The sequence below is a fragment of the Sapajus apella genome, unplaced genomic scaffold, assembly GCF_009761245.1.
Source record: "Sapajus apella isolate SASKATOON/1434 unplaced genomic scaffold, GSC_monkey_1.0 scaffold135, whole genome shotgun sequence".
Classification (NCBI taxonomy): domain Eukaryota; kingdom Metazoa; phylum Chordata; class Mammalia; order Primates; family Cebidae; genus Sapajus; species Sapajus apella.
This window is the reverse complement of record NW_022437075.1, coordinates 2,115,816-2,187,551: the sequence shown is the minus strand read 5'-3', so window position 1 is coordinate 2,187,551 and position 71,736 is coordinate 2,115,816. Positions and strand designations below refer to the sequence as shown.

Sequence of the window (71,736 nt, the reverse complement as noted above, 5' to 3'; positions counted from 1 at the left end):
TGGCAAAAACCACTGGAGATGGAATTGTCCCCAGAGGTGGAGGTCACTGGGTTCAGGACCAGTCTCACAGATGGTCCAGAAGGACTGATTGTTCCCTGGGCTGAAATCTTGGCTACAGTGGTTCAAACTGCCATTATAGCACATGAGCCTGAAATGATTCCAAAAATTAAAAAAAAAAAAAGTAAACCTCCTTCTAAACAATAGATCCAGACTCTCTCTCTTTTCTCCTCTCTAATCCAGACCTCCCTCTTCCCAGAGCACGACTGTAAGGGGCATCTCAGGAAAGAGTCTAACCCAAAATATATATTATATATTGCCACATGCTTTGAAGCAATCTAATCCAATATTTTTCTCAATCTTAGTTGACAAATGCTTCCAAGCCATTGTCATGATAGCTCTATTAGAAAAGCCTCCAAGTTTAAACCTAGGAAATAATTTAACAGTTTACAGCCCATGTAACGTGGCAGGATCTCTGTCCTCTAGGGGGAGCTCTTAGCTGACAGCCAGTAGAGCAAGAAGTACATAAGGCAGGATAAGTAGCAGTCACTCTACCCAGGAACACTCAATTAGCTCAGCTAACAGCTCTTACAAGAACACCTAAATTAAGAAGGGAAAGGTAGCTAATATTTATACTAAGTATGCTTTCTTAGCTTTCCATGTTCATGCTGCCATTTAAAAGAAAAGAAATTTTCTTACCACTAACGGATCTCCTATAAAATATCCCCGGAAAATTAGCAGGTTATTATCCTCAGTTGATCTTCCACAAAAAAATAGCAGGGATGCATTTTAAGGAACATCAAAAGGAAAAAAGATAGCCAAAGGAAATAAATTAACTGATCAGGCAGCTAAGTCAAAGGCATGAAAGCTTCAAGTCATTTGCGCACTTCAAGGCCCTTTTAATCTAGAAAGGCTCCGTAAGAGAAATTAAACCTCAGTATTCCCTTACAAAAATAGAATAGGCCACTTCTCGAAGGCATACTTTCCAGCCCTCAGGATGGATACAGTCAAGATGGCAAACTCTATTTGCCAGCCTCCAGCCAATGGAAAATCTGGCTTACCAATATGCTCAGAAATTGTTTTCAGGCAGGAAACCTCTAAATTGGTTAAGCATGTAACCTCTCTAGCTCACTTCCAACAGGAACCGTGTCTATTTAACCCAGAAAATTTGGTATTAGTAAAACTCACCTCTGTCTCCTTCCCTAAGCCAAGCTGGGAACGGCCCTACACTGTTGTTCTTCCAACCTCCTTGGCAGGAAAGTTACAGGAATCAACTTCGGAATACTCACAATCAAGTCAAAGCCCCAAGCTGAGGAAGCAGCTCCTGACAGTCGAGAGGAATGTCCTCAGTACCGATGTAAAGAACAAGAAGATCTTCAGCTGAAAATCATAACAGATAAGCAACTGAGTGAGGGCTACTCATCTCAGTCCCACTCCTACCTCATCAAATATTTTTTATTATTTCTAAACTTTCCTCTCAAAGTTCACCTCCAAACAGTGGAACTTCTTTTTAGTGCATATTTGCAGAGAGATTTAATTATTCACAGAATTGCATTTGTAACCGTAAATTCCCAAAGAGAAATGTTAAATCTTGGCAAGCAAAGTTTTAAATGAAAATTATTTACTATGCCACTCTTGTGAAAACTGTTATAGTCACGCTACTATTTGCAATAGAACTATACACTGTGGCACCCACAATGTGGAATTCTGGTTGTAAAATTCTAATTGCCGTAATATTTTGCCTGATTATCAAACTTGTAACAAGATTAATAACTGCAGGAAAAATTTAGTCAAGGTTGTTTTTGCTTATAGCAGGATTAACAGTTATAGATATGAAATAAGCACGAAAGTGATACTATTATTAAGTTAGATAACACTTTTTACATGATGCACCTCAAGCTAAGAAAAGAATGTTGTAAAGAAAGGTACTTCATAAAAGAAAAGATTTTGTACGCTAAATTTCTTGCCCTAAAAAAAAAACCAAAACTGGTAGTTTAAAGAATGTATAAGACAAGTCAAAAAGTTTAAATATGTTGTAAGAAAGTGTATAAAAGTCAGCAGGGCGCGGTGGCTCTCACCTGTAATTTCAGCACTTTGGGAGGCCGAGGCGGGTGGATCATGAGGTCAAGAGATCGAGACCATCCTGGTCAACATGGTGAAACCCCATCTCTACTAAAAATACAAAAAATTAGCTGGGATTAGCTGGGCATGGTGGCGCGTGCCTGTAATCCCAGCTACTCAGGAGGCTGAAACAGGAGAATTGCCTGAACCCAGGAGGTGGAGGTTGTGGTAAGCCCAGATTGCACCACTGCACTCCAGCCTGGGTAACAAGAGCAAAACTCCGTCTCAAAAAAAAAAAAAAAAAGAAAGTGTATAAAAGTCATAAAAGAATTTAATAATTAAAGGAATTGTCAAAATTAATGCTAGAGTTATTTTAGCCACCCAGTGACGTATTTCTCCCAATCATATTGCAAGTTGTAAAAATGGCCTAAGCTTAAAGTTATTCTCTAATGGCAAGTTAAGGGGGCAATGTATGCTTTTCTCTAGGAAAAAGTTATTTTTATATTAACATTTATGGTAATATAAACCAACATCTAGGGGAGGCAAACCAGCCTTGCAGTCCATTGGTGTAACCAACAGGTGTCGAACTCTACTGTCAGTGATGGTCTATAGGGCCCCCACTAATGGTGGTAATCTTGGTTAACTCGTATCCTAACCCTATATTTTAAACTTTCCTGTAAAATTTATCTCTTTTCACCTAAAAGCAAGTAAACTTTCATGGTGTTGTGAGCAGAGCCACATAGACATGCCATTCTTCTGAGACCGTTAGATCAACCTCAGGAGAAGGCCCAACTGCTGTTACCCCACACACGCATCGTCCAGCACCCCTAATGGCAGTTAACTTTACTTCTCTTTGAGCGGGGGATATTACAGGAGTTATTAAAAAATCATTTTAGCCATACAGTAAGGGTAAAGGTTCTTGGAGGAAATTTTCCTGTAATAAGAAATAGCCCCCAATCTCTTTTCTTTTTTTTTTTTTTTTGAGTCGGAGTTTTGCTCTTGTTACCCAGGCTGGAGTGCAATGGCGCAATCTCGGCTCACTGCAACCTCCGCCTCCTGGGTTCAGGCAATTCTCCTGCCTCAGCCTCCTGAGTAGCTGGGATTACAGGCACGCGCCACCATGCCCAGCTAATTTTTTGTATTTTTAGTAGAGACGGGGTTTCACCATTTTGACCAGGATGGTCTCGATCTCTTGACCTCGTGATCCACCCGCCTCGGCCTCCCAAAGTGCTGGGATTATAGGCGTGAGCCACCTCGCCCGGCCTCCCAATCTCTTTTCTAACAGAAAAGGTGGCTTCAAGGGCTGGGCTGACAAGCTTTGATATGCAAATGCTGGCCACGAGAAACTGGGTCCACTTAAGATGGTGATTCTCACTGCCTTCTCCTTGTCACCACCTGTGCAAAGTGTGCTGGCCACCTCCAAATAACACAATGTGTTCAAAACATCATGATGATCCACGTTTGCATATTAAAGGCCTAAGGTGGGAGGGCCTTGTTTTTCCCAGGCTACATGAATTACACACCTAGTCAAACCAATCCTTTGGGCCCTATGCAAACCAGACACCGCCTCCTTCAGTCTCCCAGTAAAAGGGACTGCCTTTCTGTGCACGTAGGGTCTACATTACTGGGGAGCTGCTCTCTTCTTCCTTTTTGCCTATTAAACTTTTCACTCCTTAAAACCACTCCACCTGTGTCCGTGCCACTAACCCTATCAACAGCAGACCAAGAAGCCTGGTGTTCCTCTAGTAATCACAGCAGTAGGACTGCTCTGGTCCAATCTCTCTATCCTTTGCATCTTAACCTGTCACAGTACAGGAAAAGCTGTGCCTCTAAGATTGCACAGGTACAACAAATACCAAGCTGGGAAGACTGCTGTGTTTTTTTAGATGGCTGTTGACTATATCTGGATTGAAGGGATTCCTTTTCTCAACATTATTATTAGAGACCTGAGACATTTGCAAGTAGACTTTGTGTTGAGGGATGAAAATGTCATTACACTTTCTCACCCTAAGTCAGGTAAGGAAGTGAGACTTGAAACTGAGGAAGGGCCGGGCGCGGTGGCTCAAGCCTGTAATCCCAGCACTTTGGGAGGCCGAGGCGGGTAGATCACGAGGTCAAGAGATCGAGACCATCCTGGTCAACACGATGAAACCCCGTCTCTATTAAAACTACAAAAAATTAGCTGGGCATGGTGGCGCGTGCCTGTAATCCCAGCTACTCAGGAGGCTGAGGCAGGAGAATTGCCTGAACCCACGAGGCGGAGGTTGCGGTGAGCCGAGATCACGCCATTGCACTCCAGCCTGGGTAACATAAGTGAAACTCCACCTCAAAAAAAAAAAAAAAAAGAAACTGAGGAAGGGATGGAATGAAGATACCAACTGAGTGCCTTCTTTATGCCGTGTGCTTGGCTGTGCTTTGGTAGATATTGTGGTCGTTTTTTTGTTTTGTTTTGTTTTGTTTTTAAGACGGGTTTCACCACGTTGGTCAGGCTAGTCTCGAACTCCTGACTTCGGGTGACTGCTCTCCTTGGCTCTGATTCCAGCTCAGTCCACTGTGTTAGAGGAATTATTCCCAGGCAGGGAATAGGGAGACCATGGGGCTCTACTTGCTGCATGCCCTACTTATGTGAGTATCAGTCTTGCATGACCCTTTCTTACTGGCTGAAAATGTTGCCTGATACAATTCATGTGAGTTTATTGATTTTTATATCAGGAAGCTTAGTCTAACACCAGCCTCTCTGTCAACAAGAAGTAGACAGGCTATTTTCTTACTATTGCTTGAGGGGTTAAGTAGGAAGAAATAATTAGATTAGTGAGGGCAGAATACTGAATGTTATTTCTTTTTTTTTCTTTCAGGATTTCAAGGGCATCAGTTTTATGAAAAGAAATATTTTCAGAGATTTAGAGACAAAAAAAACCCAAAAATTTTAAAACCCACTGAACCTCTGAGTGTCTCTAATTTCTTTAATAAATATTACACCCATGTGAACTTTTAAGGCTCACAGATGTACCATGGTTACGTATGAAAGTAACATTAGGCCGAGTACAGTGGCTTGTGCCTGTAATCCCAGCACTTTGGGAGGCTGAGGCAGGCAGATTACCTGAGGTCAGGAGTTTGAGACCAGTCTGGCCAACATGGGGAGACCCCATCTCTATAAAAGTACAAAAAATTGGTTGGGCATGGTAACATGTGCTGGTAATGCCAGCTTGAGGGGCTGAGGCAGGAGAGGCACTTGAACCCAAAAGGCAGAGGTTGCAGTGAGCTGAGATTGCACCACAAAATGACAGCGTGAGGTTCCATCTCAAAAGAATAAAATAAAATTAAAAAGGTATCATTAGCCAACACTGAAGAACATGTATATGGGAACTGCCTGTACCATTTTTACAACTTTTTAGTAATCCAAATGTATTTTAAAATACAACTACTCAAGAAAAAAAGAAAAAATTTACTACTTCATAAAAGCATTTTCTAAAATGATTTATGTCTGAAAGTTATATATTCCTGAAACTCTCAGTACCTCTGTATTTTTTTTTTTTTTGAGATGGAGTCTCGCACTGTCACCCAGGCTATGGTGTAGTGGCGCGATCTCAGCTCACTGCAATCTCTGCCTCCTGGGTTCAAACAATTCTCCTGCCTCAGCCTCCTGAATAGCTAGGATTACAGGTGTGCGTCACCACACCCAGCTATTTTTTTTGTATTTTTAGCAGAGACGGGTTTCACCATGTTGGCCAGGATGGTCTTGATCTCCTGACCTTGTGATTTGCCCACCTCAGCCTCTCAAAGTGCTGGGATTACAGGCATGAGCCACCGCGCCCGCCTGTACCTCTGTATTTTTAATGTGCCTTGCTGTTTATATATTTCAGTGATTACCCGCCCATATTTGTCTAGTTTTCAGATGAAGAATGTGACAAGAACACACAGATCTAATGGATTTTAAACAGTGTATTTGTTTCTAAAGAGCATTCTCTTAGAAATACTCTCCTCTATCACTTAGATTACAAATTTGCCAGATAAGCAAAATGAACTCATTCTCTTCCTATTTCTCATTTTTCTCTTCTCCTGATCTTCATTCTCTGCTGCCTCTGTCTGTTTTCTTCTTTTCCTTAAGTGTATTTATCCTCATGTACTCACTCTTGTAGTTCTCATTCTAGGACATAAGGGCCAGTGTAGAGAGGATCAGCCAATTCTTGGGGAAGAAGCTAAGCCCAGAAGAAGTGAAGTTAGTCATCAAGCACATATCTTTCCAGACCGTGAAAGATAAAATCAGAAACTATTCCCTAGCACTTGATAGGGTAATAGATCACAGTAAAGGATGCTTCTTGAGAAAAGGTAAGAGTTCTAATATTAGGATATAAAAGAAATTAAGAATGAATTCCCCATCTTATATAATACACTAAGGGGACAAAAAAAATATTTGATGGTATAAAATCATGCAAGTGGTGCCTGACTTTGAAAGATTAAGAAATGATTTCCTGTGTTTTTAGGTTACAAAGAAGAATTCTGAAAATGCAGTATTATTAATGAACAGTGTATCTCCTGGGGAACTATCTGGCCACTCCCATTTTCCAGATATTGTTCATCATGTAGAGCACTCTCAGCCTTTCTTCCTAGAGAGCTTCTTCTGCTCACAGTGCTGGTCTAGGCCCTAGCCCTGTAGAGTGAGTCTTTCTTCATAAATACTGACAATAGGGAATGTCAATTCCACCGGAAGAGGAGGGTGAAGAAAACCCACGTGGAGGAAAACAATAAGAATAAAGACATGTGACTCACTCTAGGTCAGACCTTCACCTGAGACCCTATAATAAAAATGGGACATGGTCACCAGACAGTGGGCACTGGAAAGAATAAGGTTGGGTTGTTGACTTTATAGGGTAGGATAATCTTATTTTCAACTTGTACTACAACTTGTACTACAACTTGTCTACAATAAAGTGGTTGAGAAGACCTCAAAAAGAAGATGACATTTGCGCAAACAGCATTCCAAGTAGAGAGAACAGAAACTTACAAAACCCTGATGTGGAGGAACGCCAGCCATGATTGAGGAAGAACACTGGAAAAACACTAAGGTGGTTTCCGAGAGATCACAGTGTGGGGTTTCATTAGGGTTGTCTAGTCCATTATGAGGATTTGAATTCTACTCTGTGTGAAGTGGAAACTGACTTATGTTATAATGAAATTAATCTACCTGTTGTGTTGAGAATACATTGTAAGCATGACTATACAAAAGCATCAGAATGAGTTAGCGGAGTCTTACAAAAATCCATGTGGAAAATATTGGCGTCCTAAAGGTCAAATATAAAAGAGGTTCAAAGATGAGAAGCTCATCAATTGTGTCACATCTTGCTAAAGATTAAAGTGGATAAAGAACTAACTGACCAGGCCGGGCGCGGTGGCTCAAGCCTGTAATCCCAGCACTTTGGGAGGCCGAGGCGGGTGGATCACGAGGTCAAGAGATCGAGACCATCCTGGTCAACATGGTGAAACCCCGTCTCCACCAAAAATACAAAAAATTAGCTGGGCATGGTGGTGCGTGCCTGTAATCCCAGCTACTCAGGAGGCTGAGGCAGGAGAATCGCCTGAACCCAGGAGGCGGAGGTTGTGGTGAGCCGAGATCGCGCCATTGCACTCCAGCCTGGGTAACAAAAGCGAAACTCCGTCTCAAAAAAAAAAAAAAAAAAAAAAGAACTAACTGACCATTTAATTTAGTATCATGGAGAAGAGAAAAGAGAAAGGGAAGGAGAAAGAAAAAGAGAAAGAAAGAGAAAGAGAAGAGAAGGGAAGAGAGGGAGGAAGGGAGGGAGGGAGGCAGGAACAAAGGAAAGAAAGAAAGACTAGAACAATGGAGAAACTACTTAAAGAGTAACAGAGTTAAAATTTGAGAAAATTCAAGAATATTTTTACCACACTAAAATGGTGTAATAGAGTGGAAAATTACATGGAGTAGAAAATGCTTTAATAGAGTAGAAAATTACATAAACAATGTCCATAATTGTTGAAGCAACATCATGAGTCAGTGAGCAAATCACTGAGAAAAGTAAGCAAGGCTCAGATGAGTCATTGGCTTTCAGGAGGCACATAAACAGCTCATCCACAGTAATAAGTAGGGGCATATCTAGATGTGTGTGGGTGGTTTTTTCTTTAGAAAATTAAGGAACTTCTTTCGGATTCTGGTTTACCAATTAAATGTCTATTGAGGTCCACAAATCAAGATTATTGGGAAAAAGTATGAAAGGAAAAGCAATAAAAGAAAGTATGATTTTTCCTACACCAACGGGTCTTGTTGTAAGTGGATATAAAGTTAAAAAAAGATTAAGGTGAAATTTTTTCTGGTTTCATCTCGTATAATATTCAAAGTTGACTTTACCTCAACTTAGTGTTGATCAAATAAATTTTCTCTAGCTAAAACTGCAAAGAAGTCACCGTAATAATCAACTTTGTCATCTACATGTGGACTAAAAGTTTATTTGTTGATCAGAGGGGATGGATGGTGAGATGGTAGGATGCAAAAACTGTAATTCTCAACTGAGTTTAAGTACTGGAAAACTAGAGGTGTTCCAGCTCAGAGGTTAATGGAGGAGAAGACACGGTCACTGGAAAAAGTCAAGGAACAGAGAGGTGGAGCCAAGTGGCAGAATAGAAAACTACAGTAACTACCCCATAATGGCAACATGAATTTGAACAACTGTCTATGCAAGAAAATACTTTCCCAAGAGCTAAGGAAACCAGATGAGAGATCACAGTGCCTAGTTTTAGCATAAGAACCAGGAAAATGCACTGGAGTAGGTAAGAAGAACAATCTCCCATTACCCTTACCACTCATCTTGCAACTGGAGGCCATACAGCAGAAAGACCTGGGGGACAGAGAAAAAAGTTGCATAAGATTTTGGCTTGGACACCAGTAGTGGCCAAACCACAGTAAAACACAGCAGTTGGCAGAACCCCGGCCATTGATTATTGGCTTGTGGCAATGGAAAGAGATTCTTGACCTGCCCTGTGCCAGAAGGGAATCTGCCATCCCCTTAGGAAGGATGGAAGTCTCAGGCCACTTCACACCGGCCTGACTAAATTGACCTTGGCTCCCAAAAAATTCAATGGCAGGCAGGCTATAGTTTCGGGCCCTGGAGGTGTGAAGAGACAACCTACAGAATGTGACAAAGTATTTGGAAACTATGCATCTCACAAGGGCTTAACTTTCAGAATATATAAGGAACTCAATAGCAAAAAAGTAATCCATTAAAAATGGGTAAGAGCCCTGACAGACATTTCTCAAATGAATACATACAAATGGCCAACAACTATAATGGAAACAAAATGTTCAACATCATTAATCATCAGGGAAGTGCATATCAAAGCCACAGTGAGATATTACCTTATCCCAGTTAGAAGGGCTATTATAAAAAAAAAAATACCAAATGTTGGCAAGGATGTGGAGAAAGGGGAACTCCTATATTGGTGGAAATGTAAATTAGTTTGGCCATTATGGAAAATAGTATGGACATTCCTCAAAAATAGTACAAATAAGTTGACCATATGATCTAGCAATCTCATTACTGGACATATATCCAAATGAAATGAATCAGTATGTCAAAGAACTATCTTCACTCCCATATCTATCATACTACTATTCCAACAGCCAAGATGCTGGCTCAGCCTAAGTTCCCAACTATGAATAAATGGATAAAGAAAATGTGGAATATATATATATGTATACACACACATGCGCGCACGAACACTATTCAGCCATAAAGCAGAATGAAATCCTTTCATTTGCAGCAGCATGGATGAGCCCAGAGGACGTTATGTTAAGCGAAACAAGCCAGGAACAAAAAGATAACTACCACATGTCACTCACATGTAGAATGTAAAAAGCTGATCTCGTAGAAGTAGAGAGAAGAATGGTAATTATCAGAGACTAGAAATGGTAAAGGGATGAGACGAGAAGAGGTTGTTTAACACACACAAATGTAAAGTTAGATAGAATAAATTCCAGTGGTCTGTTATACAGTAGGGCGACAATATCTAATAATAATGTCTTACATATGTCAAGGTAACCAGGAAAGTTGACTTTAAGTTTTCTCAGAAAAAGATGGTTAATGCTTAACGTGATGGATATGCTAATTACAGTGATTTGGTCATTGTAAAATCTATACATGCAATGAAACATTACATTGTACTCCATAAATATATACATTCATTATATGTCAATTATAAATAAACCAAGTGCTTAAAAAAGGGTAAGAACCAAGCCAGCAGAGTAATATTAGAAAGATTATCATATGATTATAAGATTATATTAACTTTGATAATTGCATCTGAGAGACAGCTCCAGTGACACATGAACTATAAGCATCATGGATTGGGGATGTAACCTGAGGGTCAGTAGAAAGTGACAGTAAGAAGACATACAAGATAGTTTAGTTGTATCATATAAGGGTCTGTTACCAGTTAGGTCCAGGTCCATTCAGTTCACCTGCAGTAACTCAATAACTGTGACATGGGTTTTGCAGAAGGGAAAATATTTGCAAGAGCACCAAGGGAAGAGGTGAAAGATCAGCTCTCAAATCTATCTCCCTGAAGATTAGACTTAGAGATATTTATGGCTTGGATAACTGGGATGGTCTAAAGCACAAGAAAAGGGAATAGGCAGTGGTCCAAAATGAAGTAACTGGTTCATACTGCGCATAGTTGGGGTTCATGGCGTTTTACAGGACATATGTATGCAAAATGGCATTGCTACCATTACCTGAATGGGGGTTTTTGGCCCTCTGACATCAAAAAACCATCTCTCAGGTGTTTTGCAGAGGCCCAGTTGAACGGTGGTGGTCTGAATAGGATGCGAGCTGGCTCAAGTTCTTCAAAGACAACAGAAGCACCATTACCATGGTGACTGATAAATGTTACCTATACAGTAGCCAGTGAAGCTTAAGTTTCAGGGTTTAGTTGTGAACCTTCAACTACCATGGTCTTCAGCTTTTTGGGGAAAAAAAGCAAGCAAACTAAAACACTCAGGTGTGTGCAGTCATGACCATGGTTTTAGGTCAAAGGATGAGAGTTAAATAATGGCAAAAAGCATGCATGAAAAGCAAAATTAATAGGAAAAAAATCTCACTTTCACCTAAATAACCTGGGAAGAATTTGGGAGAACTTCCTTTCCTCAAGAGATGTGAATATTAAAAGAAGTATAATATCCTAATACAATGACTAGCATATAAGAAAAAGTGTGTGTTGGCCGGGCGCGGTGGCTCAAGCCTGTAATCCCAGCACTTTGGGAGGCCGAGGCGAGTGGATCACGAGGTCAAGAGATCGAGACCATCCTGGTCAACATGGTGAAACCCCGTCTCTACTAAAAAAATACAAAAAATTAGCTGGGCATGGTGGCACGTGCCTGTAATCCCAGCTACTCAGGAGGCTGAGGCAGGAGAATTGCCTGAACCCAGGAGGCGGAGGTTGTGGTGAGCCGAGATCGCGCCATTGCACTCCAGCCTGGGTAACAAAAGCGAAACTCTGTCTCAAAAAAAAAAAAAAAAAAAAAAAAAAAGAGAAAAAGTGTGTGATAGGTATCATTATTGTTGTTTTCTAGTCATCACAATATCATTAAGAGGCACATACTACAGATAGTCCTATTTAAGAGATGGCAAACTTGAGACTAAAATATTATAGTGGTCTGGGATAAAAACTAAAAGCAACTGACTCCAGACAGGAAACATTTAACCACTCACAATGCTGCCTGCAATTTTCAGTTCAGTGTTCATGACAGATCAGCAAAGGGACACACACGAAGAAAGTACAAATGAAATCCTGAGGCTCTACTTATAAACTTGAATTATATTTTTATATTTGACAGGAATCACTGGGGATTGGAAAAATCACTTCACAGTGGCTCAGAGTGAAATATTTAATAATATCTATCAAGAGAAGATGGCTGGACTTCCTGAACAGCTTTTCCCATGGGAATAGTGGCCTCGAAATCTTAAAATATGACACAAATGCTGATTCTCCCATTGTTCTTGCATAAAAGCATGCTCACATGAAGCATACTTTAATCTTACCATTCAGTTACACACTTAATGCTTGAATATAGTTTCTCATGAACCAAGTTTCTCATGAACCTTACACCATAGCAGCTTCAAAGAGATATTGAATATTTCACAGATACAAAACAGTAAATAAAACAATACTTTTTGTCCAACTGAAACTTTGTACTGTTTGATCAACTTTGTGATCTATTGTGCACAATGTTGACTATAATGAATAAAAATGCATTACATACTTCAAAATTGTGAAAAAAAAACTAGATTTTAAGTGTTTTATGCCCAAAAAAATGATCCGTATGTGAGGCAATGGATTTTTTAATTAGCCTAATTTAGTCATTTCACATTGTAAATATTTATCAAACATGACATTCTACTGCTTAAATGTATGTAATTATTACTTGTCAATTAAAAATAAAATTATAAACAAGAAAACAGTATTTTAACATTTATATTGGCTGGGTATGGTGGCTCACACTTGTAATCCCAGCAGTATGGGAGGCCAGGGCAGAGTGATCGCTTGAACACAGTAGTTCAAGACAAGTCTGGGAAACACAGAAAGATGTCATCTTTAGTAAACAAAACAAAACTCATGTGAATTTTAACCAGGTATAAAATAAAAACACTCTGCCATATTTGTGACTTATATATTTATGTATGAGCGGAAACATTACATACACATATATCACTGTCTCTGAAACATCTCCAATCACATTTCTGTGTTTTTAGCATCCCATAATTAATACCTATTCAAAAGTCAGTGTGTATATTTCTATAGCGGATGCTCTTGATTTCTTGTCAAGACCACCACACATGTGCACCTATGTTCCAATGACTGTGAGTGAGGCTGCTAATTGCTCAGGTGTTTCCTCTTGTCTACAAAATTGCTGTGAACCAATCAGGACACATCCTTCCTGGAAGACTATGTCTACCTCAAGACATCCCAGCAGCCAATGAATGACTTTATAAAAGTACTAAAGATTAACACTTCAATCCATGAACGGGGCAGATTTGTGGTGTCATTTATTTTCCAAACCCTCACTGAGATCAAGATGAAACTGTCTTCAGCCCAAGTCATATCCATATGTAATTTCTTTCACTCTGCCCTATCTTGCTGTCCTTACTTCCTTCCTCCAAAACACACTCATTCTCTAAGTCACTTATACAAAAATACCCATTTCAAATTTTTTCTAAGAAACCCAACTCAAGATAATGGATGGCAGAAGCCATCCTAGGAATTAATCAAACTCTAAGGATAGGATTCTGGAATGGGGCCACTTTCCAGCCAGATAGCAATGAGGACGCCAATGCTGTTGGAGTACAGACAGCCCCTGGCAAGCTCTCAAATAAACAGAGAGACCAAGAAGTTGAGCTCCAGACCTCAACTTGAGCCCTTGGTTATTGGTGCTCACATGGGGGTGACTTTGCTAGACAGGGGACAATCAAGTGTCTGGAGACATGTATGGTTGTCACAACTGGAGGAGTACTATCGGTATCTAGTGGAATAAGGTCACTAATGCCACTCAACATCCTACACTGCCCAGGACAGCTCACCATGACAAAAATTAATCCAGGTCAAAATGTCAGGAGTCCGAGGCTGAGACTCCTGTGCAACTTAGGGGATTGTGCTGCTTGCTGGGATGAGGAGAAATGGCTGGAATATGAGTCAAAGTCTAGAACCATAGGATGTTACAACAACAGGGAAGAAATAGAGAGGGAGGGGAGGGAAGAAGGGAGAAAGGAATTGGGAAAAATGAAGAGAAGGGATTCACTTGCCTCACCTCTACTGTTTCTTTCTTAGTTCAAGGGTTCATGTTTTCATTAAGCTCCAAAGCAATTATACCACATCTGTAACCCAGAAGTGGGTATCAGGTATACTTCAGCAGGGAAAAGAGGTTTGGTAGACTTCTGTGGTGACGCACAGGATGTTTATATCAATTACTTGGTGTTTGAAGTAAAAAATCAGGTGAGTTTAGAAGCTGCAATCACAGAACTGCAGAATTACATGAAAAGTCCCCAGTTCCTCACCTTTAATTGCAAGCCACTGTCTGATGTGGCCATAGGTACACACTGCACATGATGGAGACATGCAGAGAAGAAGGAAATTATTTACGAATTTGCTCAACAGATTTTATTTTGGGTTTTTAGAAACTGTGGCAAAATACACACAAACTAAAATTTACCACTAGTGACATTCACCGTACTTACCATGCAATTGGAACCATCATGAGGAGAAAGAAATAGATGATTGCACATGATACTTAGAGATACAGAGAAAAACACAGGATGTTCTGAGAAACAAAACTGAAAAATTCTACTCTGGATTCTTGGGCAATGAAAAAAGACTTTTTGGGAAACTGACATTAAATCAAAGTCCTGTAGAATGAGAGGTAGTCAGCCAGACAGAAAACAAATGAAGAGACTCCAGGTCAAAGAACTAGTTTGTACAAAGGCCTTGTGGTGGATGGAAGTCTAGACATGCTTGCAGTCAGAAAGAAGGATGGAGGCTGGTGAAGAGGGAGGGAGTGGGAGAGCACTGTGGGAGGAGTGTGACTGCATGCACAAGCAGACCCGCCCTAACCTGGAAAACCACAGAGGGCATTTTAGATCCCAACCTAAGAGCCACGGGAAGTCACAGAAAGGCTGTCAGTAGAAGAGGGACATGTCCCAGTGATCTAGACTAAAGTGCAGAGGCCAATTAAGAAGCTACTCAGTTTCCATGAGGTGACTGTAGCCTGGACAAGGCTATGGTCTGGGAGATGAAGAGGAAGTACTAAAGACAGATGTGAGATTTCTCTTCCCTTAATGGCTACAAAGAGCCTTCTCTGTAGCCTCTCATAGGATTCCTGCCTTCCACCCTATTCCCAACAACTCCAGTACTCTTCGTAAAAAATGCACAGTCATGTGCCCCATGCCCTACTCTAGCTTAAAACCCAGCAGTGAAACCTCAATAACTATTACAGTGGTTTTCAAACTTTAAAAGAAAATAAAACCACAACAGTTATCATGAAATTTTACATGGAATCTTGTCTTACATTGGCTTTTTTTACCCCATTTCTTTCCATAGTTCCTTTTGATTATGTAATATGCTAAAAAATTTTAACCCACAGAGATTCATCATAATTATAACAGTTATCTAACAGCTTGCCTGTGATCTCCACCAATTGTAGAGTTAGTAGAGATTCTTCCAAGTTCAGCATGAGAACCAAGCAAAAGGATGGTACGTGCACTCAACGAATACAAAAATTGTAGTGTATACACTCTATTTAATCACAGCTTTTAAAAATAGGTTCCTTTTTGAAATGAACATCAAAGCCAACTGTTGTTGAATCCCTAAAAGATCCCAGGGTTTCAGAAAACATGGTATGAATTATTTGCACCATGTGATCGAGTTGAGCTCCTTGGCATGGAACCTGAGGGTTCTCAAGCTCCATTATTTTCCTGCTTTCCTATCCTTTTCATCACATCTCCTTACCCATACACCTTCACTCTCGTCTCATTTCCTGTCCATACTAAAGCATTTATGATTCCCCTAAGAACTCCACATTTTTCCACTCCATTAGGCTATTCCATATATTCGTTCTTCTGAAAAGAACAGGCTTCATCATCCTCTGCCTAGAAAACTCCTCCATGATCAAAATGTTTCAACAGAGCATAGTTTTGGCTTGGAATCCAGTAACAGTTTTTTAGATTCCACTGGGGAGGACTACTGGATGAAATAAATATTTTTTAATGGTTTTTCAGGCTCTTCCCAACAATACTTCAAAGCACATTTATACCCTATTTTTATTTTGGGGATATGATGTCTGTCTGACCCTTTAGGCAAGTAGTGAAAACTTTCTGTATGAAAGATTAAAAAATGAATTTCACATGGATACAAAAGTGAACATACTACTGAGATTTCCAGTTTCTGATCCAGCAAGGAGCTAGAAGTCCTCACTCCATCTTAACAGCAAATAAAATGCTGAACAAACTGAAAAATCGGCAATTCTTCTTAGATCTGTCAAATAGGTGAGGTCAAAAGACAAGCTACTGCCTCCAAAGTTGGAGACAGTCAGGCAGACACAGAGAATCACAACTTACCAGAGCAGAAACTCAAAAGCAGAAATCTTTGTGCCTCTCAGGAACCAGAACAAGGTTAGGAAAACCTGAACTATAATTGATGAATTGGGAGGCTGAATGTGGTTAAGCCTGAGAGTTAAAAACCAAAAACAAAAACAGAAAAAACTCCAAGGAGACCCTGCCATAGAGGTTTCTTTATATTTTCATGAGTTTCATCTCCAAGGACTCTAGCAGGTTCCCACAGTAAAGATCTGAGAAAAGTCACCAGCTGGTTCTGGCAGAGGAAGAGGAAGAGTAGCCATTGTGAAATATACAGAGCATTCTGTTCAATGCTCTGGAGAGAAACCGTTTTACCAGAGCCTAACCTCTTGGGATTTTATCAGAGTCCAAATGACCTGGACAAAAGAAAATAAACAAGTCTGGTCCCATCTTGCCCTCCTATCCTACTTAAGAGGAGGGAGGGGTTTACTGAGAAGCACTTGTGAAATTCATAGTCCCTGGGCACAGGCTAAGAGACTGAAACCTTACCATAAGACTTGTTGAAACAATTGATTGGGAAGCCATTAGGCTGAGGTGGCTCCAGTACCCTGGATTCTCAACCTAAGCAAACCCAAGCCCAACTCAGTGTGACTGGTCTTTACCAATCAACCTCTAACTATTGACTTTCCACTGGAATGATCCAAATAAGGCTCTACTCTAACAAATCAAGTATTTTATTTGCCTTGTTTCTGAGTTCAACTCGTAAAAGCCTTTCCCTCATGCCTCTTCAGAGAGGGCCTAAGCTGCATGTGGTCTGGCAATGCCCTTTTCATGAACTGCTGTCTGCTTAAACTCTAAAATTTTAATGTGCCTAAGTTTATACATTATTTTGCAGACTATAGAACACTTCCCCTCTCGCAACCATATCTTACACCATGTTACTAAAGACTTGTCATGCAGCTCATTTTAGTAAGTACAACACATTCAGCTATCAGAAAAAATTGCAAGGCACTCTAATGGGCAAAAAACACAGCTTGAAGGGTTTACTTAACTCATTAATGTGAAAAAGTGGTGACGTGTTAAAACTAGCTCATAAAAGAACCCTCCCCAACCCTAAAAAAGTCACATTTATAGATCAAGAATATTAAAGTGGCTGGCTACAGTGGCTCATGCCTGTAATCCCAGCACTCTGGGAAGTTAATGTGGATCACTTGAGGCCAGGAGTTTGAAACCAGCATGGGCAACATACTGAGATCTCATCTATACTTTAAAAGTCGGCCAGACATGGTGGTAGTTACCTGTAGGCCCAGCTACTCAGGAGGCTGAAGCAGGAAGACAGCTTCAACCCAGGATGTCAAGAGGTAGAAGCTGCAGTGAGCTCTGATGGTGCCACTGCACTGCAGTGTCAGCAATAGAGTGAGATCCTGTTTCTTTTCCTTTTTTTTTGAGATGAAGTCTGGCTCTGTTCCCTGGAGTGTAATGGCACCATCTTGGGTCACTGCAATCTCTGCCTCCCAGGTTCAATCAATTCTCCTGCCTCAGCCTCCTGAGTAGCTGGGACTACAGGTGCATACCACCACACCCAGCTCATTTTTATATTTTTAGTAGAGACAGGGTTTTACCATGTTGGCCAGGATGGTCTCGATCTCTTGACCTTGTGATCTGCCCATCTCGGCCTCCCAAAGTGCTGGGATTACAGACGTGAGCCACCATGCCTGGATGCCCTGTTTCTTAAAGAAAAAAAAAATTAAAATTAAAATAATGTGCAGCAGCAAATAGAGGCAAAAACTGGCCTACTCCAAAATGGAGCTGGAGGAGGGAAGTAAACCGAGCCTCCTCCCAACAATTTACTTTTGTGTAGACAAGAACTAATTTACACTTCCATCAGAGATCCACAATGTGAGTTGGTAAATAACTCAAAACAATGACTAAGTAGAATCAAATAACCTGTACGCCATTATCTGTGCCAGGCACAATTATGACCACTTCATCTTCGCAACACTATTAGCTAAGAAACATTGTTCCATTGCACACATGAGCAAACTGAAGCTCAACAAGATTAAACAATTAATAAAAAACCACACAGCAGGCCAGGGGCGGAGGCTCACGCCTGCAATCCCAGCACTTTGGGAGGCCGAGGCAGACGGGCGGATCACCTGAGGTCGGGAGTTCGAGACCAGCCAGCCAACCAACATGGAGAAAACTTGTCTCTACTAAAAATAAAACATTAGCCGGGCGTGGTGGCGGGCACCTGTAATCCTAGCTACTCAGGAGGCTGAGGCAGGAGAATCGCCTGAACCTGGGAGGCGGAGGTTGTGGTGAGGCGAGATCGCCCCATTGCATTTCGGCCTAGGCAACAAGAGCGAAACTCCGTCTCAAAAAAAGAAAAATAAAAAGTCACACAGCAGACACACTCTACAGCTTAGGAGTCAACAAAACACCCACAGAAATGCATACAGGGTCGCACATCAAATCACACAACCTCACGGAGAATGGGCCTAACCTCACAGAGAATGAGCCATCAGATACGCCAAAGCAGACGCCGGGTGGTCCCACCCACCTCATAGCAAACACTTTCCCAAACTTAAGAACGTTTCCACGCCAATGTATTACCATTAGGCCCTTTCCCCACCTCCTCTTACAGCCTCCAACTAAGTCTGATCCTCGTACTGAAAAACACGGAACCCCTCAGAGGGCAACCGCTTGGTTCTCTGTGCGCAGGCGCAGCATTCGCCCAACACCTCCTAAGGGCACAAAGTCACGCCCCCAAGGCCGAGCTCACGCATGCGTACTCGATCATCAGCGGAACCGCCTCCACCCCGCTCTTCTTGTACTTTATGCCCCAGGTACCTTGTTTCTTAGCGGAGGTCGCCTCTGGATTCCGGTCTCTGGGAGCGGGGGCGTGGGGCTGCACATGCGCACTACGAGTCCTCGCCTACTCCCAGAAACCACCGGGGCCCCCAGGCGTTGCGGCCAGGGCTTCAGGTCGGTGCGCTCCAGAGAGACCTGAGTGGGCAGCGTCGCCGTTTCTCCTTTCTTGGACAGTATTTTCCCAGCGCCACGTCATAATGGGACATTATGAGGCTTGTGTTGCTTGGGGCCGCGCGGCCCGTCTCAGAGGCGCTCCGGGCAGGAGTGGCCAGCTGGATGGCTGGAGGCCCAGGGATCAGTGCAGGTCAGATCCGGCGTCCGGGCCTGAGTTTGGAGGTGGCGGGTGCGGCTAAGCCTGACAACAGTGCGCGCGTAATCAGTGTGGTGGCGTCTGTGCACACAGAAGACATAATTAAAATTGCTATTTGTGTGCATGGTTCTATCCCAGAATAGGCAACTGAGGCATTGGGAAAGGCCGTTACAGTTTTAGGAACCAGAGCTGCACGCTAAACAGTGTTTTCTTTGGACAGTGAAATCTGTCGTTCTTGGAGTTTGTTCAGGAACATGGTTGAAAATGGGTGGCAGTGGGTTCGAGAATCTGGTCTCTGAAGTTTCCCTCCTTCTCCTTAGCTCTGCATTTCCAGGACCCTGTCGCTGATCAGAACGCTGTTCCAGCACAGTGCGCATTAGCTATGTCTCAGGTAAGTTTTTGTTTTATCTTTGTTTCCTGCAACATCATAGGTTTTAAGTCCTGGGCATATCTAGTTTTGCTTACTTGGGTGGTAAAGACTGACACAGGGACAAGGCCCAGGTCTTTTCATTCAGCAACACATGGGACTGTAGGGACCTCTCTTCTCAGAGTCCATGTCCTGTACTTTCGTGTTCATTTATTCACCGAATGAATTATTCTGAATCTCCACTGTCACCAGTCGTCTTTTAAGCACTATTTGGGGGGTCAAAGATACATTCCCTAGAGAAGACGAGAGCCGTTATCTGGAGACTGTCATCTTCTTGAGTAAACGTGAATACTCAGTCATCTTTGACATTCTGTACAGCCCCAGACTGAGAGGACACAGCATAGAAAATGCTAATGAGTGGTTCAGACTCAGTAATGGTAATCTGCCTTTGGAAATTTGGGGGAATGGGAATGTGATTGACGTCTTGAGCATGAAAGTCCAGGTTAACGAGGTCAGGCCATTTACTAGGAACATTAGTGAAAGATAATGTTTGGGATCACAGGTTCCAGTTTGAAGTTGGGCAGTTAAAGGTATTTCCAAGAATTTCACAGATGAAGTCACAGGTTCTGTTCAGGGTATTTGCATGGTCTCTGAAATTTTGTGCAAAAACGACCAGATTTGATTCTTAGCCTGGTAAGTGTAGTCACCAAGACATTTTGTTTGAAAAATAGATTTTCTTTTCGAGGGGACACTTTTATTTTCTTTCTTTTAGGAAAAGAGGCAATATTTTCCCTATACATTCTATTTGTTATGACTGAAGCTACTCGTGAAATTGTTAAATTATGTTTATGTATTTTAAAAGAAAAATAAAAACTTTATTTAAAAAATTTTTTTAACTAATTTTAATTTTTAACATTTTTTTTCTTTTAAAATACATAAATATAATTTATGTATAACCATCATATAACAACTATGCAGAAAAAAACATTTTTATCACTTTAGTTTCTGTATTTTGATGTGAAGTATTTGAGCTTACAGCTTTTTTTAACCACCAGTTTTTATCCCGTTTTCTCCATGTTTCCAGTGCATTCTTAACTCCGTTGATAATTTCACCATCAAGATAGATTTCCATCACTCTTGCAAGTATTTTTTCATCTATTTTTCCCTTTCCTGACCCTCAAAGTAAAAGGATTTCTTGTTTTGATGAAGGATTTCTTGTTTCTTGGAAAAGGAAAACGATTTCTTGTTTTGATGACAGTGGATTTGTTTTGCTTGGCTTCACATAAATGGAGTCAAGTAGTTTGCATGTGTGTGTCTGGCTTCATTAGCTCAACATAATGTTTCTTGATATTCATTGATGTCCATTATTTGTTGTTGTTCTGCTGAGTATTCCATTGTGTTAATATATTAGTCTACTTACTCATTTTCCTGTTGATAGACATTTGGGGTGTTTCTAGGTTTTTGGCTGTTAATAAAACTGCTATGAATATTATTGTATAGGCTGAGTATCCTTTATCCAAAATGCCTGGGACCAGAAGTATTTCAGATTTTGGTTTTGTTTGTTTGTTTTTTAACATTTGCATTATACCTACTGGTTGAGCATCCTAAATCTAAAATTCAAAGTGTTCCAATGAGCATTTTTTTTAAATATTATGTCAACACTCAAAAAGTTTCAGATTTTGAAGCATTTTAGATTAGGGATATTCAACCTGTATATGTCTTTTTCTGATCTTTTAGAAGATGTAGTCATAGAAAAAATACTGGCATCTGGACACAGTGGCACACACCTGTTGTCCCAGCAACCTGGGAAGCTGAGGATCACTTCAGCCCAGCATTTCATCGCAATAGTGCTTCATGATCACACATGTGAATAGCCACTGCATTCCAGCCTGGACAACATAGAAAGACCCCTGTCTCTTAAAAGAGAAAGAAAATACTGGCATCTGAAGAATATCAAGAAAAAATTAAAAATTATTCATTAAATATATTGTAGTCTGTCTCATTTATGGTGACAGAATTCAGGAAAGCAAGAGGTGTGTCTTGAAGCAATCTTGGGAAATCTTGGAGCTGCTGGTAAATATTCAGTTTCTTGATCAGGGATCTGCTGATGAGTGGATTGCTTTGTGAAAATTTGACATATTATACACGAGTTCATCATACTGATCATGGCTCACTGCAGCCTTGACCTCCTAGGCTCAAGCAATTCTCCAGCCTCAGCCTCCTGAGTAGCTGGGACTACAGGCGTGTGCCACCATGCCTGGCTAATTTTTTTATTTTTTGTAGATGAAGTATTGCTGTGTTACCTAGGCTTGTCTTGAACTCCTGGGCTCAAGTAGTCCTCCTCTCTCGGCCTCCCAAAGTGCTGGTGTGGCAGGCCAGATCTCACCAAACTCAGGCCTCCATAAAAACTTTCAGTACTGACTGAGTGGTTAAGTTAAATGTTAAAAGCCAGTGCCCTTATACAAAGGCTGAAATGTAACAAAAGCCCACCAAGAGTTTTGCCTAGGCCTTTCCTGGGCCTGAAAACATGATAAAATAATGAAGGAATTCTTAATTGGACCCATTTAGGATGAAACAGGTTTTACTGGGGGTCTGAAGAAACTCCCTATGCCTCCACAAACAAGTTTATTGGAGGTCTGAAGGAACTCCCCAAACCCCTGTGGTTTAGCAGGAGACAAGATAAGGGTAATCACCCCAGAACCTGAACCCATTTAGATCAAGTTAATTTACTGAGGGTCCAGAGAAAGGTCTTCAAGACTGAGACCTTAGTCATAGATTAAAAGAAGTTAATCACTTAATGTCTTTAGATGAATGCACACTTACACATAGACATATAGCTTAGAAGGTATATAAGCTCTGGAAAACTTTGTAATTTAGAGTTGGTCTGGTGATAATTTCCAGGCCTCTCCTTGTAACTGGCTACAGAAATAGAAACTCTCTTCCTCCCCAATTTGTCTGCATCTTGTTATTTGGCCTCAATAAACAGCAGCCCGACCCTCAGCTTGATCCAGGAACATAAAGGTTGAAGTATATTTCCCCCCATATTATTGACTCATAGTAACACCAGTTTTGGGAGATGGCTTTCATTTTCTCCCTTACATTGTTATTGGCACCTTTTGCAAAATTCAGTTAACTATCATGGGTACACTTCTGAAATAATCTGTTTCATATAGCTTTAGAGGAAGTCCTGAAATTTGGTCATGTAAGTCTTCTAGTTTTATTGTATTTTAACAAATTTCTCTAGGCTGGGTATGGTGGCTCATGCCTATAATCCCAGCACTTTGGGAGGCCCAGGTGGGAGGAGCACTTAAGCCCAGAAGATCAAGACCAGCCTGGGCAACATAGCAAGACCTTGTCTCTACAAAAAATTTTAGAAATTAGCAGCACATGACTTGTAGGAAAACAGCCTTTTGCATAGCAAGAGTAACACGAAGTGAAACTGCGATAATGATCATTTGACTCCTGCACAAGACAGTCCTTCAGCAAGATCAAGAAACAATGACTTTAGCATAGATAATGCCTCATAAAGATATTTATCTAACTTTCCCACTGGGTCATGAGTTTCAAAAGGGGTCTGAAAAGCAATGAGGTGCCATGCATATGTTCTACCAAAAAAGCCTGTGATATCGTGGGTACAGGAATCCACCATATCACAGCTACTGGAGAAACTACTTCTGTTCTGACATCCCTATTAAATGTTTCTTTCTGAGAATTTGGATTTGCCAGCCTTTCTCAGCTTTTCCGTTCCCTGAACCTTTGCAGGTAGGTTTGCATATACTACTTACTGTGGAACATGAATATGTATTTTTATATAAGGTGACAGATGTTGAAAACCAACAGGCAAAAACATACCAGATAAAGAGAAGTCATTATTATTCATTGCCAGTACACAGTGTGGGAATAAAATACCAAAACAATTACTCTGGGTCAGGGGTTAGCAAACTTCTTTTTCTGAGACAAGGTCTTGTTCTGTTGCCCAGGCTGGAGTGCATAGTGTGATCACAGCTCACTGCAACCTTGAACTCCTGGGCTCAAATGATCCTCTCACCTCAGCCTCGCAAGTAGTTGGACTATTGGCGCATACCACCATAGCTGGCCAATTTTGCTGTTTCTTTGTAGAGATGGGGATCTCCCTTTGTTGCCTAGGCTGGTCTAGAACTCATGGTATCAAGTGATCCTCCTGCCTCGGCCTCCCAGTGTTGGAATTACAGACGCGAGTCAGAGTGTCTGACCCAAACTTAATCTAAAAAACCAGACAAGGCTAGGTGCAGTGGCTCACACCTGTAATCTCAGCACTTTGTGAGGCCAACATGGGAGAATTGCTTGAGCCCAGGAGTTTGAGACCATCCAGGGCAACACAGGAAAACCCTGCCTACAAAATACCTATTTTTAAAAATGAGCATGGCATGGTGGCACATGCCTCTGGTCCAAGCTGCTCAGGAAGCTGAGGTAGGACTGTATGAATGTGAGGTTGAGGCTGCAGTGAACCATGACTGTGCCACTGCACTCCAGTTTGAGATGCCATCTCAAAAAAAAAAAGAACCAGACAGTAAATACAGGTGTTGTGGCCATATAATCTCTGTTGCAACTACTCAGCTTTGCCGTAGTGAAGCAAACGCAGCTTTAGATCATAAATGCAGTGTGTCACAATGAGACTTTATAAACCAGGCAGAAGGCTGGATTTGGGTTTTAGACGCTACAGTAGGCAAAATGGGATATTATGTAAAGATAAAGGTATGATTCATAAATAGAGGGTTAGTAGTATGTCCCTGTAGGTCAAACAAGATAAACAACAAAAACGTCTGGAAATTCAAGATATTTGCAAAAATTTTTTAGGAAATTCTGATCCAGCATACCAAATTATATAAAAACAGGGAGATTTTTACCATTGTAATCTAGTGGCTTAACAGACTTATTTAGAAACTTGTATCCAAAAATGTAGAATATGTATTTTTTCAATGTTCACGGACCATATATAGAAATAAGTCTTGTACTTAACTACACACACACACACAAATGTCAAATTGGCAGGGCGTCGTGGCGCACACCTGTAATCCCAACACCTTGGGAGACCAAGGTGGGTGGATCAGAAGGTCAAGTGCTTGAGACCATTCTGGCCAACATGGTGAAACCCTGTCTCTACTAAAAATACAAAAATTAGCTGGGTGTGGTGGTTTGTGCCTGTAGTCTCAGCTACTCAGGAGGCTGAGGCAGAATTGCTTGAACCTGGGAGTGTGGAGTTTGCAGCGAGCTGAGATTGCATCACTGCACTCCAGCCTGGTGGCAGTGCAAGACTGTCTCAAAAAAAAAAAAAAAGTCACATTCAAAAAAGGAGGTATTTTCAGGCCACATTTACTAATCATAATAAAATTAAATTTGAAATTATATCATTTAGGATGCTTTTGGCTGTGAATTTACAAAATATCCAACTAAAAGTAACTCAGCAATCAAGGTTTATTTTTCTTACATAACAAAGCTTCAAAGAGGCAGTTCCAGAATTGGCCTAGTAGCTGAGTCTTTTCAGGCTCAGAGTCAGCTTCTCTGAGGTCTACTTTGTTGTTTTCTTGGTTCCAAGATAGCTGCAGCAGCTCCAGGCATCATGTTCTCATAGAAAAATGTTTAAAAGCAGGAAGAGAGGGAGGAGGAAGTCTTCACGATAAACCTGTCTCTTCCAAATGAGGAAAATCTTTCCCAGAAGCCCCAGCAGATCCCACTTAGCAAGACTGATACTGGCCAGGCCATGCTGTGCTGCACATGAGGCTGGAAAATTAGCATCTGATATCCTCAGTCTAAGGAAAGACACAGATGCTGCCAATAACAAGGGGAACTGGGTATGGCTGCTGGTATGGCAACCAATGGTTCTCTGCACCAGTCACATAAAACAATGTAACAATGTGGAAATTAAGAAATATTCTCCTAAATTTAGATTATTTCTGGATCAGGAAGAAATAAAAACTGAGATTAATGTTAAGATGGTCACTTGATTTAATAATTTTCTCTTATATCCTTCTTTCACTGCCTGGGTGTCTGGTAGTCTTGAATAGTATGTTTGGTGCATGAGTTTAGCTTTCAGATTTTCATGTATATACATGCATTCAAAGGCTGTAAAAATTACTACAGTGTAGCTTTGACTTTCCTCATTACCCTCACAGCTCTTTAGCCACATTTCACATCTCTTGGCATGGTAAATTCTCAATTCATCCTTTTCATTACCATTTATGATAATTGCATGATTTATTTCCTTGTTAAGCAAATAATAATTTGGCTGTTAAAAAATTTTTAACTTGTAAGAAAACTAAAACTTTTCATTCTTGATAAAATTACTACACTGTGGTTAGAAAATGTGATTCTGGAATGTGTTCTGAAATAAAATTTCTGCCAACCTTTCCCTGCTTCTTTGACAATCATGGTCTGAACAATTTACATCCATAAAATTTTCTTTGATATGAATTGTCAGACTTAGGATAAAGGATAACCTCTGAATGAAGGCATTGTCACTGGCATTACATTCTTTAAGTCTTTCTCCAAGAGGGAGGAGTAAGTTGTGATTAGCCTAAGCTAATGGGCTTTCCTCATTACTTCCATTCATATGGTTGCTTGCCAACATAAATTCTCTGATGATTAGTAAGGGGTAAGTGCTGATGGAAGGCTTCTCTACATTTATTAGATTCACATGTGCTTCTCTATTTTGCATTCTCTGAGGTTGAACAGTAGCTGAATCATGACTCAAGGTCCTCCCACATTCCTTATATTCATAGGGCTTTGTCTCAGTATGAATAACCTGATGATGCATCAGTTGTGAGCAATGACTAAAAGCCTTCCCACATTCCTTACATTCGTATGGCTTTTCACCTGTATGAATTCTATAATGTACGGTAAGATGTGAGACCCGTTTGAAGGCCCTACCACATACCTTACATTGGTAGGGTTTCTCTCCAGTGTGAATTCTCTGATGTTGCTTGAGTTGTGAGCTTACTCTAAAGGCCTTTCCACATACTTTACATTCATAGGGCTTCTCACCGGTATGAATTCTCTGATGTCGTATAAGAGTTGAGCCTTGATTAAAAGCCTTCCCACATTCCTTACATTCATAGAGTTTCTTGCCAGTATGAATAGTCTGATGTTGAATCAACTGAGACCGATGACTAAAGGTTTTCCCACATTCCTTGCATGCATAGGGTTTTTCACCAGTATGAATTCTATAATGTACTTTAAGATGTGAGATCCGATTGAAGGCCTTGCCACATTCCTTACACTGATAGGGTTTCTCACCTGTGTGAGTTCGCTGATGTTCAATCAACTGAGAGCTTCGACTAAAGGCCTTCTCACAGTCTTTACATTCATAAGGTTTCTCACCAGTATGAACTCTCTGATGTTGTATAAAATTTGAACCAGAATTGAAGGCCTTTCCACATTCCTTACACTCATAGGGTTTCTTACCAGAATGAATATTCTCATGTTGAATTAGTCGTGAGCCATATTTAAAGGCCTTCCCACATTCCTTACATTTATAGGGTTTTTCATTAGTATGAATTGCTTGATGATTAATAAGGAGTTCTTTTTGCCAGAAGTCTTTTCTACATTTATTATACCCAAAAGGTTTTTCTCTAGTATGAATTTTCTGATAAAAAGTAAGGGATGTATGCTGGTCAAAAGTGGGCATTTCTTCACGCCTGATGATCATTTGATGGAAATGTCTATCTGGATTTCCCTGTTGTCTGTCAAACTGGCTTCTGCATTCACAATCATCTTGGAAACTTGAACACTCAAGACCATAACTTGTAATGCTTTCCATTAGCTCCCACTGGGGTGATTCGACTTCATAAACATGCGGCTTTGGAGATAATTCCTTGGTATCATATCTGGACTCCAACACTGAAAAAGAATGAAAAAAGCAAATATGTTTGGTTTTTATTTTCCCAGATAAAGGAACTACAGTAAGAATTGGGAGGGTTTAGACTCAACGCCTATTAACTCTTGAATATAGCTAAGCCATTAGAAAATGGACAAATAGAACAGTGAAAGGACAATACCATAAATCAGATGATGAAGGTAATCAGGGAGGTGATAAAAGTGATTCTGAGGTAATCAGAGAGGTGATAAAAGTGATTCTGAAATGTTAGTGTCAGGCTGGGCATGGTGGGTCATGCCTGAAATCCCAGTGCTTTGGGAAGCCAAGAAGGGAGAATCACTTGAGGACAGGAGTTTAGACCAGCTTGGGCAACACAGCAAGACCCCATGTCTACAAAACAATTTTTAAAAATTGGCTGGTTGTAGTGACACATGCCTGTAGTCCCAGCTGAGAAAAGAGGACTGGTTAAGCCCAGGAGTTCAAGGTTGCAGTGAGGTATGATCATGCCAATGCACTCCAGCCAGGGGACAGAGGGAGATCCTTTTTCTTTTCTTTTTGAGACAGTCTTGCTCCGTCACTCAGGCTGGAGTGCAGTGGCACAATCTTGGCTCATTGCAACTGCCAACTCCCTGGTTCAAGCAATTCTTCTGCCTCAGCCTCTTGAGTAGTTGGGATTACAGGTGCGTACCACCAGGCCCGGCTAATTATTTTATTTTTTGTAGAGATGGGGTTTCACCATGTTGGTCAGGCTGATCTCGAACTCCTGACCTCGTGATCAGCCCACCTCGGCCTCCCAAAGTGCTGGGATTACAGGCGTGAGCCACCACGTCCAGTCGGACCATGTCTTTAAAAAAAACAAAAAAAAACAGAGTTGGTGTGAGTCAGAATCACTGCTGAAACATATTTTTTAAGACAATATTTCTGTGAGACTCTAGAAAAGACAAATATAGAGTGACAGAAAGCAAAGCAAATCATTGGTTTGAGGGTCTGTGCAGGAAAGAGCACAAGGGAACTTGTCAGGTTGAGGGAAATGTTCACTATCTTGATTGAAGTGATGGTTATGTGGGTGTATAAATTTGTCAACACTCAAAACTAATTTAAAAAATGCATTTTATTGACTGTATATTATGCCCCAAATAGAGTGAATTTAAAAAAAACGATGGGGATTTCAAGATGAAAAGAGTTCAGGAGATGGACGGTGATGATGGTTGTACAACAGGGTCAATGTACTTAATGCTACTGAACTGTACACTTAAAAATGGTTAACATGATAAATCTTCTATTTCATCACTGTTTAAAAAAATAAAAATAAAAGCGATGGAGGAAGTGTGTGCTTGGATCTGCAACCTGCCTCAGCGCCTGGAGGACATGTGAGAGAATGAACCAGAGGAGCATGCTGGGACAGTGGCAGCTATTCTCATATGTCTGCTGGAAGTTGGAATCACATGGCTGCTATCTTCCTCTGAGAAGCTTTTTATATCTGAAGTTTAGCTGAACACCATGGCTGAAGCCCACTGTCAACTAAATGACATTTCTTAAATGTCATTCATTTACCTGAACCTTACCATTTCTTAAAGGTGACCTTGGAAAAAGAAGGGCTTTGTTCCCTGTTTAGAGGATTAGGCCCAAGTGATTGGGGGTGGGTCCTTCTAGAGCAACATACTTTGCTGCTTATTCAAACTGCATGAAAAAGCTGAATGGTGTAATGGACTCTGATTCTACCCAGTACATGATTTCAGCTACAGTGGCAGGTTTTACTGTAATTACAGCAATCAACCCCAGTTGACTTAAAGAGACTTAGGTATAGCTTGATGCAAGGAACCATGGGAGAAAGAGAATGGGAGAAAGTGAATGGGAGAAAGCTTTTGAATGTCTTCATGATGTCTATTGAACAGATGGCCTTGAGGACTTTACAGGCACATGCCTGTTTCATATGGTGGCATATCAGATACTATCATTCCCTTTGTTATTTGTGAAAACGTTAAGCTAAAATTACTGGAAGGTAAGATTGCTTCTACAATGGAAGATGATAAAGACTGTGAAAGAAACATAGGATTTTGCGGAAATAATGCTGGCTGCTGTTACCTCAAAGACTTGTGCCACAACTATAGTGTATCCACATGACACGGTAAGAACAAGATTATGTAAACAGGACAAAAAAAAAATGTAAGATTTTTTTTCAGATGTTGTGTTTGGCTGTTCAAGAGGAAGGTTATGGGTCTCTACTGTGGTCTAACAACTAGTGGGACAGTTTCCAAATACAGCCACCTATCTACCTATGAGGGCACAGATCTACTCAATGATTAGGACGTGTGGCAGCCATCTTACAAGAACAAAAAGGAAAACCAAGAAACTGCCATGGACCATGGAATATTAAAGCCAGCCTGGTATACAAAACAAAACACATTTGGGACAAGCTAACTGCCTAACTGGACTTTTGGTTGTAGAAATCAAAGTGATCATATATTACTTGGTCTTTCTAGCAATGTGAAAAAAACCTTGGCTGCTTCCAAGGAAATGTCTTTTTAAAGCACTCCTTTCTCCAAAATGCCGTTTTTTCTACCATATTCAACTTGCACAGTTGAGCTCTGTTGAGTATAGTGTTATTTATTCCATGAACACTTTTCTACTACTGTAAATAAAGCCATCCCTGATTAAATACTATTGTATAACTATCCAAAGATATTACCAACAGTCATAAATTTCTAACTTCTTGCTTCTATTTAACTTCTTGTAAAGTTGCAAAATAGCAACAATAATGAGGTCTTCAGTGTTTTCATGTTTCTTTACAAAATCTGGCACAGTATTTTAGAGTTATTTGGGCAGAAGTCAGTGTTTTGTGCAACCAATGAAACATCATCTGAAAAATCTTATGTATAGTCTTAGCATTAAAATATTTTATTTTCCACTTCTAACAGGTGCTTGACATTTAGCATAATTTGGACATTTCAATAAATACAAAAAACTCAAATGGTAATAGTTAAGAGACAAACTATTAACAGTTTGGGACAGCAGTAAAATGTTGATTTTTGGTCACTCCAGTGATATGAGCACATCCTCATATGTTCCCTAACTCTGTGGTACATGAAGACAGCTAGAATTCAACTGTCTTTTCAGAGATTTATTATGAACCTGCCTGTTTATCATACCTTGATTTCATTTGCTTAAAGCGGGAAACATTTACCACTTCTGAATTTTTCTCTGCTTGTTTTCACAGTAAGCATTTGAACCACAACATTATATTAACATCAAGGACAGTATACAATTATAGAAAAGGCGCCCTCTGCTGTCTAATTCCACAGGTAATTTTTTACAGTTTTGTAAATGAACAAGGTTTTTTTTTTTTGACAGATTCTCACTTTGTCACCCATGCTGGAGTGCAGTGGCATGATCCTGGCTTACTGCAGCCTCGACCTCCTAAGCTCAAGCAATCCTCCTGCCTCAGACTCCTCACAAGTGGGCACCAACATGCTTGTAGAGATGGGTTTTTGTTTTTTTTTTTGTAGAGATGGGGTTTCACCATATTGCCCAAGCTGGTCTGAAACTACTTGGCTCAAGCAATCTACCTGGCTTGGCCTCCCAAAGTGCTGGGATTACAGGCATGAGCCACCATGCCCAGCCTAAAAATACTTTTTGATGAGAATTTTATTCTAGTTAATGTGCTAAAAGGATACTACTTTTAAATGTTGCCATTAAGTTCAAATGCACCTTTTCATACTTTTAATAGATATATGTATATAACCTTAAACATGTTCATGATAATTCTGTTGAGACTTCTGGCTAAGGATGTTGCTATACTGGCATATAAACGTGTACAATTAAACTCCAGTGTGATACTACTCATTTCAGTACCTACGAGTGGTACATTTTGTGCAGCAGCTTTATTTAACATGGCTCTTTGTGAATATAGCATTTATTGAGGGTGAAAGAGCAGGAGAGAATTCTGTGTTAAGTATTTGTATAAAAACATTGGTCATTTACTAAACAGAACCAGTATTCATAACATTTGTCTGGGTTTCAGATATGTTGTTTTGCAGCTCTACTCACTATAGTGACCCCAACATTAAAGAAAATTAACAAGCTTTTTCTGCTCTCAGCAGTGAAAAACAATACCCTCTTAAATTCTGTCAGCATGTCACATTTATTGTAATCAACAGTAACTGGATGTTTCTGAGGTGTTTTGATTGGACTCAAAAGTATTACAATCAATTTGGAGACAAAAGCAAAATCTGCATTTTGGTTTAAGTATGACACTTATGACTTAAAAAAAAAACCTATATATAAAAGTTCTATAGAAAGTTTGCCTCCACAATAGTTTTCTTTTTTTGAAAGATGGGGTCTCATTCTGTTGCCCAAGCTGGAGTGCAGAGGCACAATCATGGTATACTACAGCCTCAACCTCTTTGGCTCAGGTGAGCTCAGGTGATGCTTCTCGCTCAGCCTTCTGAGTAGCTGGCATTACAGGCATGAGTTACTACACGTGGCTGCAGAAAGATTTTAATATGTAAAACTATTAACACGATGTACTAACTTTGTGCCCACTCAAATCTCTTTTCTATCATGTCCTTATGTTCTTCCTACTTTTATATACATTGACTTCTATGCTTCTCCTTTTAGAAACATAAAATTCTTGTTTTGTTCTTAGTTAGTTTTTGTTTTAAAAAACATTTGAATGTGTACCCTTGCTTATGTGAAGAATTATGACCTACCAGTCATCGCTAAATAGTCAATATTGTAAGAGTTGCTACTTTTTGTTTAATGTGAGGTTTGGCATTCTTGCATTTATGTACATGGATGTCAACTGTGTGGACTTGTTCTGTATTTACGTTAACTAGCTAACTTTTACTGAATTGTTGAAACTAAAAAACTTAAAAAAATGTGCTTATAAAAAAAGGGGAGGGATTACCTCCAAAGAACCCAGGAGCCACTTTGAAAGGGTGTCACCAGCCAAATTTGGAAAAATATGAACGTTGTGATAAATAATGATAATGGATAAAAATCTGTTACAGACTAAAAGAAGCTTTATAAGATGAGTAAAAGTATGCCACCTACTTTTAATCCATATGATATAAATGAAGAAACAAATGGTAAAAGGGAGAAAGCTCTTCTTTACAGGGGTATGTGAACTAATAAATAAGGAATAATAAAGTTTTTTTAAAAATCACTATTTTGTAATTTTTTTTTTTTTTTTTTTTTTGAGATGGAGTTTCGCTCTTGTTACCCAGGCTGGAGTGCAATGGCGCGATCTCGGCTCACCGCAACCTCCGCCTCCTGGGTTCAGGCAATTCTCCTGCCTCAGCCTCCTGAGTAGCTGGGATTACAGGCACGCACCACCATGCCCAGCTAATGCTTTGTATTTTTAGTAGAGATGGGGTTTCACCATGTTGACCAGGATGGTCTCGATCTCTTGACCTTGTGATCCACCCGCCTCGGCCTCCCAAAGTGCTGGGATTACAGGCTTGAGCCACCGCACCCGGCTATTTTGTAATTATTAATCATATCTGATCCAAGAGAAAACTATCAATGAATTCTGAAACTAGCAGGTTTGTGAGGAGCACAATATTTATATCCTCTCAAGGTAGATTATAAAATCATGGCTTAGCAAACTAATATAGGAACAGAAAACCAAACACTGCATGTTCTCACTTATAAGTGGGAGCTAACACATGGACACATAGAGTGGAACAACACATGCTGGGGCCTTTTGGAGAATGGAGAGTAGGAAGAGGGAGAGAATCAGGAAAAATAACTAATGGGTACTAGGCTTAATATCTTGGTGATGAAATAATTTGTACAATAAACTCCCATGATACAAGTTTACCTATTTAACAAACCTGCACTTCTACTCCTGAACTTAAAAGTTAAAAAATTTTTTAATTAAAATTAAAAAATAAAGAAAAATGGTCAAAAGATACATCTTTCCAAAGAGAAAATACTTTCCTTAGGAACCACCATATTTGTACTCAGTCTAGCCCTATATTACAGGTTGAAATTTTACATGTTTCATGAGGAAAGAGCAGCCACCTTGTCGAATGCTACTGACAAGCTGAGGAAGACAACACTTAAGACATAAGCTTTGAATGCAGCAACCTGCAGGGAGGATTTTCTAAGACAAAGGGCCACTTCCAGCTGACCTGATACCTGAATTGGCTGCTCCCTTCTCACTGACACCTCACTCACCTGGGCACAGGCCTCCAGCCACCACCCTTTCCACCATCCAGGGCTCTCTGCCTTGCTCTAGGAAGGATATCACATCAGGTTTGGAAATGGCCAGACCTGGAGATAAGAAGAAACATGCCACCTAGTTATGGTATAGGGGGCCCCAGAATTCATATCCAGGACCTGGTCATCAAGCAGGAGACGCAGTTGCAGAAGTGCCAGAAGAAGATGGGACAGTTGCCTGAGATTAGGGGAAGATGTAGCTTCAGCCAATAGTGCTGCCCTTTAACCCCTCAAAAATGACCAACCAGTCACGAAACTGAAAAGCCCCAAAAACTGATCAGGAAGGAATAAAGATGCCCAACGATAACCTCCAAACTAACAGACTAGATCACCTTACCCAGTGAGACTAGGTTGCTGTAGGTCTCCAACATCACGTCTCTGTACAAATCCCTCTGAGCAGGTGCCAGCCACTGCCATTCTTCTTGGGAGAAGACTATGGCCACATCCTTGAACAATTCTGACCCCTGGAATGACAGGCATGTATGATATATACATATTTCAATGGATCACAGTGGGATGAAAGGAGGCAGGGCAGGTCTTTGCAGGGACGGAGGTTGTTTGGTTGAACAAGAAGGGTAGGACTGAATGTGAAAGGTTACATTAGAAATGGGTATGAGTAAAACAGAATGTTCAAATGTTCTCAAACACTCCTTGTAACTGCAAATCAAAGCTCTGTGCACAGGTCTGGGATGAAAATGGAGTTAAATGGAGTTTTTCTTACAGTAAGAAACAGTGTAATAACGCACACAGCCCACTCTGTACTTAGCATACAATAAATTCTCAAGGTGAGACCTATCATTTCTATCTTTTGGAATAACATTAACAAAATATTATTTCTCATGGACTTTCCCCAAATATTTTATTTTTTAAAATTATAGAAACATTCTCTATCTTAGATACAGGATTTTCATATAAGTCAAGAATTTCTTGGAGATGAAAGTTAATCATTATGTCAGAACATAACGATTTTTCTTCATGGGAAAAACCATGGAGATCACTTTTATTGAGTACAATTTTCTATGAAGTGAAACTAATGATTCAAGCATCCTCTAATTTTGGGTCCAGAGGTTGGATCAGATCTCTAAGGCTTTTCCAAGCCCTCACCACTCACCCTTCTAGCTGATCATCTCACTTGCTGTATCACCCACCATTCTCAGCTCTGTACTTTTCTTGCTCTTAAGCTAAAGAAACTAATGGAGACTGTCCCAGCTTCATATGCTCTGTTCAAGATCAAACTAGACTTTAACTCTGGCATAGAATCTCTGATGGATTCCCAGTCAAACATCAATTACATATCCAATCATTAATCATTCCCAAAGCACTTAAAGCACTGGCCCACGTACTTAAATTGAAACCAACCAACACCACCTCCCCTGCTTTTCTATATGTGATTGCTCATAAGTGTTCACTTCCATCTCTTCAGTTCTTACAAAAGATGCTCTCATTTCATACAGGGAAATGGGTTTCTCCTCCTAGCAGAAGAAAACCATCAGGAGATACAGAATGCTACAGAGAATAAATCTGTAGGCATTTACGAGAGGAAAGGACAAAGGGAGAGGGGACTCGCTGTCTGGTCCTTTTATTCCCTAAAATGGGAAAGTCTGAGAACCAGATTCCTGGATGGAACCCAGGTGGGAAGTTTCAAGATAAGAAAAGCAAATATTCATGGGATTTTAAAACTCACAAGGGACATGACTTTTAGAATTTCAAGGGCTGATAGGTCCTCCTCCTGGTTCCTCTCTTGGGGAAAGGCAGAGTCCTGCGACGGCAGAGCTGGGGGAGGAAAGAGCAAACATGAGAGGCTAGGCCTGTCTCACAGCTACTAGAATGCCAAAGTTACAAGTTCCCACTTGCTTGCCCTCTGCCCACCAAGAAAATGAGAGAGAGGTGAGACAAAGGGATCCTCACCCAACCCCAGGTAACCTGCTTTAGCTGCTGCAAGAAGGGGAACCAGTGGTCCTTTCCTTCCCATTTCCCCTAAACATAGTGATTCTGTTTTGTTGCAGATTCAAGTCTGAGACAGGGATGCTGAAGGCCGTTCTAGTGACTGAGATCCACATGTTACCTCAAGGACAATGAAGGCTTTCCTCAAGCCAGGTAGCATAGAAGGCCTGCATAATTTGCACAGCCCCAGCCTAAAATAAAGCCTTTCCAGGGCTAGGCCATTTAACTCTCTCCTGCAGCAAATATAACACATTCCGAAGTCTACCTGGTTCTTTTCCCAAAGGCCAAATTTACAAAAAGCTCCACAGCCCAAACTGGGGCTTTGCAGACGCCACTTCATGGAGCAAGCCTTGCACCAACAAATGCGACAGAGTTACAAGAAACAATAAGAGACAAAATTTACAGGGGGCAGGCCCAGCGCTCCACTACCAGCACATAAATGTGCCCTTCCATAGAGACACAGCAGTGCACAAAGCTGAATGCCCAATAATAATTGCCAAATAATAGAACTGAAAATTAGTACATAAAATTAGTAGTCAAGTCCACAAGTAGGCAAGTAGTTGAACCATTTTTGGCATAACCATATAATGGAATGCCAAGTGGCTAACAAAAATGAAGTTGGGCAACATTAACTGACAAGCAAAGATGCTAACTAATGGATCCTCTGAGAACACTGAGCAAAAAGAAGTCAAACTCACTCACTGACACACAGGCTAAAACAAAACAAAACAAAAAAATTGGAAGAAAACACATCTAAGTGTTTGCAGTGTTGTCATTTAACCAGTTCTTGAGCTCACTGTTAAGAAGTATTTTATAAAGGAGTATGTAAAGTGCCTACTGCATTACAAACATTTAGTTCTAAGTAATGTGTAAGTGAAATAATTATGAATGTTGATTAATACGATGTAAGAGGCAACCTTTCCTTATTATGACCACTTTCATAAGCTTTATTTGTGTTAACTGCACGATATCCTATTTACACAGGATAGTCTGTGTTTCACTCAAGTGTTTCCCCATTGCTGGACACAGAATTTGAACAAGGTCATATAAAATGTTCCCAAATGTAAATTCTTCTAAACTAGCTGTTCTAAATCCTCTGGGGTCTTGTGACTCTCTGAAAATGTCACGAAACAAGATTTCCTTTCAGATTAAAAAAACAAAAACACGCATAACAGTGAATGCAAAACATCCGCAATTTCAGGGGGTCGGGGACCCCTGTGCACCCACCTAAGTGGTCCATGCACCTGGGCTATGAGGCTGGACGCAGAAAGGAGGCGCCAGCAGCCGCGTGCCGCGAGGGCCGGCGGGAAATGTAGTCTCACGCCGGTAAAGCCACAGAGCGACGATGGGGCGAGACGGCTCGGGTCTTCTCAGGCCTGAGACCCAGCCGGCCGCGGCACCCGTTCCTACTTGGACCCCGGAGCGCCTGGAAAGCTCCGGAGCCCCTCACCTGCCGCCTTCTCGGGTCCAAGTGTCACCGCGGCCGCGCCCCCGGCAACCCAGGGCGCGCTTCCACCTCGGTACCGGCGGACTCGCAGCGCGCATCCGGAAGATGGCGCAGACGCACAAAGCACACCGATGCTGCGCCATGATAGGGCCAGTACCGCAGTATCTTCTGGGAAACGTAGTCTCTAGACTTATCGTTTCTCGCGATGTTTAGGGGTGAGGCGGTCGCCTTGCTTGCGTAGTGCGCAGAGGAGCGATGTACGAGTGTTCGAGTCCCTGGGTCTTTCACGAGGGACTGTGTGCTATCTGCGTGTGATTCTCTAGAGAGATTGTGGATGAGTGACCGAGTTGGCAAGGGACCGTCACTGTGTGTGCCTGATTGTCATGACGGTGTGTGGTGGTGGTTCTGACTCCACGTGGGTCGTTGAGTGTGTGACTGGGACGGGTTAGCGGTGGATACACAACTGTATGCAGCTGTGGAAGACTCCCTCATCCATTAAGTTCCCATTTCCGTGGAGCAGCAGTTTTACCAGAAGGTTTGGAAGGAACCTTTAAGTTTGGAAATGTAAAAGTTTGTCTGGTAACTAATTTTAAACATTACATCTATGGTGAATTAAATGTGGGTTATGAAGGAGAATGCAAAATAAACGTTATAAAGATGTAAAGAAGTTTTCCTGTTATGGGGCGGCATCTCTTGGCTAAATACCAGACCACAACATATAGTTGTTAATTCTCTCTTGTTTATAGGCGGCTTCTATAGTCATCAAGTGTGAGAAGCCCTAGACTTTACACATCCCGAGTTAGCGCGGTCCAGTATGATCGGGAGTCCGAAGTGCCAGATGCTGGTCACGACCTATTATGCTGCGTCTCAGAATGGGGAAACCCTCCTTGTCCGAGGTGGTACAGTTTGTCCTTGAGTCAGGCCCCAAGTTCAGAATGTCTGAACTCCAGTCTTAGAGATGTGCCTCAGTTTCCACATTTGAAAGTGAGGATGATTATAGCCTCAAATTCACTGAGTTGTTGGGGAGGAGTAACTGAGCTTATATATGTAAAATAATGCTACGCTGCTGGATAAAGATGATAATGTGACTGAAGCTAACGCTTTCCTTCTGCAAAGATGCTTTTTCCAAAATACAGTATATTGTCTCTTTACGCATTCTTCAGGAGAGGGTAGAGGCTGCATTTTCCTTGCAGGCACAGTGATGTAGTGTAAGAGTTAAACAGATGTGGATTCAAATACCAGCTCAGCCATTTATTCGTTTCTTAATTTTCTTTGTCCATAAAAGGAAGAATGTAATGCTGGGCTTGCAGCTTTGTCTTGAGGGTTAAATGATATAATAATAAAAGCAAAGCTCAGAGGTTGGTTATTGGCCATTACTAGTATTAAGAGACAACTTCAGCAAGGATGGTTGAATTTCACAATTGTGAATGGACAGTTCAAGGAGACAGTTGTAAATTTATTCTACTTGATCTTATTTGTGATTCAGGACAGTATTGTGAGTTCAAGAGCAGAAGGTAGATGCAAAAATCATCATCATCTTTCTTATGTTCTCTGATCTTGGGAAGGGGTGAGTGGCTCTAGTTTCCCTTTAATATCCGACTGTGTGAGTGTGTCTATATGTACATGTGCAAGTATTTGTTTATGGAGGAAAAGAAGGCAAAGGACCAAACAGATACAAAGCCAGCCATCTCTCAGGCTAACTTTGTTCCCTACCAGTTCTACTTTCTCAGATTCATTAATCTGCCAAAGAGAAATTTAGAAGATCCACTGTATTGTATATGCTGAAGAGTGAAAAAAATAAATAATAAAAAGAAAAAAGAGAAATTTAGAAGATGATGAAATGGCCACTTCTGTTTTCAATGCAAAAATGTACATTTTGAATGTAAAAGAAAATTCTCTTCCTTGGGAAACCTGAAGAAAAGTTTTCATTTAACAAATGATTTTTTAAAAACATATTTTCTAAAGAAATATACGGTGAGTGTAAGAAAATTAAAAAGTGATCCTAACAAAACAAGGATAAATAACACTATAATCCCACAATCTGGAGATAATTACAGTTGAAATTTGAGGGCATAATTTTCTAAACTAATTCCATCCATTTATCTCTATCCTTCTGTTTATCTTTCTAACTATACTTATACTTTTCAAGAGGAGTATTTGCTACAGACAGGTAAACTGCTTTTTCTACCTGAAATTAATCATGAACATACTTGTAATTACATTTTTAACCATGTAGTAGTTCATTGTATTGCTGTTCCATAATTTAACCAATCTAGTGTTGTTTAACTCAACACCCTGAACCCAGGACAAAAGCATGAACATATACATTATCTCCCTTGTCTTAACAAACTCCACAAATCCTCCGAGAGCATGTGGATAACTGTGCTTTTATTTCTTGGCCTGCTGACATTCAAGAATGTGGCCTTTATTTCTCTAAGAAGGAGTAGGGTTGGTTGAAGCCAGCATGAAAGGATATGATTCAGGATGTGGTATTAGAAAACTATAGGGATTTGGCTGGTGGGATTAAGATATCTTTTCATAGTGATTGCAAATATAACTCCTGTCCAGAAATAACTTTGTTTCTTAGTGGTGAAATTCCAAGCAGCTCCTGAGGTGTTATGACTCCTGTTCACAGAGAAGTATTTGAGATTTGAGGCCTGGTAATAGGCAGCTCTGTTGACCCCTACCTGAAACTTTATCTTTCCCTTTCTCCAAAAGACTATCTCACTTACATTTCTGGCTACACAGTGGTTTCTCTCTCCTAACGACTAAGTGGCAGAGTCTGAACCCTTAAATCAAGTCTCTTATTTTCTCTTGCAGGGGTTTACATTTCTAAGTCATTTATAAGTTAATATATTGGAATAAGAGAAGCTGCCCTGGATGATAGAAAGTGAAGTGACAGTTTGACTGGTGCTGTGGTAAAAGGAGCAAGTTAGGAGGAAGCCTTTGCTTGGGAAATCCTGCATTCCCTAAGGAATTACTCCCTTGCTCTCATGAAGAACAGGGTAATTAATGATGTCACAAGGTCCAGAGTTAGAGGGGAATGACAACCTAGAAAAGACCTTTAGAGGTAGAAATAGGAATCTTAAATTTCGGTAGAATGAGATGAACAGAAATCAGTTGATGGAGACTTTAGCTGGAATGCTTTCTTTCTCTGAAATACGAGAAAAGAAAATTCCATTAATAAAATATATATTACAAAAGCAGCATAATCTAATCACAAATATATGTTATTTGGCAAGAAGAAAATAAGTTACTCGGCTGGGCACAGTGGCTCACACCTGTAATCCTAGCATTTTATATATATATATAAATATATATATATATATTATATATAGACAGACACACACACTCTCACTCTATATATAGTAATATATAAATTACTATATATTCTATATATATATTACTATATATTCTATATATATATATATATATATATATGTAGAGAGAGAGAGAGAGAGAGAGAGACAGACAGACACACATTTGCTATGCTGCCCAGAATGGTCTTGAACTGGCCTCAAGTGATCCTCCTGCCTCAGCCTCCCAAAGTGCTAAGACTACAGGCACACACACACCCCACTGTGCCTGGTCACTCTATCTTAACAAATAAAAAACTAGATAATATGTAGGAAAGAGGTCTAGGTCTTTGCAGACACTGGGCAACAATTTTGATCTCTAATAGAATGGAAATAAATGAGATCCTATGACTACATTGGCTTTCTCCCTGAAGGAATATTTCCAATGACAGTGCAGGGAGGAAGAACCCAACCAGAGCACAGCAGTTTGCTGAGTTGAGACAAACAACAGAGTTTTGAGGAGAAAGAAGTGACTGGAATTTGTAGAACAGAGTGTGGAAGAGGGGGTTTCTTAGAGAAAAAGCTCCAGAAATATGCATAGGGCTCTCCTTGAGTTTTTGGCTGAAAGCTGAGCTACACATGTATAAGCTCTACAAGGCCAGGGAAAGAAAAACTGCATTGGATGTCAACCAGCCAAAGTGGAGGGACTTTAACAGTACAGACTCCAGAAAGGTTACATCATAATGGTAGACCTAAACAGGTCCTGGAATAAAGGCTACTGTTCTAACAAAGTTTAAACAAGTCTCAAAACTATTACAAATTCTTCAAATTTTTGGGCTGGATGATTAAAAAATATATTACGGATTCAGAGATAATTGCCTGAGAAAATAAAATTCAGACATTCAGTGTAGCAATGGAACAATATCCAGTATTCAGTAAAAAAATTGCCAGGTATGCAAAAAAGCAGGAAAATGTGACCAAAGCCAGGAGGGAAAAAAAAATCAGTTAATAGAAACACAGAAATGACAAATAGTAAGATTAACAAAGACTAAAACAAATACCTGTCAGTGACTTAACCAAAACATTAACATAATGAAAAGAAATATATGAAAAAGAAGGTAATGGAATTTCTAGAGTTGAAAAATTCACTTGACAGGCTTAGTAGCAGGACTGAGGGACACACCAAAGGGAATTTATTGTATGAATCCATTTTAGGTGAAATTCTGGAACAGGCAAACTACTCACTAATCTTTTATTATGCAGATGGCATCGCTACCTGGCTGGCGCCATGTTGTCTGTTCCCTACTGTACACATGGTTGACAAAGAAAAGGGAAGATGGAGCTGCCATGCTGGACATGCCACATGGGAAATGGAGTTCATACTCAAATCATCTCATCCAAGCTCTTAGATTAGAGGTTTTTCAAAGTCAGTTTGGGGAAAGGGGTGGGAGCCGCCGGAAAACAGGTGCTTGCTGCTGATTTGTTGGGTGGAGATGAAATCATAGGGGGTCAAAGCTGCCCTCATGCAGGCTGAATTGCTTCTGGGTGGTGCCACAGGAGCTGGGTTGGTTAGTCCAGGTGGAACCATCAGGTCCAGGTGGAGCCATGGGTGTCAGACACGAAAAAACCTGAAAAGATATCTCAAAAGGCCAGTCTGAGGTTCTACAGTAGTGATGTTATTTGCAGTTGTAATTGGGGAAGTTGCATATCTTATAAACTTTGGAAGGATGCAGCCTCCTCTCCTCCTCCCAGCCTGATGGCCTCCCATTAGCTTTACAAAAGCAACTGAGTTTTGGCCAAGGCCTGTTATTTAAACTATAGCCTAAAAGTCTTCCAAAGTTAGTTCAGCCCTATATAGCCTAGGAATAATTAAGGGAAAGGCAAGATAGATGGGGTCAGCTCAGTTTACTGTCAGTTTTTCTCACTGATATAGTTTATGCAAATGTGGTTTCACAAAGATGCCTACCCTCTTCATTCACACATTTGTGAAATGTCGAAAAGACTGCAGAAACCTGGAAGTTTACTGATGCCTTACCTTAAACAAGGCTTGTCTGTCTGGTTTGAGAGTGAGGGGAAGATACCATAATTTCAACATTCAAACACTACCCAACTACAATTTTTGTAGATTGTGCTCCTTTTACTTTTTATTCATAGGAACAGTTTTCCAATGTTGCACTCATAATGCAATTTTAACAGCTTTGTTCCTCCTTTAAGAAACCTTAAGAAGTATTTTCACATGTTGCTTCATTGCCATGAGATTATTCTTTTTAAAAGTTGTATAGTTTTCAATCACACAGATGTGAAAGGAAAATAAATCTCACGACCCCAAAATCACTAAGCCAAGGGAAAAGTCAGGCTGGGAACTATGTCAGGCAAAGCTGCCTCCCATTTGATTCCTAAATAAGATAACTATAAAGATAAAAAGTTACATACTTCCCTCACAATTTGCTCACAAGGAAATTCCTTTTGGACAAAGGACAGAAAGAACTCAAAGTCATCCGTCTGAGGCTCGTGTGACAAATGCATATGCATATCTGATTGCTTCCTCAGACCTATTGTTTATGTAAAAATGCAGATTCACTGAGCCAGACTAAATTGTATATTCAGTGGAAAGCTAATCAAGTCAAAAGAATGCAACCTTTTGTCCCATATCTACTTTTGACCTGGAAGCCCCCACCTCAGATTTTTCCACCTTACCTGACTGAACCAATGTACATCTTACACATATTGATTGATTTCTCATGTCTCCCTAAAATGTATAAAAGCAAGCTGTACTCCAACCACCTTGGACACATGTCATCAGAACTTCCTGAGGCTCTGTCATTAGTGCTTCCTTAACCACGGCAAAATAAACTTTCTGAATTGATCGACACCTGTCTCTGGTAACTTCTGGTTTAGAACTTACTGCTATTTATTTGACCATTCTTGTAGATGTGGAGTCCTGATAAGTAAACAACCATGAGGAAGGGGCCACAGGTGGGGAAGAACAATGAACAATTGTTCTGAGAGATGGCTAATCAAACAACCTGAGGTCACAATGACCTCATTCTTCATAGTTTCCTCCAGCATGACCCTATAAAGCTTCCTTCCAGCTCCTGCCTCTTTGCAGACAGCTGCTTCTCTGCTGTGCCGCCAGTTGCAACCTTGCAACGTATTTTCATACTTTCTCTAATAAATCTGCCTTTCTTTACCTATGATTGTCTTGGTAAATATGAGACTGTCTTCTTTACTGCCTTTGATAACAGGCCCTAGCTACTTGCTACCTGCAACCATAGCCATATTGTTTATGTTCAACATTTTATTATAAACAATTATTTGTTGCTAATATCATAGTTGCATTTTTTTTATTTCCTAAAGATAAAATTCCCAGCTTGGATGATGCTCTTTGTCACGGCAACTTTGGTCAGACAATTAAATGAAGGAATTGAAGGGTATAACAGGATTTTAGGAGGAGTGGTACAGAATTGGGCAATAGAGCTAAACATAGGAGTTTATAAAATATTTCCAAAGACAGGTCGAAGAGAAGGAATGAGTATGATATTGTTAAATATATATATCTAATCTTCATCCTATTTCCTAGCATAGAACTCCTAAAAATCCTTAGAAACTGCAAAATAAGAGTTAAAAACTCTGTGTGCTAACGAGTTGACTGATAGTTGGTAACTCCTATGCAGTTTCAGCACGGGGACTGGTTATGGAAAATATCAATGCTTGACTAGAAGGTTGGGACTTTGAACCCACCCCCAACCTCCAGGGAGGGGAGGGGATTGAGGGTTACTGTTTTAATCAACCATGCATATGCAATGAAGCTGCTGTGAAACTCCCAAAAGACAGGGTTTGGAGAGCTTCCACACCACAGAACATGTGGAGATTCCTGGAAGGCGCAACACCCTTTCTTCCGTCGTTGCCCTATGCATGTCTTCATCTATATCCTTTGTAATATCCTTTATAATAAAGCAGTAAACGTAAGTATTTCCCTGAGCTCTGTGAGCCAGTCTAGCAAAATATTGAACCGTAAGAGGGGGTGGTGAAAATCCCAACTTGAAGCTGGTGGGGTCAGAAGTTCCAGAGGCTGGCCTTGTGACTAGCGGGAAGCGGGAGGCAGGCCTGGGGACTGACGCCTCAGCGAATGGTGTCCGACCCATCTCCAAGTAGACTGCGTCGGAACTGAACTGGAGGGCACCCAGCTGAGGTCCGCTGCAGAACCCACTGCTCGCTTTGTATGTGTGGGAAACTCCCCCATGTTTAGTCACAGAAGTCTTCTGTTATGATTAGTTGTCGTTGAAAGAATAAAAAAAAATGCACTTTGTGTTTTTTCCACTGATTCAGAGGGCATAACTCAAAGAATGAACTGAAAGAATAATCTTAATACTCTGCTTCGCTTTTCTTGATAATATGCATTACTTCCCAACATGCATCAGTCCCCTTTATTATTAATTTTTTTCTATTGAATTATTCCCGCATTAGAATGCTGCTCCATGAGGTGGAGATTTTGTCTGCTTGTTTACTGCTGTGTGCCCAGGGCCTAGGAGAGTGCTCGGCAGGGTAGGTGCTCAATAAATGGCAAATGAAACACAGGGCAAGGCGGAGAGAGAAGAAACAGAAAGGGAAAGGAAAAAGAAAGGCCGGGCCGCGGGAGCGCTTAATCACACGTACCACGTACCGGTACCCTCTCCAGCTTGCTCAGGCCCCACACTGGTCCTCAGCTCCGTTTTCTCAGGGATGGGCTCACAGACTTACCCCGAGCGCTCGTGCGCGGGCTCCGTCGCTGCGCGTGCGCGTCACGGTGCAAGCACCCCGGCCTCGCAGCCTTTGGGGACCCGAGCAGACTGCGCCTGCGCAGTCAGAGCGGGCCCGCCCAGGCCTCGGGCGGAACTGGTGGATGAGCCAACGGCCTGAGAAGGCTTAGCTGGTCCGGGTGGGGTTCTGAAGGCCAGCGGGGGTGGAATTACTAGGGGAGAGGGCGCAGCAGAAACTACCCTGACTGAGCGGCCGGGCCTGCGGCCGCCCGGGACCCCCAACCACCATCCCAGCATCCTCTGCGCCGCGCCGGCCCCGGACTGCATTTCCCAGCGGCCACTGCGGCCTGCCGGAGCGCTCAGGCGCCTTTGTGAGCGCGGCCGGCAGCCAGGGTCGAGTCCTGGCCCGGGCCTTGGCCCAGCCCCGGCCCCCAAGGACTGCGCCGAAGGAGGTACGCACTGGAGGGAGGAGGCGGTGAGGAGCGCAGGATGGAGCGGACGCCGGCAGCAGCCATGCCACCATGTGTGGGACCATGTGTGACTGTGTGAGATGGTGTGAGAATGTGTGACAGTACCCTGTGTGACAATGTGAGACCGTGTGTGACAGTGTGAGAATGTGTATGAGGCCGTGTGTAAATATGTGTCAGTGTGACACCATATGGAACAAATGTGGTACTGTGTGTGACAATGTGATACTGGGTGTGAGAATGTGACAGTGTGTGACCGTTGCCTGTCTATGCAGGAGCCTTTAACAGTGTGTGGGACTCTGTGACACTGTGTGTGTTTAAGACCACATTACCACGTGTGAGACTGAGAATGTGTGACAGTGTTAGACTGTCACTATGTGTAGACCATGTGTGAACAGTGTGTAAGACCATGTTACTGTGTGTTTGACCTGTGTGTGGGATCATGTAAGACTGTGTGACGGTGTGTGTGACTTTGTGAACAGATTTTGGCCATGTGTGTAGGATCATGTGAGACTGTGACAGTATGTGAGACCATGTCACCGTGTGTGTGGTACAGTGTGTGATTGTGTACAGTGTGTGGCCATTGGTGTGGGACTATGTGAAACTGCAACAGTGTTTGATAATTTGTGTGACAGTGTGTGAGACTGTCACTGTATGTGAAACTTTATGTGAACAGAGTTTGTTGTTGGACTAAGATTGTCTGTGACAGTGTTTGGATTGTGCATGACAGTGTGTGATTATGTGAGATGGAAGGAGATTGTGTGACTTAGCGCTGTGTGTCATCCAGACAATGAGTGTGACAGTGTGACTCAGAGTGGCCTTTATGACCCATTGTGAGAACAGGGAAGGCTACAATGTGGGGCCATGTCCATAGTTTGCCAGGAGAGGTGCCAGAATGAGAGACTGTGTGGTTTATTGCCTGTGATTTGTGTGGACAGGAAGCTGTGTGGGTGCTTGGAGATGCTGGTGTGCTTTGGGATTTGGGAGACTGCTGTTGTGGTGGGGAGACAGAGAGATTGAGATGAAGGGAAAAGATGGAGAAAGGGAGAGGGGAAGAGAGCTGGAAAGGGAGAGACAGACAGGAACCTCAGCCTTAGGCCTGTAAAGCTGACCATGCTGGCTGCTGCTCCTCTGGCACGGTAGTCGTTCCATCCTTCTCGGTCTCTGGGAGCATGTGAGGAATTTAAGAGGAAAAATGAATGGGAGACCTACCTTGTGCTATTTATAAAAATAAATGACAAAAAGATGAAAATTTATTTAACAAAGATGTGCCAAGCACTGTGCTAAATGCTTTATGTAAATCATTTCAGAATCCTCCCAACAATTGATAGGGAGTAGTTACCATTTCACTGATAAGGAATCAGGTTTGGAATGGTTACCAACCTTGCCAAAGGTAGTATGTAGTGGTTTGGCTGTTTGAGACCAGGTGTTCTGATCCTTAAGTCTGGTGGTTCTTACCACTAAGTTATGCTGCTTCTTAGGTAATGGCTTTATTCTTCAAGGCAGTGAGGTGTGGTGGACAAGAATTCCTGATAGGGGATTTGGATGGCTGTTCATGCATAGCTTGCCCCTCCTTCTCTTTCCCCTTATTTCTCTCTGAGGAAGTTGCTCAGAAAACTCAAGAGACTGGTTTTCAGGTGCGGATTGTCATAAGCTAGGACCTGAAGTAGGGTGTCCTGACTCTTTGATGGAGTGTCCACCACACCGTACAGCCCCTCTGGTACTCTGTGTATAGAGATGCTTTCTCTGAGACATTTCACTTTGTAGCTTTGTCTTTCATCCTTACAGAAAGGGTGGGCACATATTTCCTTTCAACATCATGATCAGGTGGAAAGAATTAAGTTAGACCTGGTTTCCGGTTTGGCTTAATTACGTATTACCATGATGCCTTGGATAATTACTCCGATGAAGAGCCTTCATGTGTAAAAAAGGGGGAAATCCTTGCTTGGTAATGCCATTCTGTAATTGCGGTTTTTGTTTTAAATTATAAATGAGGAGGTAACTTATGCACAGAACATGTATGTTGTATTCTTAAGATCCCAAGCATGTGGGTAAAAGAATTGTAAATTTAGATATAAATGACTTACTTGGTGATACCTCTAATTATCTGAGGTTGGGGAAAGGAGAATGAGAAGGAAAGGTTTCTAGGTTATTGATACTGGGAGCTGCAGGGCAGGCCTGGCATTTTATGGTTCCTTTTCCTTCTCTAGCTCTACATTCTCAGGTTACTGTCCTTCTCCCAGAGAGGAGCCTAAAGGAGTAGGACAGAAGAACTGTCAAATTCTTGAATCCTTAAAGCCATGTCCAAGGTAAGAAAGCATTTCTTCTCTCTTCCCTAAAATGTCATCTTATTTTTTAGGTTATAAGAACATTTTGTTTTTCTTCCAAAATTCTCCAGCCTAACAAGGTTCCATTCATCCAGTTGCCTGAGCAACATAGTGAGACATAGTGAGACATCATGTGTATCAAAAATAAAAAAAATTACCTGGGCATGGTGGTGAGTACCTGTGGTGCCAGCTACCTGAGAGGCCAAGGTTGGGAGGCTCATTCAAGCCTGGGAAGTTGAGACTGCAGTCAGCCATGATTGTAACACTGCACTCCAGCCTGGATGACAGCAAGATCCTGTCTCCCCTAAAATTAAAAAAAAAAAAAGTAGGGGGAAATGAAAAAAAAAAGAAGGAAGAAATGCTGGATATTATATTTTAAGTTTCTTTAATGATGGCAATTTTTTAAATTAAAATAAATATAAAAAACATTTGCGAGGTATTCATGGTCTCATTGGCTGAGAGGAAAATGTCAGGTAAAACACAGAATCCATTAGTTCATGTGTGCAGCTAAAAAATGTCTTTTAGGGACTTTGTGTAGCAAAAGCTACTTCACTAATGTCTATAGAATAAATGATGTGTGTGGAACACTTCCCTGCATAAAATTTTAAAGAGTTTGCATTGAATTGTTCGAGTTTCAGTAGAATTGATGATTAGTAGTGCCCAGTTCTATCCTGCACAGGTTTTAATTTTTAGACCTGATTCACAATCCTTTCCTTCTTTGAAGCCAAAAGTCACTTCCTTAGATTTCCTTATATTAAGAAGTGTGTCAGAGATGGAAGCTTTTTAAACAGCCGATGCATGTAACTGATGTTTCCTGGAGCCATACTTTTGCTTTTTTTATATCATATTTGACAACCAACAAGGCAAAGGCATACAGCAGAACTTATCCTAGCTGGGATCCTAGAGTTTGCTGCCATGCTGGGCATTTAAACTTAAGTTGCTGAATTCCTTGTGGGGAAATCTGGTGTGGTCACTAGCAGCACTCAGTCCAGTAGCTGTTTACCAATGAATGTGGCAATATTTCAGTATTTAAGAAATCAGTACAGCTGTTCAGGTGTGTACCATTGAATGCCATCTGTATGTCAACCCAACTTAAGAGCAGGCTTTGCTCTGTAACATGTCAAAACTAAGACATATATGCCTAACCATATAGCAAGCCCTGATAAGTCTTGAGCTGATTTATCCTGTTAGGAAGAAGACCCATTTTTAATTTTTAGGGAGCAAACTAGGTCTTGTTCCATGTTACCTTAAAGATCCTTAATTCAACATGCAGTAGTATTATTTGAGAGCTGTATTGTAACATTTTAAAAACTCTCTTGCTCATCAGACACAGTTGTGTATGTTTCTCTAGTGAGGGCTGTAGGTATTTTTTGATGCATTTTATTATCAGACTTGGAGATGTTCACTATTTAAGAAAATTAATAGACGTTAAATTACTATTATTTTATCTCTTACCTAGCTTGATTATAAGTTACCAGCTATCTTTACAGCTGAGTGGGTTATTAAGAGCTGTTAGGCAATCATTTGTTGCCCCTTACACACAGTCTCAGGAAAAATTTTATTTCCAGTGGAAATTTGTTCCAAGTTGAAAGAACTTTTATTATACTTCTTTGATTCCTTCTTATAGAGTACTGATTATACAGATTCAAACATTTATTATAATGTTACTCTTCTTCTGAAGACATTAGAAGTCACAGTCTTTGAGATCAACTTCATTTTATCTGTGACTTTTTTCTTGTTTTGATTCAGATACCTTTTTGTTTGTTTATTTTTAGAAATAGGTTCTTTTTTTTTTTTTTTTTTTTTTTTGAGACGGAGTTTCACTCATGTTACCCAGGCTGGAGTGCAATGGCGCGATCTCGGCTCACCGCAACCTCCGCCTCCTGGGTTCAGGCGATTCTCCTGCCTCAGCCTCCTGAGTAGCTGGGATTACAGGCACGTGCCACCATGCCCAGCTAATGCTTTGTATTTTTAGTAGAGACGGGGTTTCACCATGTTGACCAGGATGGTCTCGATCTCTTGACCTCGTGATCCACCCGCCTCGGCCTCCCAAAGTGCTGGGATTACAGGCTTGAGCCACCGCGCCCGGCCCCTAGAAATAGGTTCTTTACTATATTGCCCAGGCCGGACTCAAGCATCCAAGGCAGTCCTCCTGCCTAAGCCTCTTGAATACCTGGGACTATAGGCATGCACCACCACACCTGGCCTGATTCAGATACCTTTTGTGACATCAAGCTGCTAGTCATCTAAACCATATGCCTTCCATTCATTTAAACCATCCACAGGGGAGGAGTTTGTGTAAAATAAATATTTAAAATACAACACACACACGACCTAGGTTGTCATTGTGAAATGTGTAATATGAAATGTAAAAAATACATGAGATACCCGATGTCATCAGTGAGATGAGATGCATCACTTTGACAGCTGGTTGGCAAATGTTGTCTTTGCCACCAAGCACAGATTCAGTGGCATATTTTCTCACATCAGGTGATCTGTCACTCAGCTTCTTGATTGCTCTCTGTTATGATATACATTTAAGCCATATTTTTGCAAGTCAGTATAAAAGTTTGTTTACTTTTTCTATTACACATTTATTTAATTTTAGAAAGTCAATGTTATAAGCATCAAACATAATTATATATATTTTTATACAGCCCTATTGATTCTCTGAACACTGACCATTACATTGTACAAAGTTTGGAAAAATGCCGGGTTCAACCATGTACACCTTATAAAGCTTAACTCTGCCTGTTTCCTTCTTGAAGTTCCTTACTGCTCCAGTGCATCTGGTTTTCCAATATTGATAAGTACTCTGGCATTTAGTATAACATATTTTATACTTGATTTACAGTGTTCTATTATTGTCCAGTTTTGTGTGTGTTATAAATCCTTTCTCCACCAGTAAGATTATTTCTCAAATTGGATACTTTTCATGATAGAATATCAAAACCACAAAGAAGTCATTGAGCAATTACATGACATGTGTTGCCCAAAAGCTAAGATACTGTCAGAAAGTTTTGCTATGTGCAATATTTCTCTCTAAAAGTATAGACAGTTTAACCCTTTTTTTTTTTTTTTTAAGACAGAGTCTCATTCTGTTACCCAGGCTGGAGTGCAGTGGCACGATCTCTGCTTACTTCCAAGTAGCTGTGACTACAGGCCTGTGCCACCACACCCAGCTAAGTTTTTGTATTTTTAGTACAGGGTTTCACCATGTTAGCCAAGATGGTACTGAGCTCCTGACCTTGTGATCTGCTTGCCTTGTCCTCCCAAAGTGCTGGGATTACAGGTCTGAGCCATACACCCGGGCGACAATGTAACTCTTTAACCTAGGCTCATGTGAGGATATGAACACTAGTTGAATAAGAATGTGTTTATGTCATTTCAGGATTTGGTGACATTTGGGGATGTGGCTGTAAATTTCTCTCAAGAGGAATGGGAATGGCTGAACCCTGCTCAGAGGAATTTGTATAGGAAAGTGATGTTGGAGAACTACAGGACCTTGGTATCATTGGGTAAGAAAGTTTCCCCATAATTCACAATCTGTACATGGGACTGAGCTCCAGTGTAATGTTTGAGAAACCTCCGATGTGCTTCACTAAATTTCCCTTTCGTGTGCTTCCCAAAATAGGTTGAATTTGTAGAATTGGCAGCTTTATCTTCCCCATTCTTATTCCTCAACTCCCTTCCATTATGCTCCCACCTTCTTGATGATGCAGAAACTTGATCTTACTCATAGATGTGCCTAATTTCCATTTTATTTCTTGTAAGCAGGAGTTTCTGTTTCTAAGCCAGATGTGATCTCATTATTGGAGCAAGGAAAAGAGCCCTGGATGGTGAAGAAGGAGGGAACGAGAGGTGCATGCCCTGGTGAGTGAGAGAGAAATAGGGAGATAGAAGCCATTGCCAGGAAAAGCTTAGCAATTCGGCAAGGTTTTAGATCATAATTGACATTTCCTGGGTAGCTTTTCTTAAAGACTCAAGACCTAGGAAGAAATATTAAGGCATCTTTAGCATGACCTCCTCAATTTGTTCCCTCTATCTATATTCTCTCACAAGTTTCTGTCTTCTCTGATAACCCATTTTCCTATTTTTGGATCCAAATGTCACAGCCTCTCCTTGTCCTTGCCTTTTAGTTTTACACAAGTTGCTTCATTTCATTTTTCAAAAATCCAGGTGCCTATAATCCCAGCTCTTTGGGAAGCCAAGGTGGGTGGATCACTTGAGCTCAAGAGTTCAAGACCAGCCTGGGCAACATGGCAAAACTAAAAATAAAAAAAAAAAATTATCCAGGCCTGCTGGCATGCACCTGTAATCTCATCTATGTGAGACGCTGAGTGGGGAGGATCACCTGAGCCCAGGAGGTTGAGGTTGCAGTGATCTGAGATTGTGCCACTGCACTCCAGCCTGGGCAACAGAGCAAGACCCTGTCTCAGGAAAAAAAAAAAAAAAAGCCATGGTTTTGGTTTTTTTTTTTTTTTTTTTTTCCTTTCTCAGTTACTTATTCCTTTTAGATTGAAGGATTGACGCATTTATTTATTTATTCTTTTGCCAAGACTCATTGACTTTATGTTTTGAGAAGAGCATTGTGCTAAATTCTTGGAATTATTCAGAGGCTTATACACCAGCAAAGGAAAAAGAAAGCCAATTTTATTTTCAAGTCTGGATAGCTAGAAGATAATAACACTTAATAGAAACAATCAGAAGAATAGGTTGAAAGGAGGAAAGATGATGAATTTGACTGTGGACATAAGAGAGTTATATTTATGCGATGAGGAGAGTTCCAAGCGAAGAAACGCAACACGCAACTGGTTTAGAAGATGGGGGCTCAGAAAAATAGTCTGATTTAGAGATGTCAGTGTGAATGAACGAGTTTGCTGGTCTTAAGAGTTTGAGAGATGAAGCCTGATGCTGAGGCCTTTGTGGGAAAGTGAATCTTTGGCAACTTTCCCATTATCCTCCATGGTAAATGGCATCTCTATAGTTTGTCTTTGGTTATAAATATATATAAATATAAATAAATATATATATATATTTAAGATGGCATCTTGCCCTGTTTCCCAGACTGAGTGCAGTGGTGCACTGCAACATCCACCTCCCAGGTTCAAGCAATTCTCCTGCCTCAGTCTCCGAAGTAGCTGGGATTACAGATATGCACCACCATGCCCAGCTAATTTTTCTGTAATTTAAGTAGAGATGGGGTTTCACCATGTTGGCCAGGATGGTCTTGAACTTGTGATCTCAAATGATCTGCCCGCCTGGGCCTCCCAAAGTGCTGGCATTACAGGCATGAACCACCGCACCCAGCCTGTCTTTGGTTAAATTTTATGCATTTTAATTTTTCTAGATAATTGCCTTTTTCATTTATCAGATTTCATGAATTTGAGCAAAGTAATCTATAATTATTTTTCTTGCTTTTTTATCTACAGTGGTTTCCAATTTTAATTTCTTTGTATAGCTATTCTTTTTTAAAAAGAATATATTTAATTTCTTATTTTGTATAACTATTCTTTTTTTTAAAACAATATGTTTATTAGGTTGCTCTACCCATAAATCAGTTTATTTTTAAAGACATAGCTTATGGATTTATGTATTAGTATTATCATTCTTTTCCAATTTTCTGTTTTTTCCTTACTTATTCATAAAACTTTTTCTTCTAATTCTTTCCTTTTAATTTTCTTATTTTAATCTCCATAGTCCTGAAATGAGAGCTTAATCTATTAATTTCATTCTTTTATTTAGTAATGAGATTACTAAGGATCATAAATTTTCCTCTAAGTTTATCTTTGTCTATCTCCTGTAGATTCTGATACGTAGTGTTTTTGTTACTGCTGTTCATACTGGATAATTACCTTAAAAATATTTTTCTGTCACTCAGAGTTGTTTAAAAGAGAGTTTTCTGGTTTTATTGTATTTGATCAGACAGTATTATTATTAAGGAATTATTTACATATACTAAACTGGATACATATAAATTGTACAGTTTGATGACACTTGCATATACCCATGAAACTGTCGCCACAATCCAGACACATTTAGTATTTCTATCACCCTAGAAGATTGCTTCTGTCTCTTTCCATCTATCTTACTCTCCACTCCCCGTTCCAAACAAACATGAATCTAATCTTTGTCATTTTAGATTAATTTGCATCTAAAGTAAATGGAATCATGCAGTATGTATTTTGTTATGTCTGGTTTATTTCACTCAGCATAATGATCTTGAAATTTATCCATATTGTTGCATGTATGAATGCAACATTTCATTTGTCCATTTACCTGTTGATGGACATTTGGGTTGTTTCCAGTTTTGGGCTAGTATAAATAAAGTTGCTGTGCCGCTGTCATGTACAGGACTTTGTGTGAACATATATATGTTTCTGGGTCAGAGGGTAAATACCTAAGATGGAAGAACTGAGTCATATGATAGGTATATGTTTAACTCTGTTAGAAACTGTCATATACTGCTATTCCTTCTAGCAGTATATGAGACTTCCAATTAATGCACATTCTCACCAGATCTTGGTATTGTCTAGTCGTGTTTTTAATTTTAGTCATTCTAATGGTTGTATTATGGTTTTAATATCCATTTCTGGGATGACTAATAATCTTGAGCATCCTTTCATATGCTTCCTGGCCATGCATATAACTTTTATGAAGTCTGTTCAAATATTTTGCACGTTTTATTGGATTGTTTCTGAGTTCTAAGAGTTCTGTATATAGTCTTAAGTTGTCATTTACATGTATTGGCATATATGTATGCCAATTATGGCTTGCTTTTTTGGTTTTCTACTGCCAACTCAGAGGCAAGGTTTGCAATTTTTGTAAAATCCAATTTATTAATTTGTCTTGATGCTTTTTATGCTATATCTAAGAAATTCTTACTACTGCCAGGTCACAAAGATATTTTTCTAGGAGTTTTAAAGTTTTAGCTTTTACATTTAGCACTGTGAATGATTTTGAGCTACTTTATGTATCTTGTGTGAGGTAAAGGTTGAGGTTCATTTGTTTTTTCCATATGGATATACAGTTGCCCCAAGACTCTTTTTCAGGAAAGACATCTAATTGTATCACCTTGCTAGTTTTCCTGATCATCACTTGACCACATATGTGTGCATCTAGGTCTGGAATCTCTTTTGTTTAATTGACCTATATGTCTGTTCTCTCACCAGTTCCATACTGCCTTATTATAGCTTTCTAGTAAGTTTTGATATCAGATAATGCAATTTGTAAAATTGCCTTGACTATTTTAGATCATTTGCATTTCATATAAATTTTAGAATGAAGTTGAGAATTTCTGCTCAAAAAACTTAAATTTTTGTTGGAATTATATTGATTCTACACATCAGTTAAAACAGAGCTGATCTCTTAACATTGCGTCTTCTAATATAAATATGGTTTATTAAGCCATTTCTTAGTCTTTAAAAATGTCTCGAGGTTGACTGTGATGGTGTGCACCTGTAATGTCAGCTACTTGGGTGGCTGAGTTGGAAAGATTGCTTGAACCCAGGACTTTGAGACTAGCCTGAAAAACACAGCAAGACTCTGTCTGAAAAAGAAAAAGGAAAAATAATACAATTTATCGGTTTTTTTTTTTTTTTTTTTTTGAGACAGAGTTTCACTCTGTCACCTGGGCTGAAGTGCAGTGGTGCAATCTCAACTCACTGCAACCTTCGCCTCCCAGGTTCAAGTGATTCTTATGGCTCAGCCTCTCGAGTAGCTGGGATTACAGGCATCTGTCACTATGCCCAACTGATTTTTTGTATTTTTAGTAGAGACAAGGTTTCACTATGTTGGCCAGACTGGTCTCGAACTCCTGACCTTGTAAGTCTCCCGCCTCGGCTTCCCAAAGTGCTGGGATTACTGGTGTGAGCCACTGTGCCTGGCCAATAAAATTTACCTTAAGGATATTTTGCAGTATCCAGTGTAGTGGTACTCTGTCTTTTAAATTTTTTTCCCTAAGTCTTTAATAGTTCTTTGAGTACTTAATAAATAGCACTTTTAAAAATTCAGTTTTCTAATAGTTTGCCACTAGAATGCAAAAATGTAAATGGATTTTTATATTAACTTTACATCTTATGACCTTGCTAGATTCATTTAATAGTTGCCCTCACAGTTATTTTGTAGGTCCATGAGGATTTTCTGGGTGGACAACCATGCCATCTACAAATACAGCTGGTTTTTTTTCCTTCTGATCTTTATACCTTATTTTTCTTGATACATTGCAATGACCGGGACCTCCTGTATAATGTGTAATTGAAGTGGTAATAGGAGATGTACTAGTGCTGTTCCAATCTTATGGGGGAATATATTGTATCTTTTACTGTTAAGTCAATGTAAGCTGTAAGTTTTTCTTAGGTGTCCTTGATCAGTTTGAAAATATTCCTTTCTATTCCTGGTTTGCTGAGAATTTTTATAATAAAAGGGTCAGATACTATTTCTATATCTGTTGAAATGATCATGTGATTTTTTTTCTTTAATCTTTTAATGTAGTGAATCACACTGATTTTTTTTTTTAACACAATGTAAACAAATACATTGATTTTCAAATGTGAAACCAATCTTGCATTTTGGGGATAAACTCTACTTGGTCATGATGATGCTATTCGTATTTTCCTGGATTTTATTTGCACTGTTTTATTAAAGATTTTGCCTTTTGTACATGTGCTACATTGGTCTGCAGGTTTACTTTCTTATAATTTCTTTATCTGGTTTTAGTATCAAGATAATGCTGGCCTTGTGAAAAATAAGTTGGAAAGTGTTTTATCTTTTTCTATTTTCTGACACCATTTGGATAAAATGGTATTACTTATTCCTTAAATATTTGATAGAATTCACCAATGAAGACACAGGATCCTGAAGTATTTTTTACATAACAGCTTTAATGGATATAAAGTTATTCAGGTTATCTGATTTTTGTTGAATCAGCTTTGGTAGGTGTATCTTTCAAGAGATTTCTGTGTTTCATATGAGTTGTCCAATTTATTAACATTTTTAATAAATGGCTGTAGGATGTGTAATGATAATTCCTCTGGTGTTGCTGATTTCTGTTCTTTTTTCCTTGATAACTGATGTTTTAAAAGAACCTACTTTTGGTTTTATTTTCTCTGTTGTTTCTTTTCTATTTTGTTAATTTTCTTTAACTTTTTGCTTTTGTCTACTTTCCTTAAGTTTACTTTGGTCTTTTCCTAACTTCTTAAGGTGACATATTAGATGATTGACTTTTAGACTTTTAGTTGTTTTCTAACAAAAGCATTTGAAAACTGTAGATTTTCCTTTAAGTGCCATTTTAGCTGTTGATTTCTTCTGTGACACTCTTTGACCCATGATTTATATAGAAATGTGTTGTTTAGTTCTCATATGTTTGGAGTTCACTAGATATTATTGATTTAAAAATCAATAACCTCTAACCTCTGTTGAGGTTAGACAGCATACTCTCTTCAGTTTCAGTACTTTTGAATTTATAGAGACTTGGTTTATGCCCCAGAATATGGTCTATCTTATTTACTGAATACACCATGTGCACTCAAACACATGTTGTACAGATGTTGGGTGTAGCATTGTATAAATATAAATTAGATGAAAGCAGTTAACCCTGTTGAGATCTCCTTGTTACAATTTTTTCCTAGTTTTGTCAGTTTCTGAGTAAAGCATGTGTTAGTCACCTATTATGACTATAGGATTACATATTTCTTACATGTTCAATTTATGTTGTATGTATTTTGAGGCTTTATAGTGGGTGCACATACATTAAGGATTATTTCTTTCTGATGAATTGGTCCTATTATTACCATATGTCTCTTTATCTTTGGTAATACTCACTTTTTAAAGTCTATTTTATCCGATATGAATATAGTCAGTCTACCCTTATGCTTACTGTTTGCATGTTACATCTTTATCTATTTACTATTTATTTGTAATGTATTCTTGTATGTTATGTGAGGATTTTTTTTTTTTTTTGGACGGAGTCTTGCTTTGTCACCCAGGCTGGAGTTCAGTGGTGCCAATCTTGGCTCACTGCAACCTCCACCCCCTGGTTCAAGCAATTCCCCTGCCTCAGCCTTCCGAGTAGCTGTGATTACAGGCACACGCCACCACACCTGGCTAATTTTTTTTGTATTTTTAGTAGAGACAGGGTTTCACCATATTGGCCAGATTTGTCTCAAACTCCTGACCTCAGGCAATCCACCCGCCTTGGCCTCTCAAAGTGCTAGCATTAAACAGCATATAATTGTGTCTTTCATTTTGTCAATTCCTGTAAACTGCCTGACTTGTACCTTTTAATATTATGCTTCTAGTGGGTGCTATAGGGCTATGGTGCTCAAAATGTGGTCTCGAGACAGCAGTGTCACCTGGGAACTTGTTAGAAATGAAGATTCTCAGCCCTCAACCTCCACTAACTCAATCAAAAACTCTGTGCATGGGGTATAGCAAGTTGTATTATAGCAAGTTCTGTAATTCTGATACACTCTAAAATGTAAGAATGACACCAGTAATGATTATAATATCTGTCCTTCACTTTTCAGTCTAATGGGAATTAGTATTTATCAATGACTATAAGTGTGTTTTTACTTCATTATTATAGTTTATCAACTTAATTCTGGGTTTAATTAGATCAGTGCTCCTTGGCAGTCATTTCATATTTCTTTTTTACACATAAGTCTTCAGAATTTAATCTTCATCTTGACTTTCTATAGGGCATTCATGAGTGTGATTTGCAACTGTTGAGAGAGGAAAGTGGAATTTAGAAGGGCATTGAGGCAGCACAACAGAGTTAGCAGCCTCAATTTAAGTATGTTGCCTTTAGATTCTTTTCCTTCCAAATCTCATTATCCACTATAATAGTTTAGTGGTAATATTCCATTTGATTTCAGACATTTACTCCATTCATGCAAGCATGTCATTCTAATAAGAGGATGAATTAGTGTGGTGTTTTATGGATAATTGATTCAGTATTTACTGTAAAGATACTAAGCACCTTCTATCTGTCCAGGCTGTTTTAGGCAATGGGTATTCAAGGGTGAGAAAAAAAGTTCCTGCACGTGAAAGCTTACATTGTAGTGATAATAGAGTAAGTTAACGTATAATATGATATTAAATAAGGTAAGTGCTATGAAGTGCAAAGCAGGAGGAAAGAGAAACGTAAGAGTGTGTAATACTTTATATTGGTTGTTCAGGAGAGGCCATACTAAGGAGGTAATATGTGAACAGAACCTCAAATGAAGAAGGGCATTGAGAGAAGGGATCAAGCAGATATCTGTGGAAAGTGCTTTTCAGGCAGAGAAACAGCAAGTCTGGTGTTCTTAAAGTGAAAATAAAGTGAATTCCCATATGACTAAAGTGGAGTAAGCAAGCGAGAGAGTAATAGAAGATAAGTTCAGGGAACACCACATCATAAACCATGGTAGGAATTTTGTTTTTATTATAAATGTAAGACACTAGAGGAAAATCTTAAGCAGAAAAATGAAGTGATCTGATTTGGAGTTGGACAGGGGAAGGCAGATTAAGTTCTGTGCTGGGTTAGTAAGACCAAGAAGTTTGATACAAAACTAAAAGGCATCTTAGCTTCAGGAATCAATTGAAAATTTACGTAAGGTTAGAATGAATTTATTACATAGAAAATGATTTTCAAGACGACTTTTTTCTAACTGTGGATGTTTACCCATAGAGCTTTATGAACAATATGAAGAAACATAAAGTTTTATGTGTATCCTAATAAGAATATTAATACTACCTAGTGTTGTATTTAGGCCTGGGATTTCAATGGAGGTTTTTAGTCATATTAACAACATAAAACTGGCTTACTAAAGATAACGTAGCTTGAAAGCAAGACAACCTATGAGAAGAGAGGAAAGGCATTTGAAATCTGTTATTAACTTAGATATAAAAAGATGATTGTGATTTTAGATGACCAACTTGTTTTGTTCTTATATTTACCTTACTGGTTGTTAATGATTATTTCCTTAATTAACTCTCTTAAGTTCTTATTATTTATAATGTCATTATTTTAGAATGCATTATAGGCTTTTAAATCCTTGAACTTATGTATTTTATTCACGTTTTTGTTTTAGAAATTTCTTCTAGTGAATAAATACAAAAGACATTTCTTTCTTGATATCTTTTAGATTGGGAGTATGTATTTAAAAACAGTGAATTTTCATCAAAGCAAGAGACATATGAAGAGTCATCCAAAGTTGTGACAGTGGAAACAAGACATCTTAGTTATGCCTTTGACTACCCTAGTTTGAGAGAAGACTGTCAAAGTGAGGACTGGTATAAGAACCAGTTGAGAAGTCAAGAGGTACATCTTAGTAAATTAATCATCACTCATAAAGAAATCCTTCCAGAAGTTCAAAGTAAATATGACAAATCTTGGCAAACCTTGCATCAGGATACAGTCTTTGATATACAACAGAGTTTTCCCACCAAAGAAAAAGAACATAAGCATGAAGCACAAAAGAAAGGTTACCGAAAAAAATCTGTTGAAATGAAACAAAGGAAAGTCTATATGGAAAAGAAACTTTTGAAATGTAATGACTGTGAGAAAGTCTTCAACCAGAGCTCATCCCTTACTCTTCATCAGAGAATTCATACTGGAGAGAAACCCTATGCATGTGTTGAATGTGGGAAAACGTTCAGCCAGAGTGCAAACTTGGCTCAACATAAGAGAATACATACTGGGGAGAAACCCTATGAATGTAAAGAATGTAGGAAAGCCTTCAGCCAGAATGCACACCTTGCCCAACATCAGAGAGTTCATACTGGAGAGAAACCTTATCAGTGTAAAGAATGTAAAAAAGCCTTCAGCCAGATTGCACACCTGACTCAACATCAGAGAGTTCATACTGGAGAGAGACCTTTCGAATGTATTGAATGTGGAAAGGCCTTTAGTAATGGTTCATTTCTTGCTCAGCATCAGAGAATTCATACAGGAGAGAAACCTTATGTGTGTAATGTGTGTGGGAAAGCCTTTAGCCATCGTGGATACCTAATTGTACATCAGAGAATTCATACTGGAGAGAGACCCTATGAATGTAAGGAATGTAGGAAAGCCTTCAGCCAGTATGCACACCTTGCTCAACATCAGAGAGTTCATACTGGAGAAAAACCTTATGAATGTAAAGTATGTAGGAAAGCCTTCAGCCAAATTGCATACCTTGATCAACATCAGAGAGTTCATACTGGAGAGAAACCCTATGAATGTATTGAATGTGGGAAGGCCTTTAGCAATAGTTCATCACTTGCACAACATCAGAGAAGTCATACTGGAGAAAAACCCTATATGTGTAAGGAATGTAGGAAAACATTTAGCCAGAATGCAGGCCTTGCTCAACATCAGAGGATTCATACTGGAGAGAAACCTTATGAATGTAATGTTTGTGGGAAAGCCTTTAGCTACAGTGGATCTCTTACTCTACATCAGAGAATTCATACTGGAGAGAGACCCTATGAATGTAAAGATTGCAGGAAATCTTTCAGGCAGCGTGCACATCTTGCTCATCATGAGAGAATTCATACTATGGAGTCATTCTTGACTCTTTCCTCCCCCTCCTCCTCCACATCTAATCAGTTGCCAAGACCTGTAGGTTTCATCTCCTGAATTTGTCTGGAATCTAACCTCTTTAATCCATTTCCATTTCATCATCCTTGTCCAATGCACATTAATATATTTGACATGGGATACTCAAGTAGCTTTTTAGTTGGTCTCCTTGTATTCACCATTGTCTCTGTCAGCTGTCCACATTGCAGCCAATTTTGTATTTAAAAAAATATGTTTAATCTCATTTCTCCCTCATTAAAATTCATCAGTGACATTTCATAGATTTTAAGTTAAAGCACACGTTCCTCAAAATAGCCTAAAAACCTAGCCTCTAATACCCTTTCCAGGCTACCTTCCAAAGTCCTATCTTGTGTCATTATCCATCTCATTCTCTGAATACTTATCCAGGATTAAGACACATAATCTAGGATCAAAAAGATCTGGGCGTCAATCTTTGCACTTCCATTTTCTAGCCCTCTAATTTGGAGGCAACATTTTGTGCTTTGTAAGCTTCAGTCTTATTTATATTGTGGGAATAATAATGTTTCTACCTCAAAAGTTAATAGAAGAATGAAATAACGCATGTAAATTGCTCAGCAGCGTGCCTAGCATAATTACTGAAATATTACTGTAAAGTAGAAAGATAACCATGCTATACATAGAAGACCCAATCATCTCAGCCGTGATTATCTCAGAAATAAAAAGAAATGCAGCAGCTCAGGACTGAGAGATTGTGAAGACTTTTTTTTTTTTATTAGGAATGCTAGTAATTTTTCTAAAGGTAGGTGAGGAAGGAGGGTATCTAATACAGTAGGATTGACATTAGAGTCCATGATATAGGGTAAGATGGTGGCTTCTATCACAGCATCCACTAGATATTTAACAGTTCCAAGAAACTAATGTCTTATTTAAGGTTTTTTTTTTTTTTTTTTTTTTTTTTTTTTTGAGACAGAGTTTTGCTCTGTTGCCCAGGCTAGAGTGCAGTGGTGCAGTCTTGGGTCACTGCAACCTCTGCCTCCTGGATTCAAGCACTTCTCCCAACTCAGCCTCCTGAGTAGCTGGGATTACAGGCATGCGCCACCATGCCCAGCTATGTTTTGTATTTTAAGTAGAGACAGGGTTTCGCCATGTTGGCCAGGCTGGTTTCTAACTCCTGACATCAGGTAATCTGCCCACCTCAGCCTCCCAAAGTGCTGGGATTACAGGCATGAGCTACCGTGCCCAGTCTAAAAAGTCATTTTTAATAAGACAGTTTACTGAGATGTATTCATCATCTACATGTAAATAAAGGCAAAACAAAATTAAAAGGAAAACTTGATCAGTAACCAATGAAGAGTAGAAAGTAAAGTATAAGTTTGAACACCTGTCCTAAATCTGGGTGAATGAATTATATCAAACCTATGTCATTTAAAATAATAAAGGTTGTTAAATTACTAAAATTTCAAAACTAATGAAGAAACCAAAACTATGGGTCATTACTCATGAACTGGCCCACAAACATGTTTGATTGTGTATGCATCAAGTTTAAAATACATATGAATACATTTAGCAGGCCATGTGTTTTCCATTTCTCCAACATTAAAACCACTCCCTGATCCTTTACATCTGAGCCCTTTTAATATTAACTCCTGACTGCAGAAGTCTTTTGGCTTATAATCAATGTAGTAGCCAATTCACATATGACTATAGATACAAATAGAATGATGAAAATTTAATGTAAGATGAAAAGGAAGATGAATAAATATCCTTTATATGGTAAGATTGATTCTCTATCATACAGATGTCAGGAGCCCATAAATTACAGATTCTACCTAACAGAATTCTAATAAATTTTGTAACATTTTAACATGTATGTGTGAACATTCATATTCATGCTGTTACACCTATGAAGAAAATATACAGCAAAAGTGACATATCACATCAGTGGTTTAACAGTATTGAAAAAATTTATCCTGCTCTATACAACAATTCTTTCCATATGTGAAAGTTACTTTCAAGTGATTCATCTAAATGTGGAACAAAGAGTGATTAAAGAACTCTATGACATACTTTAGTAATGGAATGAGAACAGCCTTCGTAAACATGACATTCAGAAGCCTCCACACCTCCTGCTGACAAGTCACAGGTTAGACTGCATAATAATTTTATATAGTATAAACAAAGATAATTTTTTTTTTTTTTTTAATTGAAACAGTCTCGTTCTATCACCAGGCTGAAGTACAGTGGCATGATCCCGGCTCACTGCAACTTCCATTTTCTGGTTTCAAGCAATTCCCTGCCTCAGCCTCCCGAGTAGCTGGGACTACAGGCATGCACCACCATGCCTGGCTAATTTTTTGTACTTTTAAGTAGAGACCGGGTTTCACCATGTTGGCCGGCATAGTCTTGATCTCTTGACCTCGTGATCTGCCGGCCTCGGCTTCCGACAGTGCTGGGATTACAGGCGTGAGCCATCAAGCCCGGCCAGATAAAATATTTTTCAAGCTACAAACGGGAGAAAATTATGCAGCACATATAAACTGTGGAATTTGTTTCCTTAACATAAAACTGCTCATAAAAATCCCTTTAGGGAATGACACTTTTTCCCCAGCTCATAGTCAAAGGATATGAAGAGGTAACAGGTGACTAATAAATATGTGGTAAGTACTAAATCTCCCTATGATCAGAAGAAATATAGTTTAGGCCAATGAAATACTATTTTTTCAATATCAGATTAATAAAAATTTGCATTGAAAGCATAGGAAAGAAGATACTATGCACTAATTTAAAAGAGCATGAGTTTGTACAAACTTTCTGGTAGGCAGTTTGTCAACCTCATAATTTTAATTGGGAAAAGTAGAATTTTATTTTGAAGTTCAAAACTTGGAACACAATGTTGTCTTTCCCTCTAGATCCCATTATATACATACAACGATTTAAAAGATTTTTTTTTAAGTGAGGCTTTTGAGTGGATGAAATAATTTTGTAAAAGACAAAACAGAGAAGAGTGTTCATTTGTGAAATGTAGCAGAAGCTGCTGCATGTTATATGTGAATGACTGAATGGTTTTTAAAATGGTATCTAGTGTGCTCAAAGGATCCCTAGAGAAGTTAAGGCTTGGAGTTGGCTTATGTGCAAGCTGTGGCTTCTAAGAAGACATGATGAAAAGACTGTTAAAGCCTTTCTATGTGAAAGTTATGTTAGTAGCCCTTGCCAAAAGCCTCCTCACTCTCCCCTCCCTTGTATAAGTAAATTGAATGGGATCCTTATTTCACACCATTCACAAATATAAGTTCTAAATGAATAAAAATCAAAATTAAATTACTAAAGCAAAAGTATTAGAAGAAAATATAGCAGGATATGTTAATGTCTTTGGTGTCAGAAATGTCTTTCTAAAATAGATACCATAAAGGAAAATATTGATGAAACTGACTGTGTCAAAAAATAAGTGTGCTTTTGGCCAGGCCTGGTGCCTCATACCTGTAATCCCAGCACTTTGGAAGGCTAAGGCAGGTGGACCATCTGAGGTCAGGAGTTTGAGACCAGCCTGACCAACAAGGTGAAACCCTGTCTCTACTAAAAATACAAAATTAGCTAGGTGTGGTGGTGCATGCCTGTAATCCCAGCCATTTAAGAGGCTGAGGCAGGAGAATGGCTTGAACCTAGGAGGCAGAGGATGCAGTGAGCTGAGATCGTGCCATTGCACTCCAGCCTGGGCAACAAGAGCAAAATTCCGTCTCAACAACCACAAAAATTGGTGTGCTTTTAAAGAAAGGTAAAAGATAAGCAACAGGAAGGAAGAAACACATCTGTAACGTAAGGGACATATTCAAAAATACACATAAGTAAGTAAAGGACAACTAAGCAAGCATATAAATGGGCAAAGATGAGAATGGGCAAATTATGGATGAAATAAATGTAGTTCTCTGCTAACCTCATTAGTATTAAGTGATGCAAATTTTCTCATTATTTATTTATTTTGGAGAGATGAGGTCTCACTTTGTTGCTGAGGCTGGTCTCAAATTCCTGGGCTCAGGTGATCCTCTTCCCTCAGTATCCCAAAATGCTGGGATCACAGGTGGACAGATTAAAATTTAGACCATATAATAGCAAATATTGTTAGTGGTATAGAGACAAGATTTCTCATCACAGCTACTTTAGAGGCAGTGAAGTTTTTAAAATGCTCACTATAGCTTCATTGTAGGGTTTAGTTAGTATATGAAACACTGAAAACAACCTAAATTACTTTTCTGTCATTAAAGTAATAACTAGAAGCTCTACGCAGAAGTTTAAAAGAGCGGCTGATAATATTGATACGAATTTGACTAAAGGAGTTACTGGTTGAAAATGCAAAAATTTTGGCATATACTATTGTATATTTAAAAATATCATTTTATAGCTAATGCATTGGTAGAATTATTCAAATGCTTAGTGAAAGTTCTCAACAGACACCCAACTGATAAATGCTTATTCTGGGAAGGGACTGGTATTGGATGTTCTGGTCAAAGGAAGATTTAGTGTTATTTGTACTGTTCAATGTAATAATTTTTTAATGTAGAAAAAAAAATCAGTTTACAAAGAACTAGAGCACCTAGAATGAAAAGCTGGCAGTCTAAATTAAAACTTTTTTTGGAATTTGGAGAATCTCTCCTTGACTTGCCAGCCCTTCCCAGGCATACAGATACCCTGGTAACCCTTTCCATTTAGGGAAACAGACCTACAGTGAAAATATACAAAGGACTGCCCTGGTATTTACCTATAGTAATAAAACCATCTCATTCTTAAATGGAAACTGATAACCTAGTCACATGAAGAAAACTATCAGCATAGTAAGGACTAAGAGATGGAATTGAATCCTGACTGGGAAAACTCATGTAATAACAGAAGAAAATGAAATACTGATTTTAGTCTGATATTTGAAACTGCAAAATAAAGAAAACAATTAGATAAGAACTCCTAAGAAAAACAAAAAAATTGCTGCTGCAATAAATTTAGTAAAGGTCAGAAAGAACTCTAGATGCATAAATTAAAAAAAGAGAAACAAAAAAGGACATGGAAATTTACAAAGTCCATTATCTATGTTTTGGGAAAAATTTAACAGAAAATATAAGAATGCATCAACTGAATGATTGAGAATCTTTCTAAACTGAAACAAGGCATACAAGTTCAGCTTGGCATTGCTCACTGAATGCTGGATGGGATGAACTAGGAAAACCATACAGGAAAATCCAGAAATATGCTTATGAAATTTCAGAATATTAAAGACAAGAACATTGCAAAAGCTTTAGAAAATGATTAGGTCATCTAAAAAATAACAAGAATCAAGATGGTTTTAGCCTTTCCTCCTATCAGAAATATTGGAAAGAATACAGAATAACACTTTCCAACTTATAATATAAAATTACTTTGGACCTAGAAGTCTATATGTGGCCAACAATATTTAAAGCAGGAGGCCAAATATTGATGTTTTCAGACATGGAATTTATTTCCATATATCCATTATGCAGGGTATTAAAGGATTCATTCTAACAAAATGTAAAAGAAAAAGAAGAAAGCAGGATAGGCTTCAATAAACAGTGGTTGTAACCCAAGAGACTGGAGTTGAGGATGACTAGGATACCCACTTTGCAATAAGCAGAGAAAACAATCCAGCCAAATTACTGTTAGACTAAGAATTCAGGGAGTCAGTGAAGAAACTTTATGAAAAATGGAATGGGTTCCATTAAACACAGAATTCATATGAAGTTGGAGGATCTTAGCAATATGGCGGAGATAACATTTTGTTAACTGGAGAAGGAAAGAAAGGTAATTACTAGTTCTGGAAAAGACAAAGGAAAACCATACTAGATGTCATGGTCTAAACGTTAAGCAACTCCCCATGAAATGTATGATTTTAGAAAACTATGAAAAAGGCAAATCCATTTGATTAATACGAGGATAGTTCCCTTTAAGTGGGTAGTAAGATCATAACATTGGATGTATAGAGGAGGAATGTAATATTTACATATTACTTGACTCTGGCTCTTCAGAGAATAACACCTGTTGGTAGTAATGCAACGCTATTTTATTTTCTCCATTTAGAATATAGAAATCACTGAAGTATTATCTGTAACATAAATAGTAATTCGAAAGGTAGAATATGGCCGGGCGTGGTGGCTCACGCCTGTAATCCCAGCACTTTGGGAGGCCGAGGCGGGTGGATCACGAGGTCAAGAGATCGAGACCATCCTGGTCAACATGGTGAAACCCCGTCTCTACTAAAAATACAAAAAATTAGCTGGGCATGGTGGCGCGCCTGTAATCCCAGCTACTCAGGAGGCTGAGGCAGGAGAATTGCCTGAACCCAGGAGGCGGAGGTTGCGGTGAGCCGAGATGGCGCCATTGCACTCCAGCCTGGGTAACAAGAGCGAAACTCCGTCTCAAAAAAAAAAAAAAAAAAAGAAAAGAAAGGTAGAATATATCTCATCGATTGGATGGTGGAAGACAGATGGGAAAATGAAAGATTGGAGCAAGGATAAGGGGCAATAATCACAATGTGCAGAGGAGATTCAAGAGAGCTGTCTAAAGTTCACAGAATAAGAAAATATGAGTTAGCTATATTTCAAGTTAAAATGCAAAAAATGTGATAAAATATAACACATGGAATAAGTTACATCCTTTTCTTTCATGAAAGACAAAAAGACTGTATAAAAAGAAATACGGAAACAGCAACTATAGTCAGGATTGACACGAACCAAACAAAATTAGTTTAGGAAACTGGTATTTATTGACTCATGTAACTCAAAAGCATTAAACATGTATGACACAGTGTTAGGCTAGATTTAAGTGCTCAGACTTATCAGAGGTTTGTAACCCAGCTCTGCTTTCAGTATTTTCCTTCTCTCCATGTTGCTTCTTGGTGGGAAAGAAATGGCATCTGAAGATACTAAGACTTAAAATGTCCATAGAATATTTAATCTCAAAAGGAGGGCAGTATCTCTGTCTTTCTGCCTCCATGTCAATCCCTGGGAGGAAAATATGATTTGCTTCAGTTTTGGCTATGTGCCCACTCTGGAACAGTCACTGGGCCCATGGTATGTGGGATACTCTGGCCAGCTGGGTCTAGTGCAATGCCTCTTCTAGAGAGACTGAATCACTGAACTAACCAATTCATACACTGAAAAAAAAAAAAAACAAAACAGAAAAACACACACACAGAATGGGGGCTGGTTGAAGGAGGTTGAAAATCAGTTCTCATAATGGCAAAACCTGACCTGAACTGACATGAGAGTATAGACATTGATCCCACTTAGTGTACTCATATTTTTTTCTTCAGAAATATTAATGTGTTCAATTAAAGGGTGCTACCTCAGACTCTGTAGCATAAGTAAGATACATTTATATGGGTCAAATGGACATAGCACAAAGTGGCTTATAATTACGCTGTCTTGATGGTAATCCAGAGAAGGCTGTGTAATAAAGTAACCCCAGCAACAAAAGGCCGGGGCTGTGGTGACAATAATTGGTTTAGCCTCATCTGAACCCAGCATGCCAGGCGACTCAGGGGAGTTCCTTTTAAGACACTCCACAGAAGGCATCCCTCACAGAAAGTGTCAGAGATACAACCCACAGAAAAGTGAGATAAAGGAAAGCAGATCTAATCTATAAAGACTGTGGCCTTCAGGTAAGAAACTTCACTTTTCTACTCTCTTATCCTATTCTCTACAGCAGAGTAGTAGACTGGTGTATTCCCACAAGGAAACAAGGTTGGATATATGTATGAGAAGCCTTTAAAAATATTTACTAACCTCTAAATTTAACAAGATGAAATGAAGTCGTTTCTGTTTGTCTCTCTGAAACCAAGTTAAAGCCACAGGAGTAAGAAATGCATGTAGAAGCTTCATCTTTAATAAAGTGATAAAACAATGTAATTCTGAGCTTCAAACTCCACAAAGAGGTGCTGCTAAATGTGGTGAGAATCCTGGCAAAAGAAACTACTGCTGCATTGAGGAGCACAGAATTTTCGTAAAGCAGTAGTGTACCTGGAAGGCAAAATAAACAGCACCTTGATTGCAGTCATAACATCATTTTGAATAGTCTGGCTTTGGAAGCATCTCTGAACAATTATTACAGTTGCAGAGGGTTGTATGAGTGACAGGAGGAAGGAGGAAATGCATGGGTTTTAAAAAATGGTTTATCATGTAATAGAGGAAAAAAAATACTGCCAGTGATGTGCAAGAATGCAAGTTAAAGACTAATCCTTGCTATTCAATGTCTGGGCCATGGAATAACAGTATCAGCATCACCTGAGAGTTTGTTAAAATTCCAGGATCTTGGGCCCTAACTCAGACTTAATCATTCAGAATCTGCAGTTTTACAAGATCTCCAGGTGATCTGTACACATTAAGGTTTGAGATTCACTGGGCTAAACCAATCTGCTAGTGTAAAGCATTGTCCTTTGATAAATAAGTAGATCAGGAAAAGCTCACTTCATTGAAAAAATTTAAACTCCAGCCATTCACAGATCTTATAAATAACAGTAGGCTCAAAATTACAGAACACTTCTTCATTAAAACTGAACAAAATGAAAAGAATTATGTGCCAGCATTATGGAAAGAGAAAGTTGCACCACCTCGTATCAAATACTTGAAAATATAATACAGAAACAATAGGCTCATGCTAAAACAATGTGCCGGCATCTTTGGTATTCTCTGCCCTCTGGCAAAAGCAGAATAATGGAGAAAAATTTGGAAGAAAATCTGAAAAACTTCATGGACAGATCCTGATAGTTGTGTGGGAAAGTGGGGAGATGCAGGTAGCACTGAACATACATAAAATTCCTCTAAGAATCCATCTACTTCACTCTAGATAGTAGATGGATTAGAAAAGACAAGTTGGTAATATCTGTTAAATATGCCTATGTTTTTACTGAATAATTTATTTACAAAAGCATATATACAAGAATGTTAATTGCAATATTATTTTAAAAACTAAAAATCATAGATTCCTGGTGATTACTGCCCTCTCTAAAAGCTTATCTGAGATCTACTCTTCTGGCAAAGATGGAGTCACAGGGACTCCATCTTTGTCAAAGAATGAGTCAAAGATGGAGTAACAGTTTAATCTCCTATCTGAAATACTAAAAAACTGGACATCAGGCAATAAAATAATGATTGCTGAGAAATTAGAAACAAATGAGGTGAGTCTTATGATTTCCCCAAGTAACTGCACAGAGTTTCCATGCTGTGGTACAGATCTCCATGAAGTAGTGATGGAGCTGCGAGTCAGGAAGATCAAGGTGGCTTGAATTCCAAGCATAGAGAGTTTGAGAGGAGACAGCTCTCAGAAAAGGGGGAAAAAAAAGCATCTAGACATCTATAGTGTGTTGTTCCTCCACTATTTTTTACCTGAGTACAGTTCAGAATATGGATGTGAAGAAACTACTTGAAATTGGGGAAATAACTGAAAGAACTACAAGGAGAAATAAACAAACTGAGAACTGTAATTGGAGGTTTCAGCATACCTCTCAATAGAACATGTAAATAGAAAAAATAGTGAGGATATTGAAGACTTAAAGAACATTATCACCAACTTGACCTAATTGATATTTGTAAAACTATTCGACCCAAGAAGAGTAAAACACACATTCTTTTCAAATGAACCCAGAACATTCACCCAGACAGACAATAATTCCAGACCCTAAAACACATCAGTAAATTGAAAAGGATTCAAGTCATACAAAATAAGTTTTCTAACCAGAATGGATTTAAATCAATAACAGAAAAATAACTAGAAAACACTCAAATATTTAGACCAAAAGAGGACACTTTTCAGTAACCCATATTTCTAAGAAGAAATAAGACAGAAAAATAAGTATTTTTAGTTGAATGAAACTTAGAACAAAGCATATCAAAATGCATGAGATATGCCACAGTACTTACAAAGAAATACAGTGGCACTAAATGCCAATGTTAAAAAAGAAATGACTCAAATCAATGACTCTATTTTTCACCTAACAAATTAGAAAAAGAAGAACAATGAAACCCAAAGTTAACACAAGAATGGAAATAATGAAAATCAGAATGTAAGCTAATGAGATAGAAACCTGAAAAACAAAAGGTGATTTTTTTGAGAAGGTCAATGAAACGAATAAATTGCAGACTGTTAAAGAACAAAAGACATTATACAAGTTATCAGTATCTGGTAAGGCAGATGTGGCATCACTACAAATGATATAGTTATTAAATGAATAAAAGAATGTTATGA

At 39.4% G+C, this 71,736-nt stretch overlaps 2 protein-coding genes and 3 long non-coding RNA genes across 12 annotated transcripts; 2 read left to right on the top strand and 3 right to left on the bottom strand.

Annotated features, from left to right (window-relative positions):
• Positions 1-15,383: 15,383 nt before the first annotated feature.
• On the bottom strand, positions 15,384-18,835 carry LOC116539880. Its single transcript, XR_004264232.1, has 2 exons — positions 18,763-18,835; positions 15,384-16,237 (listed from the first exon to the last, which is right to left on the bottom strand). It is a non-coding gene; the product is annotated as an uncharacterized LOC116539880 (long non-coding RNA).
• A 6,179-nt stretch (positions 18,836-25,014) lies between these two features.
• Positions 25,015-37,315, bottom strand: ZNF582 (zinc finger protein 582). Of its 4 annotated transcripts, none has more exons than XM_032263070.1 (5): positions 36,924-37,315; positions 35,437-35,525; positions 34,090-34,216; positions 33,711-33,806; positions 25,015-27,553 (listed from the first exon to the last, which is right to left on the bottom strand). In XM_032263070.1, exons 1-5 carry the CDS (start codon positions 36,934-36,936, stop codon positions 26,232-26,234), a joined length of 1,647 nt encoding a protein of 548 aa, XP_032118961.1. In that variant the 5' UTR covers positions 36,937-37,315; the 3' UTR covers positions 25,015-26,231. The 4 variants fall into 4 exon arrangements, with proteins under 4 accessions (XP_032118961.1, XP_032118962.1, XP_032118963.1 ...); XM_032263071.1 differs by having other exon boundaries at positions 37,147-37,314; XM_032263072.1 differs by lacking the exon at positions 35,437-35,525 and having other exon boundaries at positions 36,924-37,314.
• Positions 35,521-36,861, top strand: LOC116539879. The gene is made up of 2 exons (XR_004264231.1): positions 35,521-35,639; positions 35,759-36,861. It is a non-coding gene; the product is annotated as an uncharacterized LOC116539879 (long non-coding RNA).
• A 2,196-nt stretch (positions 37,316-39,511) lies between the features above and the next one.
• LOC116539877 lies at positions 39,512-45,264 on the bottom strand. Of its 2 annotated transcripts, none has more exons than XR_004264228.1 (2): positions 45,096-45,264; positions 39,512-40,297 (listed from the first exon to the last, which is right to left on the bottom strand). It is a non-coding gene; the product is annotated as an uncharacterized LOC116539877 (long non-coding RNA). The 2 variants fall into 2 exon arrangements; XR_004264229.1 differs by having other exon boundaries at positions 45,103-45,264.
• Positions 45,265-45,478: 214 nt separating this feature from the next.
• On the top strand, positions 45,479-61,783 carry ZNF583 (zinc finger protein 583). 4 transcript variants are annotated; one of them, XM_032263068.1, is made up of 5 exons: positions 45,479-45,630; positions 47,856-47,954; positions 51,364-51,490; positions 51,750-51,845; positions 60,098-61,783. In XM_032263068.1, exons 2-5 carry the CDS (start codon positions 47,946-47,948, stop codon positions 61,570-61,572), a joined length of 1,707 nt encoding a protein of 568 aa, XP_032118959.1. In that variant the 5' UTR covers positions 45,479-45,630; positions 47,856-47,945; the 3' UTR covers positions 61,573-61,783. The 4 variants fall into 4 exon arrangements, with proteins under 4 accessions (XP_032118959.1, XP_032118957.1, XP_032118958.1 ...); XM_032263066.1 differs by having other exon boundaries at positions 45,479-45,653; XM_032263067.1 differs by having other exon boundaries at positions 45,479-45,701.
• The last annotated feature ends 9,953 nt before the right edge of the window (positions 61,784-71,736 follow it).

Coding starts and splice junctions, on each gene's coding strand:
- ZNF582 (XM_032263070.1), bottom strand. Junction 34,217..35,436: donor TTCTAAAAGTCATGTCCCTT/GTGAGTTTTAAA, acceptor CTGTCATTCCAG/GGGTCAGAATTGTTCAAGGA. Junction 27,554..33,710: donor GGCTGGAGGCCTGTGCCCAG/GTGAGTGAGGTG, acceptor ATTCTTTTTCAG/TGTTGGAGTCCAGATATGAT.
- ZNF583 (XM_032263065.1), top strand. CDS start 51,352: ATGTCATTTCAGGATTTGGTGACATTTGGGGATGTGGCTGTAAATTTC. Junction 51,491..51,749: donor CAGGACCTTGGTATCATTGG/GTAAGAAAGTTT, acceptor TCTTGTAAGCAG/GAGTTTCTGTTTCTAAGCCA. Junction 51,846..60,097: donor AACGAGAGGTGCATGCCCTG/GTGAGTGAGAGA, acceptor GATATCTTTTAG/ATTGGGAGTATGTATTTAAA.